The sequence below is a fragment of the Apteryx rowi genome, unplaced genomic scaffold (assembly GCF_003343035.1).
Source record: "Apteryx rowi isolate R43461 unplaced genomic scaffold, aptRow1 scaffold_1180, whole genome shotgun sequence".
NCBI lineage: Eukaryota > Metazoa > Chordata > Aves > Apterygiformes > Apterygidae > Apteryx > Apteryx rowi.
Window position 1 is genome coordinate 72,184 of NW_020447398.1, and position 53,080 is coordinate 125,263.

General features: G+C 51.5%; 3 protein-coding genes and 1 long non-coding RNA gene across 6 annotated transcripts; all 4 read left to right on the top strand.

The window, feature by feature from the left end:
• The first annotated feature begins 2,732 nt into the window (after positions 1-2,732).
• Positions 2,733-6,935, top strand: LOC112974763. Of its 2 annotated transcripts, XR_003256386.1 has the most exons (4): positions 2,733-2,807; positions 4,571-4,612; positions 5,340-5,538; positions 6,515-6,935. It is a non-coding gene; the product is annotated as an uncharacterized LOC112974763 (long non-coding RNA). The 2 variants fall into 2 exon arrangements; XR_003256385.1 differs by lacking the exon at positions 2,733-2,807 and having other exon boundaries at positions 4,154-4,612.
• A 1,228-nt stretch (positions 6,936-8,163) lies between these two features.
• On the top strand, positions 8,164-11,120 carry PRRG3 (proline rich and Gla domain 3). The gene is made up of 3 exons (XM_026084011.1): positions 8,164-8,203; positions 9,361-9,521; positions 10,079-11,120. The coding sequence occupies exons 1-3, from the start codon at positions 8,164-8,166 to the stop codon at positions 10,613-10,615; spliced, it is 738 nt and encodes a 245-aa protein (XP_025939796.1). The 3' UTR covers positions 10,616-11,120.
• Positions 11,121-15,410: 4,290 nt separating this feature from the next.
• Positions 15,411-25,555, top strand: FATE1 (fetal and adult testis expressed 1). Of its 2 annotated transcripts, XM_026084110.1 has the most exons (7): positions 15,411-15,443; positions 19,124-19,351; positions 20,050-20,216; positions 21,430-21,518; positions 21,987-22,148; positions 24,851-24,929; positions 25,310-25,555. In XM_026084110.1, exons 2-7 carry the CDS (start codon positions 19,156-19,158, stop codon positions 25,439-25,441), a joined length of 825 nt encoding a protein of 274 aa, XP_025939895.1. In that variant the 5' UTR covers positions 15,411-15,443; positions 19,124-19,155; the 3' UTR covers positions 25,442-25,555. The 2 variants fall into 2 exon arrangements, with proteins under 2 accessions (XP_025939895.1, XP_025939904.1); XM_026084119.1 differs by lacking the exon at positions 21,987-22,148.
• A 6,565-nt stretch (positions 25,556-32,120) lies between these two features.
• CNGA2 (cyclic nucleotide gated channel alpha 2) lies at positions 32,121-39,480 on the top strand. Its single transcript, XM_026084024.1, has 6 exons — positions 32,121-32,221; positions 32,580-32,690; positions 33,638-33,808; positions 36,689-36,796; positions 37,248-37,354; positions 38,035-39,480. Exons 1-6 carry the CDS (start codon positions 32,121-32,123, stop codon positions 39,453-39,455), a joined length of 2,019 nt encoding a protein of 672 aa, XP_025939809.1. The 3' UTR covers positions 39,456-39,480.
• The last annotated feature ends 13,600 nt before the right edge of the window (positions 39,481-53,080 follow it).

Below are 53,080 nucleotides of genomic sequence, written 5' to 3' on the forward strand. Positions count from 1 at the left end.
GGGGTGAGGAGGAAGACTATGGGGTGCCCAGGACTGGAGCTGTAGGGTGAAGTGACAAGGAGGGTGATGAGGGCAGGAGCTCTGAGGTGAGGTGACGGGCAGAGTTATGGGGTGTTGGGAGCAGGAACTGTGAGGTGGGGTGACAAGGGAGGATTATGGGATGAAGGGAGCAGGAGTTATGGGGCTATGAGGGTTATGGGATGAGGGGGTTAGGAGTTTTGCGGTGGGATGACAGGAATGATTATGGGGTGATGAGAGTAGAAGCTATGGAGTTACAGGGCTATGGGGTGATGGGGCAGAACTTGTAGGGTGGAGTGATGTTGGGGTTATGGGGATGGGGCAGGAGCTGTGGGTGAGGGGTGGGTTATGAGATGATGGACGTTTAAGAACTGTTGAGGTGATGTGGAGGGTTATGAGGTGCTTAGGGCAAGAGCTGTAAGGTACAGGTATGGAAAGAGTTATGGGGTGATGGGCCAAAAGCTGTAGGGAGGGATGTGGCTAGGGAGGGAGGAGAGTGTTGGTTTGTAGCTGGGAATCAAGAGACATGGTGGTGGAAAGGGAAGGGGTTGTTGGACACTTGGGGAAGAGAGGAACCATGGATGTGGGGCAGAGGATGTGAAGATGAGGTTCATTTGGGAGTAGGAAGAACATATTGGGAAAGTATTTGGACTGATAAGAGGTTGCAGGAAAGATGAGTTAAGAGGGAGACCCTAATATGGGATGACACAAGAAACTGGGGATGATGGAAAGGATTTGGGGTTGGGCTTGGGCATTGAGGCAAGGCAGGGACCGTGTTGGGGCTGTGGCGGAGAGGAGGCTGACATGGAGAGGAGCAGAGGAAGGAAGAGTCAGGAAGGGAGGAGAGGACAGGGGCAGCCTCGGGGGTCCTGTGGGTCAGGGTGGAGGCTGGCTGGGGGGCAGCATGAGGGCAGGCAACATGGGATTGGCTCTGAGGGCTGTTTTGGGAGGTTGAAGTTTCCTGGCACCCTGCAGGGACACTACTGTCTCTGGCAAGTGGAGCCGGTGCAGCCTCTCCTACCCCAATGTGGATCTTGGCACAGAAAACCCCAAATATTGCTAAAATCTTGCTGGGCTGCTGGCAGCTGTGACAGTGTGATGCCAAGAGATCTGACAGCCTCTCTGTATGCTGTGGCACGTCAGTAGTATTTGCAGGGTGCCGTGGTCCGCGCATCACCCCCCACCCCGTGCCAGTGCCCCCAAACCTGGCAAGGAGATGCTGCTTCCCAGTCTACCTCCTTCTTCCCCCCCATGCCTACTCAAAGTCTGCTGGGGGCTGGGGCTGCGCACGCACCATATTTTACCAGCACGATTTCCTCCTTTGGCAACAGTGACGAGAGCAGGGGCGGAGATGGGGGGAGCCCGGGGGAGACACAAATGTGTGACTGCAGCATCCTCGCTCTCATGGCTGCGTCCCTCGCGCCTCCTCATGGTTACCTTAGCAACCTCCTATCGGTGGGGGTATTTACAGAGGAGGTGAATGCCACTCGCATGTTGGGAAGCGGGGGGGGGCCACCTGGATTGGGTGGGCGTGTGCTGAGGTCAGCCTCCAGCTTCAGGCTTCTTTCAGCTTATTTGGCTGAGCAGAGGCAGAACGGATGTTACTCATGTGTTGTCAGAGCGTGTGGTGGTCCAGCTTTCCTGCTCATCTGAGGTGCTGGAGCTGGTGAAGGTGGTTAGGAATTTGCATGTGGAAATAGAAATGAGTAACTGGGATGTCCTCATTTCTCACACACGCCCAGAGGTTGGCATTTGTGATGCTTTTAGGCTTGTGTAGACCTGGTTTATTGTTGCACTGTAATAAACAATCTCTGAGCTCTGATATGATGTGCATCAGCCCTCCTCTTTGGAAGAAGTTAAAGAAAAAAATCTTTGCAAACTCATCATCACTATGCTCTTACGCCTGAAACATGTTGCCTGATGTACCACATGGGTTGTGGAGCCTGGCGCACTGACAAATCTGGTCTTGAATGTCCAGTGTTATTTCTGTGACTCAGTACTGCTGTCAAATGGGGGGGGATGTGGTGCTTACTGCCCATAATAACCTGTGGTACAAAGTTTTTGTGTTATGGAAACTATGGCAAGTTTTCCATACAGTGTATTTTATCTTGTGGGCTTGGCTTTCTTAATAAAAACTGATTACAGAAAAAGCAGGTCAGGTAGTCTTTGCTTATAGATGACACAGCCTGTGAGGGAGTGATTGTCAACCTGGGATGCACAGATCCTGCAGGCCTGTGAAACTGCTCTCAGAGATCCATAAAAATGACTTAGAGAAGCAAGATCAGGTATGCGATTCCTTGTGAAAAAAAAAGTGAACAGCCTTCTAGTCTGGACTGTGAGATACAGGAGATGGCAGATTGATTTATGTAATTCTGTTCTGCTGATTTCCCCTGCTTCTGCTTGAATTCCAGCCTGAGTTTCACAATCTGAGTTTCACAACTGTTTTAAAGAGTCTGCTTTCTGGCTCTGGAAGCTGCCTGCCACACAGCTCCAGGCTTGCTTGGCTTCTTGCCATTCCTGGTACAGGAATCTCAGAAGCCATATGAAACCTTGTTTTGGCAGGGAGAAATGCTAGTTTTACTCAGAAGTGGGCTGTTGGTGAGGATGGATACTGCCTGTGTTGGTGGTGATGCTTCAACCCTCCTGTGTGTCTGGATTCTTGCCTTCTAAGAAATTTGTTTCTAACACTGCTCACCCAGTGAATGGCCTGCTGTCGCTGACCTCACTTCAGCTGAGCCAATCAAAGTGCTTTTGGGTCAAGACTGACTATCCAAAGTCGTGGATCTTAGGTCAGGATGTGTTTTAATTCCTGCTGTTACTAACTGCCTTTGCTCCTTCATTCAGTATAAATCCCCATAGGAGTTTGGTCCTGTCACCTGTGTTTTTTGACAGAGTTGTGATTTTTGTCACAGGTGCCCCTTTGAAGGTGACGGGAGCTGGGTTTGGCCAGAGTCTGATCTGTGGGTAGTATGTGGGAGGGGAAGGGAAGGGGCCTCGCTACTCATGTGTTTAGCTCAGTGTTAGAGCATGATGAAAAGACAAACCACGAAAAACAAGCAAAAAATTCCTCCTATGAGCAGAGAAGGATATACTCTGCCTCTGCAGAAATACATTTTTCACTCCTGTGGGTCTTAGTTTAGTTTAGCTTTTGAAGTGCAAAAGGTGCTGTTCCAGCAGGAAAACTGCCTTACTGGGTGTGTAGGCAGCTCCTGCGTTGTTGCTGCTGCTCTTAGCTTGGCCAAATGTCTTTTAGAGGAGGTATGTATCCTTTCCTCTCCTGCTATGTAATGTGCTGTATGCTTTATAGCAGTGGAGGAAACAGTACAGCCATGTTTATTGCAGATTGTGGGTAGGAGTTGCAGAAGTGAGAATTGGTATGACTGTGAAGTTGATCTAAAACAAGATGACTGCTTTACCTGTATCCATCAATCTCTTTTGTGAGGGAAGAGTAGCAGACTGTTCCCAGCAGCTTCTAACACACAGGCTGGATCTTCTAACGAGATAAAGGGCTTCTCCCTGATCTCAGTTCTTCCCTTTCTAGTTAGGATGTGTCTCAGCAATCTGGGCTTCTTGGGCAGAGACCTGGCCCTCACTGGGCTAGGTGCTGTACAAGTACAGCAGAGACCTGCCCCAAGCAGCTGATGACAGCTGGCAGGCCAGGCAGAGGAAGAATATGGTGCCAGATGCACTTTCTACGCTCAGCAGAACATCCCTAATTGTTCTTCATGTGCATCTCCTTGTTGGGTGGAGATATCTCACTGACTGTTTTAAGGGTGTCCAAATCAAGTGAAGGGAAGTCTCTCCCTTTTGCTCTTTGTCCCATGCTGTTTATGTTGAAGTCTCTGTCTCTTAGAGACGCTGACCATTTCTGAGCATCCTTGATTTCTGTGGACTCAAAGAAAGCAAAGTGCTTGACAGGTTGCAAGGTTGGGCCTGATTTTTTCCTTCTGCCCTCCCTTCCTAGGAGGGCTGTAGGTAGGGAGTGAGGAGCAGATGTCTTCTGTCTAGGCAATGATCTAGTTGTTAATCTGAGGACACTGGTTTTTTGGAAGCAGTTTGGAAACATGAACCACAAAAGCCAGTAATGGCAAAACATGTTCTTGAGCCTCCGTCTTCCACACCTCTCTCCTGTGCATTGTGTGGGTACTCCTGTTACAAACCTGTCTCCTGTTGAGGGGGTTCTTGGGGTACTTCTGGCCTCCTTCTGCCATGGGCCCTGGAAATTCAGCATAGATGGGCCATGTCCAAACAGCCTTCTGCTGGGAGATGGGAGATCGCTGTGTCTTTCAGAGCGCTGTGACGCATGCTGTTGCCTGAGAACTGGGGATACCCTGGGCAGCTTTGGGCTCTCCAGCCATGTGTTGGGTGGGGAGGCTGATTGAGTCCTTGGCTCTCAGAAAAGGTAGCGCTTGACTGAGATCAGTCATGGGTCCACCAGATAGCACCCTGCTTTCTGCACAGATCTGACCCCGGGTGTTGGAGGGCTTGGGCTTCAGGGACTGCTGGGCTGAAGTCTGAGCTCTCAGTGACTCTCCTGTTTTCTTCCCTGCAGGTAGGTGGGAGCCCCCAGTAGCCGAGTGAGGCAGCATGGCAAGTAAGTGTTCCTCACTCAAGGCAGAGAGGTGGCAGTGGCACCGCAGGGGAGAAGGGGAGTGTTTTGCAGCCACCTCTCAAGGAAGGGGCGCCTGTGTCTGTGCTTTTTGGGGGGAGAGGGGCCGTTATTCTCTGGGGAGCAGATGCCAGTGGCTGTTTTCCCTGGACAAGGTTTGAGGTCCAGCCTGTCTTATGCTTCTCTCTCCCCTGTGCAAGGTGGAAGCTGAGAGGTGGTGCTGAAGCGCTGACCTCTCTAGGACTCCCTGGATGCTGCAGTGTTTCTTTATTTGTATTATCTTTGTTTGTGCAAGGCATGACTCCCTAAGGCTCTTTGGACTGACTGGCCCCTCTGCAGGGGTTGCTGGTCTGCACAGGGGTCTCCTAACAACGGTGCTCCTCATGGAGGTGGCCCATGAGTTGCATCCCACAAGCTTCCCAGCCTGAGGGCCTTGCTGCCCTGTAATGTGTGTGGCTGGTGATGCTCACTCAGGCTCTGTGTTTCCAGTGGAGGCTTGGGCAGCTGTTTAACAGCTCTGTGTCAGCCCTGCTGGGAGCATGCTGGGTCTTGGTGTCTGAACAAGTGCCTAGCAGAGGGCCGCTCGGGACCAGTGGGCCTGGGGGCTGGCCTGGTTAAAGCTGGGCTGAGGCTAGCGAGGGTGCAGGGTGGAAAATGGCATGTGGTCTGTAAAGAGCTGGACTGAACCTTCCCCCCTCGCTCTTCCGGGCAGCCTGCATGGAGGCTGCATGCAGCTATGTGATGGGAACACAAGGAAGACGGTGGTTCTGAACTGCCTGGAGGATGATGAACAGGACAGGGAGGTACTAGAGATCTGGGATCTCGGGATCTGCTTGGGGTGTCACCGGAGCCAGCTATGAAGGTGGAGGCAGTAGTCAAGCTGGGCAGGAGGAGGACTCCAGGGATGACAGGTATGCATTCCTTTATCATCTGTGCTGTGCCACTTGGGGGAGGGAGCAGAGATCTTCAGGCTGTTTCAGACTCTGACACAAATAGTGTTTTTAAAATACAGTTTTAATCCTCTGTTAATGAGGTGTGTACCTAGCTGGGCCCCTGCCCTCCTCCAGCTGCTACCTTTTCTCCCTCCTGGAGCTTTGCCCTCTGGGTGCCTGCTCAGCAGCCCTTGCTGGTTGTGGGAGTTGCCCCTCATGGTGGCAGTGCCCCTGGCCACTGAGCAGTCCCCTTGGCCAGCATGGTCACCCACTTGTGCTCTCCCACAGTGCCTGGCTTGGAGCCCTGGCTGCCTCTTTCCAGACACAGTTGCATGTCACTCTGAAGAGAAGCAGCCCTTAGGGTGTTTCTGCATGCCAAGCAGGAGAACTGTGGGTTAGTGGCATGGCCTACCCAGCCTGCCTGCCACCAGGGGCCAGCAGCACCTTAGGAAATGTAGGAGGGATGGCAGTGAACCCAGTCCTTGGCTCTTGTTCCCCCTGCCTAAAGCTCTGACCTTTTCTGAATGCCAGTGCTCTAGCTGGTGCAGGGAGACTTGGAGAGGCACAAGGAGTCAGTACTGACACCGCTGGGCTGTGGGAAGACTCTCCTCTGCCCTGTGGTTTGAGGACAGTACTTGCTCCTGCTCAGCTGTCTGCTCCTCATGTGCGTTGAGGGTCCCAGGCAGGAGATAAGAGTTTGCAAGGCTCTTGTTTACTAAGGCCATTGGTGTTCCTGCTCTGGTCCCTAGGCTTGTGAGAGCTCTTTGCACTTTCTTTCCATGTGGGAGAGGGGAGGGAGCAGTCACTTTACATTTCTACTGTTCCATCATTTCTAGATCCCCCAGGGAGATTGGGTGGGGGGAGAGGCACAAGCCTCTGTCCCAGCATGCTTTCAGTTGGGACGTTGCTCTTGATATCTGCCTGCCTGCCTATTTGTTTTTATTTCCCATCATAGTGGCCACTTCAGCATGGCAAAGCGAGGAATGGGGCAAATGACTGGTATCTGCAGGGATGGAAAACCCTGACAGCCCGAGATGTGCAGCCAAGCCTGTTGCTCCAAGACATGCTGAGGAAGTTGGCAAGAGGCTCAGACTGAAGCGCTGAGGAGGGAAGAGTTGATACTGCAGCCTGATTGAGGCAAAGGAGTTGAGGCCAGACTTCTCCAGCGAAGGATGGGATGTTTGCAGAATGGATGGTATCTTTATGAAATCTCCTCTTCTTCAGGAAAGGCTCAAGAGAAGGCCTGAAAACCCACTCCCTGTCCAGCTGGTATAGCCCTTCTCAACAGTGAAAGCTGAGGCAAGCTGATCCTTGCCTTCCTGTGGGGCATCTTCTCTGCCTCTTGAAAACACTTTTTTGGTTGCCCTTGTTTTAAAAAAAAAAAAAAAAAAAAAAAAAAGTTTGCATAATAAAGTCGGTTCTGAGGGGAAGTCTCTGACTCGCATCATTCATGCTGTTCTTCATTCACACCTCAATGGTTCAGCCCTCTGCAAACTCTCTCACTGAAGCAAGCCGTTAATAAATCATGGGGGAAAAATGCACCCACACAGCACAAAAAAATCCTCTAAGCATGGGATGGCGTAGTTTGCAGTAACTGCTTATGGCCACAGCCCTGTCCCTGCCTTTACATTTGCAAATATTCTCAGAAATATCTTGCTGCATTGTTTTAGGAGCTGGATAAATCAAAGGTTAAGCAGAAAGAAACCTGTCACACTCTCTGGTAAAAGGCTCCTAATGACAGAAGCGCGTAACTTTTTACTGTTATGTTTGATCCTTTACCAAGCTCCTTACTGAAGGAGTGTTTTTGCATTACAGCTAAGCTGGTCTAATGGGAAAGTCCAGTTGTCCCCTTGCCACCTCGTCGTGCATCTGTTGATGTTGCCACAGTGTGAGTTGGTTCATCTGGTTGATCCAGTGGAAGACTAAGCCTGAGGGTGATCGAGGTAAATAGGTTTCTGTGGATCAGCCAGCTGAACTGATTCGTCTCACTCAAGGGAAGTGGCAGGATTAGGTGGCTGGGCGGGAAGAGTTGATGACAGTCCACCATTTGGGTGTGCTGAGCTCCATTACGGAAATGCTCTCTTATGAAATATGTTCACAGGATGTTTGGATCCTGGGAGGGTCATGATCTGTGCAGAGAGCTGCTTYCTGGTAACAACTCGTTTATCTCTTTCTGGGCTGCTGCAGGTTCTGTTAGGTGCTTGCTCCCTGCACCCCACAGAGGTGTCCCTCCTGCAGAATATGGTGGGAGATGCTAAAAAGGAGCTATATCTTTTGCAGACAAATAAATGCCATCACTGCTCAGTCTGGCTTCCTGACTCATGCTCTGTGGTGAGATCTCGCTGGCTGATGTAGGCAAGGTAGAGGCTCCCTGGCTTTGGGAGCAGAGGAAGATCTGCAAAGCCTCTGCACCAAAAGGCAATAGGGATGGGGATGTGAGGCCATTTGATGAGGTTTCTCAGGTTGGTTTCAGCATTTGACTCTTCATCCTCTGTGTGGTCCCCATGTTTTGGAGATGTTTGCCCTTGTTGGTCCTAGGCTGGGGCAAAGGCACACTGATTCCTCTGGGTCCTGTACAGAGTTCTTGAAGCCTCCTGAGCTTGTATGACCCTGCAGCAGCTTCCAGCCTGGATGCCAGCTTCCAGTACGCAGTCTGTCCTCCTTGTATGGAGCCTGGTCTTGCCCCCCCAGAGCCCTTCTGGAAGCTCAGGAGGACCTGCTTGTCCTGAAACAATGATTTGGTGGGCAGGCAATGTCCCCAAGTTATTGGTGGTATTGCTTGGTCCTGGCTACGGTGACTGGCTGCTGGGCCTGGGGCAGCTGCCTTGTGCCCTCCTAACTGCTTTGCTTGAAGATCTGCTTGGCCTCTGGCCCACCTTCTCTGGGAGGTGATGCTAAGTGCTTGAGGATTTGGGGAGGTTGGCCTCTTTTCCCATAGTCCTTGGAGAATGCTAAAAGGTTTCCTCAAATCTGTTCAAGCAGCTTGTCTGCTGTGTGTGCTCTAGCCTGTTGAGTTGGGGGCTCAGTGTCTCCTTGCTGGGAGCTCTCCTATCCCCAGGCTGGCTCCTCCCCGGCGCTGGCTCTGCTTGCATGTATGACCATGCCCCAGTGAGGTGTTGACTGGAGCAATGCTGGGCGGCTCTTCTGCTTTGAGGTGCCTGTGTTCATCCCCAGTTCTGGTGCTGGCAGCACTGAGGGGACTGAACAGGCCTGAAGGGGGACTGTGGATGTATGAAGCAAGAGGGGAGGCTCTGGGGTGATGAAAAGCAGGACTGTGAAGTGCTGTGTAATGAACTGTGTGTCAGGTGACTGAGGTGACAAACTGTGCTGGGTTTGGTGCTGACCCTCTGTCATGGCACACAGGCCTGGCTCCACTCCCCAGCGCTGCAGGATCTCGGTTGCCCTCCAGCAAGTGGGGTGAAATCCTGTCAAGGGCAGGAAGCAAGTCTTCTTAGAGTCTTCTCTCTCTTCTTAAGCTGTCCTGTGTGCTCTGAACCTGCCACTTCCTGTGTCTCTAGCATCTCAGCCCCGGTGGAAGGATATTACTGGTGCTTGGAGTCTCCAGGCAGACCCCAAGAGCCCTGTTCCCCTTTGGGTCTGCTCTCCCTTGATGGGCTTTCCCTGCTGTACTAGGAGCTTAGATGAATTGCAGCCCTGGGCTATTTGGTGTCTCTGATCCCTTTTCCCAGTCTGTGTCACCAAAATCCTGTGCTGCAGCCCAGCAGTTGGGGAAAGCCTGACTGGGCAAAGGTGAGCACAGGATTGTCTCTGTTCATCATCTCTCTGCCTTGTGTGTTGCAGTGTTCCTGGGGGCCAGGAATGCCCACTCGGTCCTGAAACGCTTTCCCCGAGCCAACGGCTTCCTGGAGGAGATACGACAGGGCACCATTGAGCGAGAGTGCATCGAGGAGGTCTGCAGTTATGAGGAGGTCAAGGAAGTGTTCGAAAACAAAGAGAAGACGGTATGTGTGTCCCAACCTACTCCCCCATGGACGTGTGAGATGCTTACACCTTAGCAAGCTGGGGGCACAGAAGAAAAGCACAGGAGGGAATGGTCTCTCCTGTGTTCTTTTGTCATCTTCTGTCTGCGGACAGCATGCTGTGACCTTTCTTTCCAGTTACGCTTTTCAGGCAATGCCTTCAGCTTTGCCAGCATCAGGGCACCCTGCCCACATTTCCAGGTCAAGTTGGCACTCAAATGACACATGTAAGAAATTCCCGTTGCTGTCCCCAGTTCTCCAGGCTGGGGCTGGCATTAGCCAAATTGATGTCTACATGGCATGAGGGCTGTTGGCCACTGTGGAGGTGTGTTCATATAGTCTTTTGTGCTGGTTGCCACAGTGCCTCAGATGTTGGCAGAATGGTTCAGAGCCCTGGTGAGGGTGGTGGGGAACAGCCAAATGACTCTGCCTCCTCTGTGGGCCCAGAGAGGGCAGTGTGTGTCTGGTGCTGGTGGTAGTCAGGTAGTGCTTGTCCCACGTGCAAGTACATGATGGTTGCTTCTCTGTTTCTCCCACAGATGGAGTTCTGGAAAGGCTACACCAACTCTGTCTACTCCGTCAAGGACCCTGGACACAGCACAGAGCGCTCAGATGCTATGTACGTGGTGGTCCCTCTCTTGGGAGTGGCTCTTTTGATAGTCATCGCCCTCTTCATCATCTGGAGGTGCCAGCTTCAAAAGGCCACCCGCCACCGCCCTTCCTATGCCCAGAACCGCTACTTGGCCAGCCGAACGGGGCGCAGCCTCCCCAGGGTCATGGTGTACCGGGAACGGTCGCAAAGCCAAGGGGAAACCCAGTATCAGCGAGAGGCAAGCAACCGGGTGGTTGGAGATGGCAGAGGAGGGGGCACCCCCCAGCAAGATGGCACCCTCTACCCACCAGAGCATTCAGTCTCTGTCCTCTCCAGACTGTCCAGTGCCACCCCTCCGCCTTCCTATGAGGAGGTGACAGGGCACCCGGAGAGCAGCAGTGGTGAAGAGACCAGCGTCTCCTACAATGACCCGCCACCCAAGTACGAAGAGATCGTGGCCGCTGCCTCTGCTGCGGGCAAATAGTGGATCTGATGCCTCCCTCCTGCCACTTCACACACTCTCATGCTCACGCTCACACCCATCCCTCCCCTTCCTGTGCCAATCGGCACCCCATCTCACTTGTACAAGCTGGTGCCATCACAGAATAGCCTTACCCTCCTTACCAAAAACAGCTGTCCCAAAGTGGGGTGGGAGTGGGAAACGGGGATGGCTCTGGAGTCCAGCCAGACATCTCCTTCCCCCTGCTCTCCACACACATAAGTGCTGTAGCAGCCAGAGCAGAGTGGCAGCTTGTTACTGTCTCAATGCGGGGGTCTCCCCATGGTGCATTTGATTTCCTTCCCTTCCCTTCAAAAAGACATAACATTTCCCATGATTAAAACAGCCTTGCTGCCTCCCTGGGGCTCTGCGGAGCCCTACCGTGTGTACACACTGGCTCATGGGCCTGAGGCACCCGTGGGACTGGTGTTGGGACAGAAGGGGTCTTTGGAGTTGTTCCTTTCCATGCCCAAGTTCACTGGAGCTGATTCATGATGTGCTGAGACCTCAGTCTTCACCAGACCCTGTTTTGCTGCTCGGGGTTCTGATTAGGAGTTGGGGATGCAGGAGGGGTGCTGTGAATTTCTCTCTGTTCTCACAGTCAGTGTCCACACTCTGCATTCAGGGAAGAAAGTTCCCCCCACGTGTGAGTTATCTACTAGGTGGGAGTGGGTAGCTTGGTCTCTCCTGTGTTGCCTGTGGTGATATTGTTTGGAGAACAGGGAGGAACAGCTTGGAAGTGTTTTGTGATCTAGATCCCTTTTGAAAGGAGGGAAGGCTGGTGGTGATCTTGTCCGTGAGGTAAGTCACTCTGGAATAGCGTCCCAGCAGTTCCTTTCCTGATGGCCTCTGTTTTCCTGCTGCAGGGTGCTAAGGGGGGAATGCAGAGCCCTCCAGGGTGTGCTGGGAGCAGGATGGCTGGCTGCGGTGGAGCTGGCTTGTGGGGTCTTCTCTGACCTTGAGCCAAAGGTGGTCCTTTGGCTTTAAACAGCAGGGCTACTCCTCTCTCTGGGAGGCTTGCCTGCCTGCTGTCTCCCACGGAGGTGGGATACAGTTACAGACTGGTCCTGTGGCTGGTCCCTGGCAAACCTCCATCTCAGTTGTTCTCCCGTCATTCAGTTGTGAATCATTGTCTTCTTCAGACAGGAGAATGTGGATGGACCTCTCTGCTTGGAGCAGATAGAATGGTGCCCCCTTCCCTACCCCAAACTTCCATCTCCTGCCTTGCCCTCTTTTCAAGGTTTTTCATCATGCAGAGCAGGCAAGGGGGGTTGTGGGACCCTGCTGTCCTCCAAGACCCTGTGGTGGGCAGAGAGCTTGGTAGCCACGGCCATGGAGGGTCTGCTGCTGCTCCATCCCATGGGTGGTTGCGTAGCTGGGGGCACTAGAAGGAGTGTGATGAGGGTGATGAGGACTGCAGCAGGACCTTGCTGGGGAGCTGAGCCCAGGCAGCCCCAACCTGGACTTGCAGAACAGAGATCGTTCGCTGGACAGGTCGGGTAGTGCCTTTGGCTGCCAACCCAGCTGCAACCTGGAAAGTGGGAGCGCGGCTGCTGGGACTGGGCCTGGTCTAGACAGACTGTCCCCCTAGAGCCTGTCCTCTCTGCCCCTCGTGCTGGGTGAAGTTGCAACTCACTTGCTACGACACTGCCTCAGTTTCCTCGTCTGTAAGGATAGAGCCTACCTGGGCCCTTGGTTTCATCTTATTGGAGGGGAGGGCAAAAAGATCTTGCATGGGGGGATATGAAGGTGTTGGGAACTTTTCTAGATCTTACAGGTTTGAGAGATCCCTCTGTCATCTGCGAACATGTGGGGAGATCTCATGCTGGTGCCCATGGGAGAGTTGAAAACGCAGTGCTCCCCCCTGGGCTGGTCCCTTGGGAGCAGGGGACAGGGCCTAGTGGGTTGCTCTGGGTTTCAGGCCCACAGGCTAACGGGGCAAAACAAGGGCAGATGTGCACATAACAGGGGACCCATTAACCACATGATCTGCACCCCCCCTGCCCTGCCTGGCCCGAGCTGAGGGGACCTCTCCCCACGACTCTCATCTTCCCGATCGCAAGGAGGCGAAGGGCTTACAGGAGCTGATGCTCTGGTCTAGCTTTTTCCCCTTCCCCTCCTTTCAATCCCGTTCCCTGCAGGCATGAACCTCTGATTGGGGCATGAGCCCTTGGCTTGGGGGCAGCCCCCATGTGACTGCTGAGGGCCTAAGTGGGGAATTTACCCCCCCCCCATCTCCTTTTGGCCACCCCTGGGGCTTTTCCCTCGTTTCTCAGTCTTCAGTGGACAAAGGAACAAGGCAGAGAGAAACAAAGAGACCCCCCAACCCTGGAAGCAGCAAAACTAGGAAGAGAAACGGCACAAAATCACAGCTGCCCTGAGAAATGGCTGCACAGGTGCAAACTGACTGATCACGGCGTGCCCCAGGCCCTGGCAGCCGGGGACACCAGTGRGATGGGAGCGGGGCCAAGCCCTGGCGCCTCTGGCTGCTGGGTGGTCGCGGTGGCAGGGCAGGGCTGAGCCGGGCACTTTGCTGTGGAGCAAGCATGTCCCCCTTCCTGGAGCTGAGCCGGGAGGGCAGCCCCTTGCAGGGTCCAAGTGATGGGCCTGTCCTTTCCCAGTAACATATAATGGGTTAAAAAGGAGGTCCTGCTCACCGCCTCCAGCCCCGGCTAGCCCAGAAACACCCAGCGCTGCCAGTCCTCGGAGTTCACCCCAGCACCAGTCTCTCCACCGGCACCGAAAAGCCGTTGTACGTCTGTGGGCTGCCCATGGCCTTGCACCCCGCTGTCCCCCTTGGTCCCAGCAGTGCGCTCGCAGCAGGTCCGCTCAGCCCAGAGCCCAGGTTTACCCAGCGCGGCYGTTGCTGGGGCAGGGCCCACGCCTGTGGGGCTTGCGGCTGCCGGCACCTTGTCTGTCTCCTCCCAGGCCCTTACTTTGCCTCTCAGCCTTAGCAAAGTGGGGTTATGCGAAGACCTGACGATGAGCGTCTGGGTCGGAGCCTGGAAAAGACCAGAGGGAGACAGAAGGGCACTCTTGGATCCTCTGTCTTTGATGCTCAGTCATTATCCCTGCAGTTTGTATTCTGTAAAACTTGGTATATTTCTGTGCAAAAAGATATTTATTAAAAAACCCTCACTGTCTGAGTGGTGCAGGGTGGCTTTTTCCTGAACTCCTGGGACTGGGGATGTCTTCCCAGGCCTAGCTGGGTTTGCGTTTTGTGTGGGTGTGTGGGCTCAGCTCTGCAGTGGGGTGGAGGCATGCGGGCTGCAAAGGCAGCTGTGGGAGGACAGCACCAGTACCCCTCCGGGCACGGCTGCACCTCGGACCAGCTCCTCTGTGCGGCCGGGTGCGGGGCTGGAGACCCACGGTGTGCTGCAGTGGGGCCGGGAACGAAGCCTCGAGTCCCCCTCATCGGACAGGAGCGTCCGACTTCCCAGGCATGCGGTGAGAATTGGGAAATGATTGGGAATTGTGAGTCCTGACCAGCAGATGAAGTGTGGAGGCATTTCCTAAAGTCTTTGAAGGGATTTAGGTGCCCACATTGTTTTGATGTACCCCTATATGCTCCTAAACCTCTTAGATAATCTCCTTTAAATAGCAAGACTAGGGCAGCGTGGGATTTATTTTAAGCTCTTTCAAAACCGGATTTTACGGTCAGGCCTTGGACTCAATCGCCATTCAGAAGTGTTTAAAACTGTTGTTCATCCGAAGCGGATCATTTTATCGCTGCAGACTCCCCCGAGAGGCAGTCAAGATTATCTCTGGTGTGGATCCGCGCCAGATGGCCGCAGCCTGCCCCCCTGCCTGGGAAGGAGCCGGGCTCCTGCATCCCCGCAGCTGCACGGAGACGCGCTGTGAGCAGCTCTGGGAACCAGCTGAAGGATTCAGTTTGCACGTAAGAGACGCCCTGGTGAAAAAACAACTTCATGGTGAAAACTCCCCTCCCCAAGCCTGGAGATCTGCATGTGCCAGGCCCAGTGCTGTGATCCAGGGTCTTGTCCCTGGAAAAGGCATCCTTTCGCCTGGACTAGCAAACTCATTACCTCTGTGATCGGGGCAGAAGAGGGTCCAGGTAAAATCCTCACTGCTGCTGTCCTGTCTCTCCTCTCCCAGGCTGCTAGTCTCCTGGCTGCCGGCATGGCATGTGTGCAGCTCGTACCCCTTTTTGGTTAGTTCTTGTGATCAGAAATGCACTGAGATGCACAGCAGAGGTGAGATGTTCACTGGGGAACATGCAACAGGAGCTGCACCCCTAGAGATGCCACTTTCACACAAGCTTTCGGACGGTGCCTGCTAGTCCTTGGGCTGTGCCTGCAGGCCCCATCACAAAGCAGCCCTTGTGCACAGCCTCAGCGCCTGTGCAGTGTTTTGCTACAAACAATAATGTCTCTCTGTGGAAAAGGGGAGAAAAGCTCCTAGGACCGGCAGGAGAGGCTCATCTTGGAGCCCTTCCAGGAGACCGCATGGCCTGGTGCTTGCAGCACGGCTCTGATTTCTATTTCTGGCGCTGCTGCGTGGCCGTGGCCTGAGACAAGCCATGAGCTCCGGAAGGCGAAAGCCGCCTCGCCGCGGCCGGGCAGGAGCCGAGGGGGAAGGGGGTCTGGGCCGGGCTGCCTGCGAGACCCGCTCGGCGGACGCCTGGCTGTCCCAGGGAAGGAGCCGTGCTGGTTAGTACCTGCCGCGACTCATTAATCAGCCCGGCTGCGCCTTTAAGCGTGCCCAGGCGGGCTGCCAGGATGGGAGGGTTTGGGCCCTGGCTGACATCACCTCCCAGCTGGCTGCACGGGGCAGGAAGAGCAGTTGTTTACAGGTTAGTTAAGTTGCCTTAAACTGCCAAAAAAGTAAGTCCCCCCCCGCCCCCGCCCCTTGCCAGCCGGGAAGCTGGCGGGTGCGGGGCCCCCAGGCTGGCTGCGGGCTGGAGGGACGCGAGCGCCCAGCAGCTCGCGGCAGCCTGCGCCGGGGCTCCTGGCCACGCCGGCTGCGGCGGGTGCCGGCTCTGCCGGCTCGCTGGCCGCGGCGGGGAGCGTGTCCGCGTCCGGGGCGAGAGCGCGGCGGGAGCCCCGGGGCAGAGCCCCAGGCAGATCCCTCCCGCCGGATGCCGCCCCGGGCCGCTGCTGCCCGGGCAGGGAGGGGGCAGCAGGAGCCCGTCTCGGGGGGCGTTTCGCCGCCTGCCTCGCCTCGCAGCCGCGAGCCTTAGCCGGGCCAGGGGCCTGCACGTGAGCCTGCCTGCGCGCTCGCCCAGGGTGGCTCTGGCTGCAGACCCAGCCTCAGCGGCGCGCTGCTCTCGCCCAGGTCTCGCCGCTGCGGCGAGTTTCGCCAGGCTCCTTGCGCACGTGTCCCACGCCACGAGTTCCTCTGCCCTCGGCGAGCAGGGCTCCTCCTGGCATCACTGTGACCAGAGCAAGGACGTTGTGTTTAGGATCCCTCAGCCCTTGGCCGCTTGGGGTGTCCCGCACTGCTTTCTGGAGGACAGCTGAGGCCGGGCAATGCCGAGGGCAGAGGGGGTTACCCTGGCTCTGCCATGGCCTGCTATGCTCTACTTCTTGTCTGTGGCAGCCTGTAGGACCTGAGCCTGGTGAAAAACCATCCTTCTCTGTGTTAGTACATCTCTTCTTGGTATGACAAGGTAGAGCCTGAAGCCAAAGAGCACATCTGCGAGCAGTGTCACCTCCTGCCACCTCCAGCATCCTGGTCCCATGAGGCGAAGGACTGGTGCTGAACCGGGCTGGCACCCCCGGCCGGCTTGTGTGGGGCTGCCCGGGCTGGTGGGAGAGCAGGGTGAGGATGTTGGTCTTCCCCCGGGTAGGTTTTCCTGGCTTCCTCAACTCTAGACCTGCTCACACAGTCTTAGTGAGCCAGAAATTCCCTGCTGCTCCAAATGCAAGGAGAAGGGCAGGACCTGAGCCTCAGAGGCTGTCTCCTTCTGCTGACGTGAGGGGGATTGCTTGGCAGTAAATAGAAAAACCTAAAGAAAGTTAAAGGAGGAAATCTAGCCATTTAAGCCTTTTATTCTCATGAATTTTGACAGCTGAATTTTATTTTCATCTTAATAGCTTAATCTTCTCAGAGCCTGCTTCTCAATCCCCTCCCGTCTCTGTGCTCTTTGGGAGCTGCAGCAGTTTCACAGGTGATTAGAAAATGAATGGATCTTCCCTCTCTAGATTTATTATTATTAATATATGCTGATTTCAGAGAGCAGGACATGAAAACAATGCGGGTGTTTGTTCCTCTAAAGCACCAGAAATGTGAAGGAAAACCCACTGGTCTCCTTGGCGGTAGGCTGTGGAGCTGAAGGCTTGACGTACGTTTCTCCTGTGGGCCTGACACCACTCTGGGACAGCCCTGGGGCTTACTGACCCCCTCCCAGACAGGGGGTCCCTGCAAAAATCCTCTTTTCCTGCGGTTTTGGGGCTGTGGTGGGCAGAGGCAGGGTGTGGGCATCGTGACTGGGCAGGGTTGTAGCGAGGGGTTGGGGCAGGAGAGTGTGGGGTGGTGTCTGCTGCTACAGGAGCCAGGAGGTCTCCTGAGGGGCTCATGGGTGGGGGGAGTGTTGGACCAGGACCATTGATGCTTGCTCTTGTTTGGCATCACCCATGCCAGTGCCTCAGGTCCCCTACCCACCCCACACATGAAGACATGCTGACCCCTGGCAGGGGTTGTGGGGTGGCCTGTGGAGAAGGTGTGGGGCGGCCAGGGTCCTGCGAGCCTGGGGGCTGCTGTGCCCGCAGATACCCCTGTTGCTGGTCTCTGCAAACCTAGCTTGTGGAGATGGGTTCTCATTTACATGCAGCTGGAAGCAGGAGATTGCTACAGCTGATGCTGGGTCAGTTTCTGTCTCTTTAATTAAAAAGTTTTTAATGAAGGAGGAGAAAAGAGCAGAGTGAGGCAGGTAATTGCTGGAGATGCTGATCATTGTGGGMACTGCCTCTCCCACCCTGCCTGGCCATGGTGGATTCCCGGAGCCAGATCTGCTGGTCTGTGGGACCAGTGTGGCTGGGGCTGGATGCTGGTCAGGACAACCTGAGTGAGTTAAGAGCTTGCTGCTGTTAAGGACACATCCTGYTTCCCTGCTCTGGTGCTTGCTGGCTTGCGCAGAGGTGCTTGAATTCACTAACCTGGCAGAAAACCATCCAGCTGTGCCCCCAGCTTTACCCTGGCCACCTCCGGCTCTGGCAGCACTTGGCCCAGGAAGGGCTGAACCAGCCCCGGCTCCAGCGTGGAGGAGGGAAAAGGCTGTCTGCATTCCTCTGGGCTCTGGGTCTAGTCACTTGGTCCTGTTGTGCCCAGAGAGCCTCTTCTGCTGGAGAGCATGGCTGGGCAGGAGGGATGGAGCTGAGAGGGTCAAAATGCCCTGAGGGCCATCAGCGAGGGTGGCCATGGGCAGCCCTTGCTGTCGTGGGCTCGGAGCGAGCCTGGCAGGCTGGAAATCAGAGACCCAGGTGCTAAAAATAGACACTGGAGGTGATCAAAGCAGGCAGGGCCCCTGTGCGCTCATGCTCGCTCAGCTCTTCCTGTATTTCCCCTTGGAGCTTTGAAGAGCAAACCTCCCCTTCCCAAGGCTGTCTGGGCTGTGCTGGGCAGCAAGGGCACCTTCTACGGTGAAGATTTTGACCTAGAAGCAAAGCAAGACCTTTCTGGGCATGGCGAGATCTGAGGAGGGCAGCAAGGAGGGCCGAGGGAGCTGTGCACWCGTGTGGCTTGTCTGGGTGCTGGGGACCAGTGCCGGGGGGCTGGTGGGGTTTGCCCCTCTGCAGCCCTCACCTGTCTCCCTCCCCAGAATGTGTGTTGTTCGCCCTCTGCTTGTATCGCCCCGTAAAACTGCACCTGGGAAGTTGGTGTCCCAGAGCACTTCTCGGCAGTAAAGCCCTGAGACTTTGCAAAGGGGCCTCTCATCCTTCTCTCCCCCCCCCTCAAAAAAGAGGGGAAACTGAGGCACAGAGCAGGTTTTTTCCTCTGGTARTCTGTAATCTTATCATCCAAGTGTGTGTTTTGTTCTTAGAAAACCTCACTTTTCCTTGAAAGCATCTGAACACAAAACAAGGCCTCCCCCAACCTTTTATTTTAGAAAGGATTTTTTTTTTCTTTTTTCACTAGTTTTTAGTGTATGCTGTACTCTTCTCCCACAGGTGTGCTGATCTATTGCCCTTTACTCATTATAAACTGAGCTGTTCAGTGCTAAACTCTTAGGTTTGCTCCTGGCACACATGAGAGCTTTTTCCTTTCTCATCTTCCTGGGCTGCAGATCCCATCCATAGYGGCTCTCAGCCTGCCTGGGACCCCATGCCCCTGCCCCAGCCTCTGGGCTTCCTAGGACACCCAGCTCTCTGGGATAACTCCTCTGGTGTCCATCTTTCACATTGATTCTCTCTGTATTTTAACTGTCTTGCAGCGCTTATGTTGTCCTATGCAGATGCCAGGTTTTGAAGAGGTGTTTGCTACCACTCTCTTTCAGCAGTCTGCTGCTTTTTCTTCCTCTGTATGAAATCCTAGGCTGCCCACGTGATCTGAGGAAAACAAAAAGGATGTGGCCATTTTGGGGACTGGAACTGAACCGAGTCCGCTGTGACCTGCTTTTTACAGAAGCCATCAATCAAAGCATGCAGGTACCCAACAGGCTGAAGGTAGCAGATGGCTTCAGCCCTGTTGATGAGGAGCCAACGACAGAGCATGTCCCTCCTTCCTTTCGGATGCACATCCCGGATAGGATTTCTCTTGCAGGTAATGTCTTGGGTTGTCCTTTYGAGTGGCTGAGGTTCGATGGGTCTCTGTAACATCCTAGGGAGAAGGATCCCTTTATAAAGTCTTCAACAGTTTGCTTTGCAAGAGGAGAGGAAAAGGCAGATGTCAGCTTTCTTCCACAAGACAGGGCAGCATGGTGGGGAGAGGTGGGCAAATATAACCAACAGAAGGCAGGATGGGTCTTGTTCCCAAAGGTGAGGACCAAAATGTTGTCCTGGAAAAGAGGTGGTTAAGTGAAAAGACATGTTTTAGTGCATGCCTCAGACAGGATATCTTTGCAGATAAGAGGCTGTAAGGAGACTGAGAATGGGGGTGGGGTTGGGATGAGGGTCTGGGAAGGAGGAATCTGTACCTCCACATCTCTTACAGTTCCCTGTTGGCCTTTGGTAGACTCCCCACGTGGGGATGCAGAGACTCATGGCTCTTCTCCTTGGAAGACAGCCCCCAAACCTTGGTGCTGTTGCTTTCCTGGAGTAGTGCATCCAGTTGCTTTCCTCCRTGCCTACCCCGGCTATCCTGCATCTCACATCTGTGGGGCATGGTTTTCTGATGTACTTTCTGGTAACTCTAGACACAGGGTTGGCTGTCCTGCATGGGTGGATCTCTCCTCCATCCTGTTCTGAGGGCAAAGGGGCACATTCAAATTGGTTTAATTCTTCCCTCTCTCCTCTCTGTAGAAATAAYGGATGCTGGTCCGAGGCCCATCCTGCTAGACCAGCAAAGGAAGGTCCCCTCTATCATGGTGCATGAGTCCCCAGACTCCTCCATTCAGCCCGCTGCACTTGGGGAGCTCCCTTTTCTGCGTGTAGCCAACAGATCAAGCTTCCAGAAACGCAAACGACTGGTACTGTATTGAGAGCAGATGGGGCTGCCCCCGGGAGCATGGGAGGGGAGCAATCCCTAGGTTTGKTTTTCTCCAGAGATCTGTTATAAGCCCAAGCCTGAATTCATTTTCTGGAGTGCTACTTCCTACACCCTGACCTAGGAGCTTGAGTGTAGAGGCAGTGGGATCTCTTTCTATCCCCATAACTAGTACACACCTGTGTGCTGGGCTCCTGTATGCTGGGACATGGATTGAGCCAGGTCTCCTACTGCTTTTTGTGAGCAGGAAGTAGGCTGGAGTAGGYGCAGGCTGCGATTCAGTCCCCCGCAACCCCCACCTGGTACTTTTGAAGTCCCTTTTCAATCACTGTTTCTCCTGGATCAAGTATAAGACAGCTGTTTCATCATTGCAGCATAAAAGAATCTGGTATCAAACTTAAAAGCAGATTTTAACCTTGTGTACATTAATTCAAAGAGAGGTCTCTGACATGGGTAGGGCTGTTTTGACTGCCTGGAGCCTTCTGAAGTGCYTTTACCTCCCTAGGATTCAAGAGCCTTTCCTGGCTGCATTAGTTTCATGTCTTTCTCCTCAGAATCCACCTTCTCAGCTGAAATTTCAAATTCCCCTTCCCTGGCACTGCACAGCTTCTAACTGTGGGTGAAACTACAGGGAACCACCTCAACAACTGGCTGCGATTARGCAGTGCTGATCAGAGAGGCCCTGCTGAAGGTGGTGGGTCAGGGCTGTCCCGGAGGYATAGGGCATGGCTGTGCCATGAAACCCAGCTCCAGGACACGTGCTGGCAGGTGAATGCACCTGCTGCAGGGACAGGGATGCCTCATCAGCTGGAGGCATGAGACTGGGAAATGACCTGCTTTGCAGCTTATTCCCAGGTCTTGGGTTTGTTCAATGTTGCCAAGTGAAATGTGAGGAAATAAGCTGTGAAGTAAGGTGCAAAAAAAAAAAAAAAGAAAACCAGCAAAAAAAGAAATTTTTGATCTGAATAGAGCCCCATATCAGGCAGCCTCCTCGTTGCTAACCCTCCTCCTGTTCAGAGCATGTTTTCCCACCTTCTCCGGCATTGGTCCTCCAGGTTGGGGCTCATGTGATGCCACTGCCACTGAATGCTTTCCTTATGCTGACAGCAGTGCTTGCACTGCAGACGGTGCAGGGTGCTGGGCTGAGCTGTCCTGTGCAGTCTCTGCGCTAACGCGGTTGTGTTTAATGCCAACAGGGCCATCACAGCAGCAGGTCGCGGCAGGAGAGGACTCCAAGTGACTATGCCCAGCTGGCCTTGCACAGCCCAGGCCAGCACTGTCAGCGGTGAGCACTAACCCAGAACTGTTTGGGGATTGGTCCCCGAGGTGGGGTGAGGTAGTGATAGGCAAATCCTACTCTTGCGTGAAGTTAGTTAAGGGGAAAGTGGAGAAATTTTCTCCAGTGGGGAAACTGTCTCTAAATTAATCCCAAAACAGAACCATCTTTTGCCCTATAAGTCGAGGGTTGCGTCAGGGTGGCAGGAGAGCTGTCCTCTGCGACCCTTATCGTCTGGTGACCACCCATTACCATGACTGGCTTGGGATGAGTCAAGCTAGTGCCTCTGAACCTGTGGACTGGTAGAGGGGGTTTCTTCTGCCCAGTGAGGTGGAGATCTGTGTGGATGGCCTCCTTAGTGGTGTTCCTGGCAAGGCTTGGAGTTATTGTAAGGATGAAGAGCACCACCAAATGTCCGACTGCGCTCGTGCTGTACTAGGCTGGGAAATGACAGGCATGATTCTGTGTACACCCCAGGCTGGACACGTGCCCCCTACCCGCTCGCAGCGCCCCGGTCCCCCTCCTCGTGCAGACGGGCAGGATCTACTCTGTGCAGAACATCTTCCAGACCATGTGCCTCCTTGGCCAGGTGCTCTTCCACCGTGTCCAGAACTCTCTGCAAGACCCAGTGCCATCCAGGTGACTTTGGCTCGTCCTGAGCCACCTCCCTGTCACTCTGCAGGGATCTGCCTTTGCCTTACTAAGGCATGAACCAGCCATGAGCTTTGTAACTCACAGCAATGCATAGCACAGGAGCAGTGCAGCAGGATAATCCTGTGCAGCCTGTCTCTATGTCCTACTTATCCTGTCCACCAGCTTTGAGTGCCTTGGCCCAGGAGTATCTAGTGCAGTCAGCCTGCATATTCCCTGTTAACAGCCGAGCTTGGGTCTCCTGCTTAGCTTAATACCATTCCTTTGGTTACCCCAAGTGATCTAACACCTCCTATGAGATTCCTGGGATTTCAGCTGCTCTTCAGTGCTAAGCAAGTGCTACTTTTCTGCATGCTTTGATAGCTCGATGGAGAGAAATGTATGAAGGGAATCAAAATCCAGAACAAACTGCCTGATCCGGAGTCTATCACCAGGACACTGTCTCCTGCAAACTCACAGCACCCTTGGCTATATCCTGGTCAAATTACCTTTTGCAAGAACTGGCTGCACTGAGTTACTTAACCAGTACCTATGGCCAGGGGCTCCCAGGAGGCAGTATGCCTGTGTGCTCCATGGATCAGGTAGACAATGACCTCAGCATCTCAGGACATTCTGGAGCCACTCTGTACCACACTGTTATCTGTGCATTTGCAGCAAGTTTAAAATATTCACAGCTGCCTTTGCAGCCCTTAAATGTCTGCACTGCTCTAAGGCTGCTGAGCACTCAGCAGTCCTGGAGAAATGTCTCAATTCTTCTAATTCTCCTTGAGCAAAATCTCCAGACAGAAAGAGAGGAGAGAGGGATAAGACACGTGTATGTACATCATCTATGCCATCAGCAGCACATTGCATCTTCCCTCACCAGCCGGAGTGAAGGTGCAAGCAGCAAAGTTGGAGCCTGTTTGTTGATGATGCAAAACGATATCCCTGCTTTTAAACCTATGAGGCTGACTATCTTCAGATGTAGCTTTTTAAAGAAGTCTGGACATGCCAACAGATCTGGTTTGTTAGTGACCATGTAAGATCCTCTCCCTCCTTCCCTCAGCAGTGGAGGAAGTTTAGGCCATGGTGTCATGAGAGGTGGTAACTTGCTGAGCTGCTGTAACGTAGCTGGCATCAGTCCTGTGCCTCTGCCCCAGGTCTTGGTCTCCCTTTGAAACCAAGAACCTTGCAGTGCCTGTTCTTGATAGTTTGCATCACTTCAAATGCATAAGTTGTCTCTTTAATGTGTGACAACTTTGCAACCCCACACAATAATAAAAATAAAAAATGACTGGCCCAACTTGTTTATCCTGAAAGTTTAATAAAGAAAATTCTGGCCTTGGACAGAGACTGGAATATTTCCATTATAGTGACCTCTTGAAGGGTATGAGTCATCAGAAGGTAATTTCTAGCCTCTACTATAATGCATGTTCACCTGTATCAACTGGGATTTTTCAATTAAAAGCTGTGGGATGTGTCCATTTTTAATGGCTTTGTGCTGGGGGAAATTGGATATTCGGTCTGTCGTGACTTTCATTTTACACTGCAGCTCCATTATGTAGAGGTGTTAGCTTACGAATGTATTTTCAGACCTAGATACCTTGAATCTCTGCACGCTGTTCTGGCTTGTCTTCAGCAAGATCAATGTCATGTTGCAAAGGGGAATAAATACCCTCCTCCCTGAGGTCTCCAAGGGAGCGGTGTTAGACACTCGTTAACTCACACTATGTCACATGTTCAGCAAGTGTCTGTGGGAGTTATCAGTGTGCACAGGGGAATTTTGGATTATAAATGAACTGTTGTAAGGCTAGTCTATGACGTTAGGAACAACAGACAGAACATGACAATTTTGATTTCCACTGTGGATCTACTTTATTCTGTGGCTACTCCTAAGACACAGCTCTTAGTGCTGTGCGCCCTGTAGCCAGGTTGTATCTCCAAGAGGAGCCTGTTGGCTAATCCCAGGGGTGGCTGCTTTGTCTCCAGGGACGGAAGAAACTGGTGCATGCTTGGGTTGCTTGTTTATATTTCAAGTTGCAAGTAAAATTTGCTATAAGGGCAAAAACTGATACATTTTGTGGGGTCAAAGTGAGCTTGCAGGATTTGGAGGTACTGGAGGGAAACAAATCCTTATCTAAGCAAAAACAGGACCCTTTTCTGCTGGTTGATGCACTTGCTCAGATAGTTCCCCCCAGCTGATGCCTGCTTCCCACCAGCTGGATCCTCAYCTGCTGATGTAAATGAGAATCATCCCTCCATTGCGGCATTGGGCCTGTGATCTGTATTTGCCTCAGTTGCTCTAGCGATGATTTATCCAACCCCCAATGAATTCCTCTGGCTACAGAAAATGGATGTTCGGTAAATATCATGTTTTCTCTCTGTTGGAACTCTGAAGAAATATAAGCATGTGCTTCTTTTTCTTTTTAGTTGTCTGCTGCATGTGTGTTTTGCTGTGATCACTAAGGGATGCATGGTGTAGGGGTCTAAATATGCATGACTGGGGTTAAAAATAAATCATTCGATGCTGTGCAAGTGCTGTTTCCTGTTCCTGATGCTGCATCTGGGTGGCATGGCCTGGCCACTCRCACACTACCTGCACGGTTGAGGAGGCTGAGGCCCTGTGCTTCCCTGGGCAGGGCCACGTGTGCAGGAAGGTAATTGCACCTCTTGAGTAGTGTTTGCCCATTTGCCTCTGTTTTTCTCCCCAGCTCCCAGGAGGCAGGCCCAGCCTTGGAAAGCTCCCTGGAGGAGGTTGGCATGGCTGAGATGGCAGCAATGAGAAAACAGGTGAGAGAGGAGGGTGAAAGACTGCAGATGTTTTCTGGGAAAGCCACAGGAGGGTAGATGGGGACACTCCAGGGGTCTGTCGCTCTGTCCTGGCTTGCCGGCTTTGCCAAGCTAGTCCCAGATGATGCTTCTAATGGAGAAGCAGGGAAAGACCTAGATGTTTGTTGACTCTTCAGGCTCCTACACTGAGGAGCTGTAGGGCTACAGGAGACAGCCAGACTCTCCAACTGCTTGCAGCAATGGGTCCAAATGCTCTTCTGATGGGAAGGGTCTTTTCCTGAAGCATCCTGTCATCCATTGCTATTCTGCATTTCTGGGGCTTTGCTAGTGTCTTGCACTTTGCCCCAGGACTGATAACAGACCCACTTCTTTCCTTGCAGTTGACGAGGATCTCAGGAAGGCTTCGGGTGCTGGAGGAGCAGTGCAACAGCTGGCGTCAGAAGGAGGCTTTGGTCTACTCTGTGCTGATCTCYGCCTGCCTCATCAACACATGGCTCTGGCTGAGGAGATGAAGATTTGCTGTGCCCTGACTTTCCCTCCCTAACCTGGCAGGGTGGGTGAGAGCAGGGACAGGATCCTTGCTCAAATACTTGTGAACAGTAAAACTATGTGTTTCTTCCCCTTAACTTGATCTGCTTTTCGCGCTGTAGGCCCTTGAGGATTTGTGTCCCTTAARCCCTGATTACAATGAAGATGGCATCCTTCTCTCATAGTCTAGCATCAGAGGCAGGTGAGATGAAAAGGATGAATCTGGACCTTGTGCCAGAGCACCTGGAGATGGGTGTTAGGGAGAGGTGGGGAATGACAATGAATATGGCCCAACAGGCATAGTCCTGGGGCTGAGCTATGACTGTAAATGCTCTGTGAACACTAGCAGTCATGTTGCCTGTTTGATGGAGTCCATGCTTGCCTGGGAAGATGCTGTGAAGGTCTCATAAGAAATAGGTGGTGATGCAGTAAGTGTCTGTAGTGTGTGAAGCGATGGGTTATGCTCTACCCCTTGGGCTGTCTGCCAGAGGAGATGCAAAACCAAGGCGTTGAATGTTTGTGGGCATCAGGTCCTGTTACAGTTTTGGACAGTGGTGGGCCTGGACACCTTCCCAGGATCCCAGCATCCCAGCTTGGACAACTCAGTTCTGACCCGCAAAATTCCTCAGCCAGTTACTGTAGTCTCTTCCTCACCTTTTTCCCCCAAAGCCTGTACAGAGTAGTTATGCATTTTTACACTGCTGATAGATTTTCTTTTCTTCCTTGAGCAACTGCTCTTAAGTGGATGTAGTACTGCCAATTCTCCTATGCCAAGATAGCCCCTGCTCTAGGTTGGATGAATCTGGTGGAGCTGGGAGCTCCCATCCCTCCAGCAGCTGCTGTGCCACTGTCTSCTTGGCTCCCATCCTGTTGGACGCAGTTCAGCAAAGGGTTTGCAAATGTTGAGATCCAAAGTGACTCTAAGAGTGAGGTCTGGGCTTATCCAGGAGCTTGGCTATTTCCCAGTGAGATTTAAATGAAAAACCTCCCCATGGTGACTCTCTGGATAATAAGACCTCATAACAACATTAATAGCACCAGACAGGCCATGGAAAATTGCCCACTTGGGCAGCAATATAAATTTATTAGGTTGCCAGTGCTGGAGAGCAAGATCACTCCCAGAGTGGCTGCCAAACTGTAACTTCAGCAATGGTGCAATAATACAGGTAGGGGGAATTCTTGGCCCAGATGCTCTTTAGCTAATGACCAGCCCAATTCAACAGTTTTGTTATTTCTTTGCTTCCTTGGAATTTAGCCCACTTGAATCTGCAGTGGGCTTTGCCGCCTGAGTTCCACATGTCTGGCTGGACCAGCTCAGCAGCTGTCATGTTCCCCCCACGACCTCCCCGTCAGAGTGGGTTTGGGTGGATGTGAACTGGGTGGATTGTTGATACCACCCTAAAGCCACAAGCTCTTTAGAGACCTGCATGAAGACAAGGTCCATGCTCACCCTTGGGCTGTAAGGGGACAAGGCAGGAGTGGAGGAAAGGGAACCGACACATGGAAAAAAGCTGTGCCTGGAGGTCAAGGGGTGCTTTGTGCCCGTATTGGATGATGACACTTGAAATTCAAGGCTGCAGTGAGGTGACTTTGAGATGTTTTTGGTGGTTTATCCAGAATATCTGCTGGAGTTGTGCCTGCAGGCTTGGGGTCAGGTCCTGGCAATGCTTTAACAGGACTGCTTTGTTCCACCTATAAATAATTATAGCTGGAACTGCAGGACATCTAGATGTCCCAATTGCTTATTTACAGACATGGATACTTAGGTGTTTTGTGCCTGCAGCTGCATCAACTATCTGTGCCTGTGAATCTGGCAGCCAGACATTTACTAATAAATAACTGTCCCACAAGTAATTGCAGGTCTGAACTGGTGGCCCTGTGGCCAATATCTGAGCTGAGGAGAGAGCTGAGATTTATTGTGAATGAGAGCCAAGATCTCCTGATGGTTGGACTGGCTCAGAGTGCAGCGGCAGGGTGCACGTAAGGGACTGCGTGAGCGCTGCTGCGAAGATGGTTCCCGTGGCTAAGGGATGCGGTCAGGGTTACCAGGGGACCTCACACAAATTCATATACAAAGTCTGCCTGCGGCTCTTCTGGGGTGCCTGGAGTGTGATTTGCTGGGCTGATAATCCAACTCACTGGATTTTCTGGAGGGGCGGGAGAGGGAAATAGCCCATTTTGCCACCTCTCCTTCTCTCTTTGTACACATGATTTGAAGAGGGAGCTGCCACAGCCTCTGTGAGAGTCATTTCAGGAAAACGCACTGTTTGGAAAGTACTTGTTTGGCTGGTTCCTCTTCTCTGAGAACTGAAAATGTGCTCTGGAAGAAGCTTTTTTTTTTTTTTTTTTTTCCCTGCCCAAACTGCGGTTTAGGGTGAGAAGGGCTGACCCTTTGGGGACACAACACCTTCAAAGTGTTCATTGAAGACATTTAGAGGGGAGGTAATCCAACCCCGTATGTGTTCTTGAAGGCTAATCATTGACAGGTTGCAGAGGATACAGTATGGCTTTTCCATAAGGCATGCTTCCTGGTGTAAATCTGGAAACACTGATCCATAAAATATGTGTTGGAATAAACTCAGTGTGTCTGGACACGTCTCTTCCACCAACTGTGGAGTCGGATCCTGGTATCCCCRTGGATGGGAATGGGTAAGATTTGTTCCCTTGGCAGCAGGACCCTGAACTGGTGCCATGCATGTATATTTAATCAGATGTTGGCTCCTGACCTGTCTAGAGCCCCACGCCACTTGGCCTGCTGGTGTAAAACAGGAATGTCGGCCGCCAGGGGAATCCRGAGGAGGAGAGTTTCTGGCTAATGCTGCCACTTCTGCCTGGCCGAGGGCAGCTGCCTGCTACGAGGGCTTGAAACCTCTCCATTGGGCCAGCTGCCAGGCTGCCCAGATGCTGCGTGAGTCCTGTGCAGGCAAGTCCTACAGCATCTCTCACTGCCCTCTTTCCTCCAGGATGCATGCGTCCGGAGGGGCCATCTCGCAGCAGGGGAAAGAGCCTGTTCCCCTGGCTCCTGGGAAAGCTGGCCCTTGAGAATGATGTTCCCTGGATCTTCTATAAAGAAAGTACAGAAAAAGCCCAAATCTAACAGTGCACTCGTGCTTTACAGAGAGGGAAACTGAGGCACAGAAATGGCTGAAAAGAGCGTGGGTGAGCTGGGCTCCAGGAGCCCTGACTTTCCACCCTCCTACCCAGACTAAAACGTAGCCGCACCTGGAAATTGAGCTGGGGGTAGCGAGGASCAAACAGTCAGGGACAAATGTTTTGGGGGTGGAAGAAGGGCAAGCAGGGAGGATCTCAAGCTTCCTGGTTTATGAATAACAGCTCCTGGAGCTGCTGGTTCAGACCTGCCACCCTCTCGCACGGCTCCTTCACGTGCCACTGTGCTGGAGGCCAAGGGGGTGATGCTTGCAGGAGCCAGGAGRTGGGCTGCATGCAGCAGCGAGGAGTGAGCGCCCAGGAAGGCAGCCAGGCTGCCCGCGTCCTGTGCGCGTGCATGGGCTGTGTGCGTGCAAGAGGGTGAAGAAGGAGAGCAAGACCTGTCATCACAGGAGCACCTCTCCTGCTGCAGCGTCCCTGTCCTCACCTTCTGGAGGTGYGACGCTTTTATGTATTCCCTCTCTCTCTTCCCTTCCTCCTCCTCCCAGCTGTCCTTTGTGCCAGGGAAGGCCCGCGTGGCAGCCTGGGGCGTCCCCTCGTCGGGCTGCTGCCACAACAAAACGCTTCAAGCGCGTTGTGAAACACAGTGCTCGAGGGAGCTGCTGCACTGTGCAAAGACGCGTAGGGGCCTGATGAGCTTGGTGAGAGAGGGCAAAAGTTCCCGATATCCTGAGGGGCTTCCTGCTTTCCAGTTTTTCAGTGAGATCAGAAGAGATGGAAGTCAAGGCTTTAAAGGAAAAAAATAAAGCTGCTGATAGTCAAGGGACTCTGGATGCTGGTGCTTTCAGCCCAGCCCTGCACACTGTGCATGATGCCACTTGCATGGCAGGGACTGGTTTAACCTTAGCCACAGCAAAGGGTCGGATGCCGTTGGAAAGAAGCGGGGAAAGGGGGAAACTTTTGCTCCCTTTCTTTTATGCTTTGGGAATACAAATTTTCTGTCAACTGTTAATTAGAACAGCTTTACGAACAAACTAAGAGGGTGGAAATCAGTGAAAGATGTTTTCCATGACCATTCTCAAACTCGGCAGCTCTCTTCTCCGGGAATCCGGAGCAGTAAGTCTGGCCTCCTGCTCCATGAGCATGAGAAGAGGTACCTGGATGGAGGGCATTACAGTGCGGACGCCCGTGCAGATTTTCGAGCGCCGCAGCAGCGGTGGCACAGCCTGTGAGGCAGGGAAGGACGGTTCCCAGCTGGGGTCACCCCTGCCGCAGGCGCGGGAGCGACCGTCCCCCAGGCTTTGCGGAGGGCTCCCGGGTGCCTGGCCCAGAGCCCGCGGGGCGGCTGCGCCCTTGGGCCGGGCTTTGCTGCGGGAGACGCCCGCGGTGCCAGCGAGGGGAAGGGAGAGCCGGGAGGCTGCGCGAGGCAGGGGGACAGGGGCTAGTCCCGAGCACAGCATCTCCCTCCTCCCCTTCCGTCCCCGGGCACAAAGCCGGCGTGATTAACTCCTCCGAGGCACACCTTGCCGTGCAGGGGACGGGCGTGCAGCAGCGGGGAGGCGCGCACACGCGTGTGCACCCTCCCGGGGCACTGTGCTGCCGTCGCTGGGGCGCCGCCGCCTCGCTCGGGCTGCGGAGAGGGGCAGGACTGCTCCGCTTCCCTCGCTGCATTTGTTTGGCACATCGGCACGTGTGTTAAAAGTGCGCGCTCTCCGGGGCCGCCCCGGGGGCGCCTCYGGGGAAGGATGCTCTCCTGGCGGCCCCTGGGATGAGCGGAGCCCGYGCCGGGCAGGAGCAAAGCCGCTGACAGCAGCACGGCGCTGGCTCGCGCGGGGGTCCGCGGCGTCTCAGGGCTGAAGGCTGCTCGACCGCGCTGCGGGGACGCCAGGCTCGTAAGTGGATGGCGGCTGCTTCCCCGCGTGGTTCCCCCCGTGCCGGCTCCTCCTGCCCCGGGGAGGCAGCTCTCGTGTGTTTTGGGATGCCCCGGTTGCAGGTCGGTCGCGTGCGCGTGTGTGTTCATCCGAACGCAGTGGGGACACGTCTCCGCCTGTGCGTATGCTCAGCGTGGTCTCTGTGCGCTGGTGCTGCCTGTGCACGCGCAGACCCTTGCCCACGGGACGCGCCACACCAGCGCCTGAGCGCCTCGTCCCCAGGCATCTGTTCCCTGTCTCGTCCGCCCGTCCGTGACTGGGGGTTTGGAGGACTTGCTGTGCCCAAAGCGCAGAGGAGATGGGGCCATCAGGAAGGGGTACGCGGTGCAGGTGGGCACCGGTAAGCGTTTGCCCGTGTGCCTGTGCATCCCTGAGCACTCACGTCTGTGTTTTTGTGAGGTGCCTTTGTGTGTTGCTGCCTGTACACCAGTGCGGTGTGCCGAGTCTCGCGTCCACCGCGCGCCGGTGCCACTGCATCCGCAGTGCAGCGCAGGTGGCYGTGCTTGGTTGCTGCGGGTGCAGGAGGCGCGGAGCAAAGCCAGGGCCCCGGCTGGGGAGACGCAGCCGTGTCAGACCGCGAGGACAGGAGCGTCTCAGGCTGTGCTGAGAGCCTGCGCCGCTCTGGGGCACGGCTGGCCTGGGCAGGGCCTTACCCTGGCCTTTCCTTTCTTCCCTGCTGTGACTTTGGCTTTCGAAATCCCGGGGCTGTTTCTCCAGCCAGGTGGGGCTGTGGGCGGCACAGGATGGTGATGGCTGTGTGCGATGTGGGGGAGCCAGCATGAGGGAAAGCCGAGCCAGCTCCGCAGGGCAATCTCCTGCTCTTTGGATAATAAACTTCAGTGACATCCCAGATTTAACAGCTCCGTGTCAGCCTTCATGTATAAATGCATGGTTTTCCCCACTGCTCCCTGAGCCCAGAGGGCAGCTGCTGCCAGCAGGAACCTCAGCAAGGCTAAATTTTTTTTCAACAGCAAACCTTAATTGCTGGTGCAGTGGAGATTTGAGCCCTTGTTAGACCTGGGGTTTGTTGGGCAGCGCAAACCCCAGTGCGCRGGGGAGGAGGTCAGCTCACTTTAATGCAGACAGCCCCGTACGTGCAATGTCTCCCCAGTGCTGCCGGCACGGCAGCCTCTCCATGCCGGGCTGGCCTTGCCTTACACCTGCGTGGGCACCCCGTTTCCTGCCTTGGGGCTGCCGCAACTCCGCGGGGAGCAGCTCCCTCGCTGCTAGGACATCAGCGCTGTTGCCCCGGCAATGGCTGCGGAGCAGGGAGAGCTYGGCATCATTGCTGGCCGCACGGCGCGGGTGGCTGCAATCACGCTGCTGCGGTTTGCAAGATCTCTCGGCGATGGCGAAATGCTCTGTGGGGCTGTTGTTGCCTGCTCTGCTGTACCGGCGGTGGCCGGTGATGGAAACATTGAACGGGCAAGTCCCGTGGGTTTCCACCCTCTCTTCGCATGTTGCGCCACGTCTCGGTGTTTTGTGCGTAAAGCTGGAGGGGGCTGGGCCCATTCAGCGCGTGGTGTGTCCTGCTCCGTGCGCGGCCAGTCTCAGCTGCTTTCTGCTCTGTCGAGGTTCCTGGGGCAGGGTGTGCGCCCACGGTCCCCTCGCATGGACAACGACGATGACGAGTAATGGCCTGCAGAGTTCGCCGGCCAACCACCACCCCCGTCTGCCTGCCCAAGCCGGGGATGACACCAAGGGGACAGCGCTCAGCACCCAGAAGTGAGGCCAATCCGTGCTCCGGGCGAGGGAGGTGTTTCTGAGGAAGGACTCAGGGAGGCTCTGGGCACTGGGGACCTTCTGGGAGAGCCTGGCCTGTCCAGGAGCGCAGGGGCGCACGGTGTGGGGAAGCCCTCCTTGGCCACATGCCCCTGGGGTGGGGCGCGTGGTTCTTGCTCTGGTGCCAGTGGGGCAGGGRGAGAGGAGGAAGACCACCTCAGCGTGGCCATGCCCCAGGGGCCAACAGCAGGTCTGCAATGACAAATGCCAAGTGCTTGCTTTCTCCAGCTGGTCTAAGTTGACTGAGGGCAGGCACCACTGCAGGACGGTGCAGCCATGACCCTCCTTCTCCCTGCTGCAGGACCCACTCTCCCCACAATGACGCCTCTTCGGAGCCACAGGGAGGTGCTCCTCCGGATGGTGGAGAACAGCCAGCTGCCCCCACTTTCCAAGGACGGCAAGCCCTGGCCAGGTATCCGTGTGCGCGGCGGGCTCCGAGTGCTGGAACAGCTCCTGTGTGCCATTTCCGGGACACAAGAAGGAAGCTACAGAGCTATYTGATGGGCTCTGGGCTGAGCTAGAGCCTTTTGGGCCTGACTTTGAAATAMGTACAGTGAAACGGGGGAAAGGGCTGCCAAACATCACCGTGTTGCAGGGACACTGAATAAGCAGTGCTCTGTCCTTCCTGCTCCGGGTTTGCCTGGAGAAGTGGTACATGCCATCTCCGAGCCATCTCCTACCATACTGGGCTAGGGAGTGCGCTGCCTGCCTGCTCCCTTGACCACGAGGAGGCAATGCATGGACGGCTTCCCCCGTCCTGCGGAGAGCTGGGTGCTCCCCAGTGCTCCTGCAGGCAGAGGGGCACTGGGGGCTTGTGTGGGGTCACCAGTCACAATTTACACCATTCACAAATTATACCATTCAAGTGCTGCAGGGACCAGCATCTGCAGACTTACTCTGTGCGCTGCGGTGCCCGTGGGGAGGGCAGGGGGAGAGGACGGCTCCACCATCTCCAGTGCCCCRGGAGAGTTTGGAGGCTGGCTGTGCCCGAGGGCACCTTTCCCTTGCAGGCAGCCTCAGCTCTGCCTGAGTGACCTACATGTTCCTCATGTCCCCGTGGCAAGAGACAGCAGGATTTGGAAAGGGGCTGCTGGACTCTGCTAGGGTGGGCCCAGGACTGTCTTGCTCTTATATTCTTGGTCCCATACTGTCACTGCAAGGGGCAAAAAGACCGTGTTTGGGCCTGACAAGGGGCTGTGAGACCCTTCCTCTCAGCTGTAAGCACCTTTGAGTACTCCATGGACTCCCCCACCAGCATGAGCACTACCTCAGGTCCCCATGAGGACTTGCTCTCAAGTTTTTGCTCTCTCCTGGCTCCACAGACACCTCCTTCTGACTCTGCCTCTCTCCCCTGTTCAGGATAGTCCGCCTGATGCTGGTGCTGAGAGACTGGGCCAGCAAGAACTTGCACGAGGAGCAGCAAAAGCCTGACCCCTTCCTCGAGCGGTTCCAGGGCCCTGAGCTCCAGGCGGTGACTACAGGCGTCGGCAACGATCCAGAAGGCGAGGCGTCAGAGGCGAAAAACAAAAAGTAGAGTCCCTTCCCCGCGGCCTCTGCCGTCCTTGGCTGGAGGTCAGCCGTGCATGGTGCTCGGGACCTCCTGGCAGCRTAGGCAAATGGACACGGATGGGGGTGTGCCAGGTGCTGGGGAAGGGGAGGTATGGGGCTGGGAATGAGTCCTGGGGACCCCAGGTGCAGATCTGCCTGGAGAGGGACAGGTAGGAAGGTAGCAGTGGAGAAGGTCCCCTGTCCTCTCCAACCCCTTTTCTGGCAGTCAGCTCGGCCTTCCCAGGCTGCTGTGTAGGCAACGCATGGTCTGCTCTTTCCCTCCTGGCAGTCTGTCCCTGTGGAAGAGACCTGGTCTGTCCCTCACCATGGGGTCATCTCTGCCCTGGTCCTTACTCTAGCATGGCTCATGAGAGTTAGCAGACCCCCACCCCTGTTTTCAGAGCAATTCGATATTGGGGGTTGGCAACGGGAAGCAGCCCTGCATCCATAAAAAGATTCACCTCTGGCCTGTGCATATATGTGAGGAGCTGTGGGCAAACCAAGGGGACACGGGGTTGGCACCCTCGGCTGTAATGCCGCAAGGGCTTGAGCCCTCGTCTGGGATGTTTTCTGAGCTTGGCCCTGTGCTGGGGCCAGGGTCCCTCTTCCGACAGGAGCTGCTTGCAGAAGAAACCCTCCGGGGACCATTGCAAGCACAAAGGCATTACGTTTGCAAGTCTCATTTCATCATGTGCAGGACAAAGGGAGGTGAAGGGAGTGCACTGCTGCCTGTGCCTCCCCCAAGAACAGACACTGTGACAGAAGCTTTCTCAAAATGCTCTTTCARTTCCAGCCCTTTCATCTCCTCAGCTCACACACCTGGTGAAAAGCAATAACCAGGCTTTTCTTCTGCTGGCTAATTAAAGGGCAAAGCTCATGTACTAGCCTGGACCCTACTATTATACATGGTAATTAGAACACCTAGAAATGATTGTTTTCTGTAGGAGAAATATATCTGAGGCTTGTATGTGGGTCTTTACTAGTCATGGAGAAAAATGTTCTGCCCTGTGAGGGTAAGGGGAGCTTGTTAATTATCAGGGGAAGAGGGAGTTGCAGGCTGCTGTGAAGGGGCTGCTCGGTGCTGTGGCTCCTTAGGGGAGGTTGTTCGCTTTCTGAGGTGAGTCTGGCAGGATGAGGGTTTCCTGCATCCACAGGTGATATGGCAACAGAGCCAAGCGCCATCGTGTCATGGCCGGTAGATGCATATTGTTTGCCAGCTTGACTTTATTTAAGAGATAGGTTAAAGGTCCCTGGGGCGGGGGAGATGTGTATTTAGAGTTACCTCACCAGTCTCTAGAAGGGAGMGCATTGTGGCTCTCACAAATAACTTCTGGAGCGATGGTGCTAACTTCTGCTGTTTTCTAGGTCCTCAGCTGTATGGATGAAAGGCCCAGGTCTGCTAACTCTGAGCACAAGGCACCAGGCACTGCAGTGGGAGCCTCAGCAGTTTGCAGTACTGGGTGCAAAGCCTTCAGGAATGGGCAGCTGATTATTCCCTCTTTCTGGGTTAACTCAGGCCCTGGTTTTCCAGTCCCTGGTTTTTGCCCTAACCCTGTTGTCAGAGGGGGTAGCTGTACTGTATATGTCAGCTGGATAATGTCAGTGACTCCAGCCACCTGCTGTGATCACAACTGGTGATTTAAGGCTGAAATTGCCAGCATGATTAACATAGTTATTGAGGTTATTGGTGCTTGTGATGTGTGTGCTACAACAGCACTTGCTGGTTCTAGGTGAGCCAATGTTTCCCTTGTGCCAGGTGTTGTAGGTTACAGTCTCTTTCTCAGAAAATATTTAAGTCCCAGATCGACCCATTTCTGAACAAAAGGGATGCACTCTCTCACCACTTCTAATGCAAAGGTTGAACCACCCACTTGTCTGTGCCTGTACCCGAAACGTATGTGAACGACAGCTGCTGGCTCTGCTTGGGCCGCTAATCCCTGCATGCCAGGCACCGCAAGTGCTGCTGCCTGCGTGGCACCAGGGAAGCAGGCTTCAAGGCAGAGGATTTGCTTTTGTGAAGGCATCAGAAGCAGTGGGGTGCACAGGGCTATGTGCTGGCAATGGAGTTGTTCCTCCCATTGCTGGAGGGAGTTTTGCATGTTCAAAAGCTGGAAGGGAGGGAGGGCGAGAAGGAGTTTTGCTCTACCAGGCTGTAGCAGCCTATCAGTTCAGCTGCACAGTTTCTGTTCCCTGGCTTCTCCGGTGAGATCTTGGGACAGGAGTCCACACATCTTACCTCAGAGTCCCAAGATAAGCTGGATCAAACACTTGGGAACAGTTCAAAGGCTAGGTCCAGGGCTGGGCAAACTGCAAGCAGGCAGCTGTAAGAAGAGCGGGAATGGCAGCCCTGCAATGCTGTCTGCCCAGGCCACTGCTCTGCTGTTTGGGCAGCACCTCCTGGTGCTCCCACTGATCTGGCAGCACAATTTTCTTTCTGCCCTAATTAATATTCTTCTTCAAAATCTGTCCGGCTCCAATCCCTACTGTATCTGGGAGAAGGAATGTCATCTAATGAGAAGTTTTCTGATTACCTTCTTCCAAATGTCTGTTTCTGACTCTGCCACTGATATACTGTGTGCATGTAGGCTGCCTGCTTTGTCTTGCTGTGCTACAGTTTCCTCTTTTGGTACATTGTCAAGCACAATTTTGGGGATAAAGGAGCTTAAACAGTGCTGGACTTTTTTACTCAGCACTCCTGGCATTGGACCTAACTTAGAGACTGACACTCAAGCTGCAGCTATGTTTAAGCCAGTCTAGTGCAAAGGATGAGGGAGATGACTTGGATGGTCCCTTCCAACCCTATTTACATTTAGCCCTTTGTTCACACATTGCCTGCCACCTCTGGGTTCTCTCTGCTTCCAGGAAGAAATGGCAGACCTTTGTGGTGGACCCTGCGGGGGACTGGTATTACCGTTGGCTGGCTGTCATTGCGGTTCCTGTCCTCTATAACTGGTGCTTGCTTGTGGTCAGGTGAGCTGGAAGGCTTGTAGGGTCCCTGTCTCCCCTGTCCCTCCTGTTCATCTGGCAGTCGTGGCTCAGGCTGATATTGGACATCTGAAGCTGGCTGTGCTGGGGCTGGGGCCTGTGGGAACCTAAAGGAAAGGACCTCCCATTTTGTTCTGACTGCAGCAGTACAAAGGCAGAGCATCATTGTCTGGCCCTGGCAGGAAAGGACTGTCATCTCTGGGTGCAGCTGCTTGCAAGGCCTTGTGAGGTGCATTTGGGAGGTGGTCTCAAGAGCATTTCTTTACCTAGGTCAATGGAGGGCAGATGATTCCGAGAAGAAGGATTTAATTTCTAGGAGCAGAGGGGACAAGTGACCAAGCTCAGCTGTAGAGTTTAGGAGCCCCAGAACCACCTGGGTTGGAGATGATAAGGGTGTTCAGTGGTCTCATCACCCCACTGTGTGGTCCTCCTCCAGGGCTTGTTTCAGTGACCTACAAAAGACTTATGTTGTCCTGTGGCTGGTGTTAGACTATATCTCGGACTGTATCTATATCGGGGACATAGTGATCCGCCTGCGCACAGGTAAGTAGAGGAAGCATCCCAGCTTGTGAGTGTTTTGTTTTAATTACCTAGAAGTGGGGATGARCTGCAAGGGAAGGGATCTATAGCTCCATTAGAAAGAGGGTTTTTATCTACCTTGGCACTTGCTCGTATGAAGCAGCCTCCAGAGAAAGAATCTAATTAAAAGACCTGAGAAATAGAGTAAGTTTCAGTATGAAAGATTAATCATCCTAGCTTTCAACTTCACCTTTGAATAATTGTACAAAATTACTCACATTACTATTAGTACTCGGGCATAGTTGAAGGTCTGTATCTCTGATTTTATATCAGTTCAGTTAATGAATTATCTAAATGGAAAAATGGTAGAATTTAATGTTCTCAGAATGGGGCAGGCAGCTGTGCATTTTTTGTCCAGAACTTGCAATAATTTATGATCTGGAGGATGGAAACCTTTGCATCCCCATTTCTTTGAGGCAATAGAGTAAATCCCTAAGTGATATCTTTGCATGGCTTTTGCCAGATGAAGAACTTGAGGGATAATGAAAGCTTGTAGACTCAGTAGATCAGGTGGAATTAGTAATATTTGAATGACTCTGTGTATATGCATGCATGTGAAAGGCATACTGTGAAATGTTTATCAAAAAGTCTGCAGAAGAGTTGTACATAAGCCAAGATAATTCGATCATTTGCTTCCCTGTCAGGTTTCTTGGAACAGGGTCTTCTGGTTAAGGACCTGAAGAAATTACGGGATAGCTACATCCACACCTTACAGTTCAAGCTGGATGTTTGCTCCATCCTGCCAACAGACCTGGTGTACTTTGCTGTGGGAYTGCACCGCCCTGAATTGCGTTTCAACAGGCTGCTGCACTTCTCCCGCATGTTTGAGTTCTTTGATAAGACTGAGACCAGAACCAGCTACCCCAACATCTTTCGGATCAGCAACTTGGTTCTTTACATCCTGGTCATCATCCACTGGAATGCATGCATTTATTACGCCATCTCCAAAGCCATAGGCTTTGGAGAGGACACCTGGGTTTATCCCAATGTCACAGACCCTGAATATGGATATCTCACCAGGGAGTATGTCTACTGTCTCTACTGGTCTACATTGACTTTGACTACCATTGGAGAAACCCCTCCTCCTGTGCGTGATGAAGAATATCTCTTTGTGATCTTTGATTTCCTCATTGGCGTCCTCATCTTTGCCACCATTGTGGGGAACGTGGGATCCATGATATCCAATATGAATGCCACCAGGGCAGAGTTCCAGGCAAAAATTGATGCCATCAAACACTACATGCAGTTCCGCAAGGTGAGCAAAGACATGGAAACCAAAGTCATCAAGTGGTTTGACTACCTGTGGACCAACAAGAAGGCAGTAGATGAACGGGAAGTCCTGAAGAATCTCCCTGACAAGTTAAAGGCAGAGATTGCTATCAATGTTCATCTGGAGACACTGAAGAAGGTGAGGATCTTCCAGGACTGTGAAGCAGGTCTACTGGTGGAGCTGGTGCTGAAGCTTCGCCCTCAGGTATTCAGTCCAGGGGATTACATTTGCCGGAAAGGAGACATTGGGAAAGAGATGTACATCATCAAGGAGGGGAAGCTGGCTGTGGTGGCAGATGATGGAACAACACAATATGCTTTGCTCACTGCAGGAAGCTGCTTTGGTGAGATCAGCATCCTCAATATTAAAGGAAGCAAAACGGGCAACAGGCGCACTGCCAACATTCGTAGCTTGGGCTACTCCGATCTCTTCTGCCTGTCGAAGGAAGACCTGATGGAAGCAGTCACAGAGTATCCTGATGCCAAAAAGGTCCTGGAGGAGCGTGGCCGGGAGATCCTGACCAAGGAAGGGCTGCTGGATGAGTCGGCTGCAGAGGAAAGCATGGAAGGGAAGAGCGTGGAGGAGAAGCTGGACAAGCTGGCCTTGAACCTGGACACACTGCAGACCCGTTTTGGCCGGCTCCTGACAGAGTACAACGATGCCCAGATGAAGCTCAAGCAGCGCATCACTGTTCTGGAGTCCAAGATGAGGCAACAAGATCTGGAGGGCTTCTTCTCTGATAACTCAGACAGCCTGTCTGAGGATGGGGAGGGACATCCTGGTGGGATGCAATGAGGGGACACACAGGTCARCTAAATGATGTCCTGCCTTGCACTGAGACAGTGTATGTTTTTTCACAGGGCAGCTCCTTTGGCTGCTTTGCCAGGGATTTCTCTCAAGTCTTTAGCATTGCTGTTGCCACTGTCTTGATGCAGCTCTTGACATGGCTCCAAATCAGGTGACTGTCTTCCCTCTCGCTCAGGTCTGTCTCTTTGACTGCCTTGATCTGAGATCTTGGGCTTGGATCAATAAAAAGAGGAGAATGGCTTATGCCACTGCTAATGTTTCCTTCCAACTTCTACAAAAGGTCTCTGCTCATCACACCTTCTTCTTTCCCTTTGCCTTAATATGAGGTGGGATGTCATCATCCACAGCCTTGCATGGAGGGATGCCTGGACGTGCTGACCTCCCATGTGTGCCAAGGAGGCACAGAGCCGCAGCGGACAGAACCTGCCGTGTGCCACCTCCCTGTTCACAATGGGGCTGAGGAGGAAGACGGCCTTTAGAAGATGCCAGATTCCTAGCAGATAACAAAACTATCCCAGTGAAAGAGACCAGATCACAGGCCAGATATTTACAAATGCTTTTTGGATCTGGCTTTTGTAAATCACACCACAGTAGGTAAATACCCACTCTGCACTGAGTAACTTCAYGCCTGTGGGACACATAAACTCAGCTAAGCAAGCTGAGTCTGGGCCTCTCATGTCTGTAAACAGGGAGGCTTGTCTGGGTCACCGTCACTACATAGGTCATCTCCACAACGTTGCAGAAGTTGGGCATCTTGCTTAAAGGACAGGCAGGTGCTGCTCTCCCACCCACCCTCTTTTCCCCTTCTGCTGTATTTGCTGCTTGAGCTATTGAGTTCCACCTGGCGCAGGTGGCCCCCCAATGTCACATTTTCCTGGAGGATGGTGTTTCCAAGCTCTCCTGCTGAGAAGGCAGCATGAATTTCATGTTGACTATGGAAGTCTCAGATGACAAGTACAATACAGCAGGAAACAAACGCTGCTCTTTGGACTGACAGTGACTGTTACGCTACGTACAGAAGGAAGACAGTAACTGTCTCTCTCATCTTTCTAATGATGGCTAGAGGTGCCAGGAAAGGTTTGACTGAAATGACATATTTTAAAGGAACAAAGCACTGGTGGGACCCAGCTGTGTCCATATTTACTTYGCAGCGGGTAGCTCAGAGAGAGAGCAGAACACATTTATTTTCTTAGGTGGGAGGTTTGCTTGTCCTCTGCGGGAGTTTTGGGGTCTTTCAGGCCAGTTGCTTTCTGGAGAAGAAATGAGTGGCAGAGTCAAGGGGGAGCGTTTGCACATGCAAGAAAATGTGGCACCCTTTAAGCCACCGGCAAAACTCTGCCTGGCTGTGCCGTACCCTGTGGGCTCCACAGCATGAGCAGCTTGCTGGCGAGAGGTGCAGGGCAGGACAGGCCACCACAGCCCTGCAAAATCTCACACAGCAACCGCAGCGTAAGCACTAATATCACTCGAGGCACCTACCTCAAACCAGAGTCCCCCGCGGCCAACCTCAGCTCCCAGAGCCGGCCCCGACCCCTGGCCAGGGGAGGCAAGTGGTGGCTTTRCCGGCCGTACGTGTGACTCCTGTGTGTGGGCAAGCTGGGCTGAGCCTCAGAGACTGCTGTAGCCCTTGCAGTCCCTGTAGTAACTGTCTGTGAGCAGGGAGGATTTCACCAGGTGCCCATATGGCAGTCACTTGTCCTAGGTTCAGAGATTTAGCTCCTTAACATGAAAATACAGACTGTTTAGCTTGATATCTTGCAGTGTTCATCACTGAACTTGGGAACAGCCAAGCCAGCAAGGTCGGGCAAGCTCTCTGTCCTGTGCAAGGAGGTGCCTTTAGATGCAGACTGAACAAATCGTTCAGCGTCAGCAACTGGCTTTGTGCTTTCCGCCTTCCAGTCTCCGCTGTGGTGCCTGTTGTCACAGGATAAACTTGTTTGGCCTCCTGGTACTGGGGTAACGGTGCCAGGCAAGAGCTTGGACTGCAGGATGCAACCTGATTTCTTGCTTCTGCTGTCCAGCTCACCCTGACTCTGTGTGAGGGCATCTGGGACCTCCTGCTCCTCTCCACCTAGTCCGCAGGGGCTAGTCCACAGGGCTGGGGCTATTTTCCCAGGAGGAGAAAGTTCACTGGAGAAAGGAATTTCAGGGGTGCTGGGAAAATTCATGTCTTGGGCCAAATTCAGCAAACAGTTTGGCTAAAATAATGGGGAGACGCAAGGGTGTCTATCAGCCCAGAAAGGTTCATGGTGGAAAAGTGAGGTTATTTGCTTTGTCCTTTCTTTTACCCTCCAAAATAAGACTACAGCATTTCAATTTGGGTGGGACTTATTCATTTTTAAAAAAGGCCTTTCTTTTGGGGAGCGTGTGTTTGGGAAGGTTAAATTATCAAAACCAGAATTTGGGATAAAATGAAAAGTTTGATGTTGTGGTCTCTAAATGAAATTTTATAGTTTTCTGTTTTGTTTTTTTTTTAAGCACTAAGATGATTTTGCTTGAAGATGAACTGACTTTTATTCTGATTTTTTATTTAATACTGGTATCCCTGTTTCCCAGCTTTTCCGTGTCCTGTGATTTAGCACTAACATCATCTGCTCGTCATTTTCTGGCTGCTGYCGGCGGGAAGGGTGCAGAAGCAGCAGGGGCAGAGCCCCCATTTTCCCAGCTCCGCTTGGGGTGCAGGGGTGGACGAGGGGCTGCAGGAGCACCTGCTAGTCCCGCCGGGCGCTGAGCGCATCTGCGGCTTTCGCCCTGCGGATGCGGAGCCGGAGCCAGGAGAGGGTGCTGTGAACCACAGAACCGCGCTGCGCCTGGCGGCCGCGGCGCCCCAGCCCTGTCCTGTCCCCCAAATGGGTACCGCGGGGAAAGGGCAGAGGGAGGGAGGGGGCTGTGATTTCAGCCCTGAGCACCGGGCGCCTCCGTGCAAACCGTGGGGGTCGCATTTCAGCTGCCGAGCATTTGCAAACGCAACTTTGAGTGTTTTCAGAGGGAGCTGCAGCCCCTGCGAACTGGCGCATGGGAGCATCTTCTAGTGTCGTGGCACTTCTCAGCTGCCCTTTGCCTGCCCCACGCGCATAATCCCTGCCCTCTCCCCGGGCGGCGGGTTGAAACCAGCAGGCATCACTTCTTTGCTGACAATATCTCTGAGCTGACTTTGCTCTCGGCAGCTCAGGGATCGCAGCGAGCGCTGCCGCAGCGGCAGGCAGCCCCGGGAGGGCTACAGAGCCTGTCCGAGAGTGGCCGGGGCCCACGCCGGGCTCCGGCCCGCTGCCCGGGAGGAGGCAGCCACAGTCGCAGTCCGGGGGTGCCTGCACCCCTGCCTGGCCCTGGCCCCAGCCCCGGGCAAGCAGAGCTTCAGCCTCTTGGCTGGGGAGCTGCTGGTAGCTTAGAGCATATTCTGATTTCTTCCTGGGGAGACAAAAATACTCCCTTCCCCAATTTTAATCCAAGATAATAATCCACTCGGGAAACTTTAAGCCTTCAGACGAATTACCCCAGAGGATGGCTTTGCGAATTCAAACAGATCCTGCTTGTTTCCTCGCGGCGGCAAGCCAGAAAATCATAGTTTGATGAACCACTTGATGGGCCTGCTAATGAAATTAGCAGCGGCTCCATGATTTTCCAGTAAGCAGGACAGGCAGATGTTGGAGAAAAGTGCGTAATGGCACAGCTGCACTTTTGGGCTGCCTAAATTCCCAGCAGAKTGGACATGGCGCACAGCAGATGCAATTTTTTCGGCTGCCCATTTTAGAGGTGGTTTCAACACCTCCCCTGGCCCTGCGAGGTTCTCCTTGAGATGGGGAGCAGAGGGCTGTCAAAGGCTGCTCCTCCTCAGGGTTGGCATCTGGGAAGAAAAACTGAAGGTGCCCACTGTAAGGACCTCACAGTGCCTGCAGAGATTTGTCCTTGCACCATGAAGTGTTAAGCTGCTTTGTCTATATATTGTCAATAGTTTTCTTCTGGTTGTATCCCATTTCAAAAAATAATCCCTCTGTACAACAGAAGCTCTTTCTCAGCTGTGTGTTGTGAGCGGGATGCATCAAACAGAGCAAATATTTTGCTGCTTTGCCTCCAGAGAGGGGAGGCTGGGGTGAGCATGGATGTCCTTTTGGCTGCGGCTGGTTGCAGAGGCCTGCTTGTGGGCCCTTGGTGACAGGCAACTACACGCAGGAGTTTGTGTGTCTTCTGCACCTTCTCTTGGGCCATCTGACATGCATCTGTTGACCCCGGACCCCAGCCTCGCCAGGCTGCAGCCCCTTCCATTGTCATCAAACCAGCAAAGCCTGCTGACATATTCAGCAGATGTTTTCTGCAGATCTGCTGCTACATGAAGATACAGCCCAAAGGGTGCATCTTCACAGGGGACCTAGCTTAGCTAGTGGAAAAAGGCTGGGTTTTTCAGGTAAATCAACCATAAATGCTTTGTGTTGTACCAGATTTCCTCTCCTTTCTCTGAGCAGTAGTTCCAGGAATAAGATAATTGTGGCTGGATGACACCCACAAAAAAATCTCTCATGGGCCTCTGGTAAATGTAAGTATTTCTATTTTACAGCTAGGGGAAATGGAGAGATCTTACCATGACATTATGGTGGTAACTCCTGCATGCTGACTGCCTGCTTTTTATTTTTCTTAGGGTGTTCATGAAGAGGTCATTTGGTGAATGTGAGCAGGCCCCAATCAAACCTCTTCTACTTGGGCTGTGAACAGCAGGGATGATGACCACAGCACAGGGAGACCTACTGGCTTTGCCCCTTCTCTAGAGAGGTAAGGTAGGTGGTATCAGGTCAGCAAGCTGTGAGCAGGGTTTGTATGGATCTAGACCACTGGATTTGGGTATTGCAGAGGGATTCTGGCTTGGAGCCCTGCATCTGACTCAGTCCTGATGCCTCAGGCTCTTGCAGCACACCAGGCTCACCCTGGTGAGCAGGTCCATCATGGTGCATGCAGTGTCAGGGCTAAAGGTGTGAAACGCAGAAGGTCTGTGGTGATGGTTGGCTCAATGGCTAGCTGGGATTCCTGGCGACTGGTGTTCTGGCCTATGATGTGTCAGAGATGCTGCTGAACTCAGGGATGGTCTTCCTCACAGYGCTGCACTGTGCAATAGCCTGCTCTGCTAGGGAGAGATGGGGTCTGATGTGAATGATGCGAAGCAGTGGGCAAGCTCCAGTCTTGTTCTGTCTTCCTGACGGCACCACATCTCTCCAGTGGGCTCAGCACTGGAGYCTCTTGAAGATTAGAAAAATTCGAAGGCAGCTGTTTGGCATGGGCCCCCTCTGAGCTCTCCCTGGATGGCTCTGCCTCCCCMAGATCCTGCCTCCTTCACACCCAGGGAAAGCCAGGACTCCCCCCTGCATTGCTGGCGCTGCATTCCTGGGAGCAAGGCACTGCTCAGGTTGGGTGCTGTGCGCAGGATTTGCATCCCTTCTCCAAGGGCTGGGAAGCTGGGTAGTGAGGAAGGTCACCAGACTGCTAAGCAGCTGTATGCCAAAGCAGGGGAATGACTGCTCATGATAGCTCTGAAAGCAAAGCACCACTTGCTTCTCCTGCAGCTGTGAGTGGGATTTCTAAGAAAAGGCTCCGTTCTCAGTTTGTTCTCATTATCCACAGGTGATGCTGGATGGTGCTGGGGTCTGGGACTGCTGCTGGGAAATGGTTAGGGAGGGCAGCCACCACCTACCAGCATGGGAGTCACCACTATGCCCAAAGGGTTTTTGGTAGTGCCAGGCAATGGGTATTTTCTTTGCAGTGCCTGACGGGTGTTTGAGGTCTTTTAAGAGGGAGAAACCTTACCAAGGTGTTTCAGTGAGTCAAGAGGTCAGGTCTGCCCTTTGGAGAGGAGGGTTGGTGCTGAGCACCCAGCAAGTCATGCAGACCTGTGGGTGCTCGGTACCAGTTTTGTCCTATGGAGCTCAAACCCTCCATTGCCCATATCTTCACATGGGGCCTTGGGGTGGTGGTGGGGCAATATTGTCTCTATGGACACATTGCCAAACCATAAGGAGGAGAGCCGAGTGGCTGATGTTGACATCTCCTCTCTTGGGATGCAGGAAGCTGCAAACCTGCGCGTGTTGTGTTGATGTTGGTAAATAGGTTTGTTGAGCTGAATGCAGAGGGCCAGTCCAGGTCAGCCTCTTTGCAAGCTGCAGCCAAGGTTGTCTCGCTTGCTCCCCTGCTCCTTTCCCTGTTCCGACTATCAGGGCGCTGCCTACAGGTTTCACTAAAGCGAAGTCCCTGGTGCATTCCCGCATCAGCACGCGTTGCCATGACAGCCGCTCTGGGGTGGTGATAGGCAGGCAAGCGGAGGGGAGACCAGCCGCAACCGCCCCCGGCAGAAGGCTGGCGGGAGCTGTCTCGCTTGGAGGCACGGAGGGGAAGATGGAAAACCCTGGGACCACCTTCCTGCTGCCCCTCTGGGGAGGGCAGTTACTGACCCCCTGGTTCAGGGCTCCCGAGGCAAAGGCTTCCCTGCCCCATCCTGGGGACATGGCAGCAGCAGCGCTCTGCCAAGTGCCCTCCTCAGCCCACCTCTGCAGGGAAGTGCTGAGAAGCTCCTGGGGCTCCACCACTGGAGATGGTGGTCTGTGAATCATATGGAATACACAGGTGTTTGGGAAACCCCAGCAGGCTCTGCCTATGGTACGGAGCTCCACGGGGATGGTGGGGCTGTGCTGGTGCAGCACAGGTGTCYGAGCAGGGCAGCTCCTGGCAGGGAAGACACATCACCTCAGCAGKGTTGCAGTTTGCAGGAGTCAAGGAGGACTTGAAGCTGGGAGCCGGGCTTGGGCCAGGTGGCACTGACACAGGACGGAGGGATGCCAGTCCTGCCTGAAGGGAGAGCAGGTCGCCTCTGAGCTTACCATCTCCTGGGGGCATTGGCTGTGGCTAGTTCCTCCAGCCTCTGGGGCAGGAGACATTTCTCCTCCGTGTGGCTGGTTTAAGATGAGAGCCTGCAGAATCAGGGTGGGAATCATGGGAGGGGTGTTTTTAGACTGCAGGCTCTCTATTTCCCTCCCCTCCCTCTGAGATGTCAAGTCTTTCCTGTACCTGTTTCTAAATTTTGCCTTTCAACCTTGGTCAGATGCCAGATTATGTCTCCTGGACTAGAGGATGGAGGGGAGGGAGGGGAAATACAACTGAGGATTTAGGCTTATCCTTCTTGGAGCCAGATAAACTCTGCAAGAGGAAGCGAATTCTTCTGCCTGCCTTCTTCTCTGGATTACCTGTAGTTGTAGCAGGACCCTTGATCTCCTCGAGTGCTGTGATCCCAGCAGCTCAGGCCTGCATGCGGTGCCGGATAGAGGGGAGCCAACAAGAGCAGCTGGTGCTGRGGTGCTCCCATCAGCCCTCCCTGGGTCTGGCTGTGCTCTAGGGAGAAATGCCTGGGTGCTTTGCTAAGCAGGATGGTCTGCAATAGCTTGGGTAGACTGTGCTGCTGCCTGGGGGAAAGAAGATGGGCAGGAGGGATCCATCAGGAGGGACAATGCCGCTTCCCTGGAGGTCAGAGGAAGCCCAGATGACGTGCAGGGTGGAGGCTGCCAGGACCCTCCCAGGGCCCATGCCCAGGGTAAGGACACAAACCTTGCTGAGAAGGCTGCCAGGGTAGTTTTGAAGTAGAGATACCTTGGTATGGCTCTGTGAAGCTTTTGGAGCATACCCAGAGCAAAAGTCCTTGCCTAAATTGTGCTGTGAGACAGGAACATCGAAAGTCAAGCTCTAAACAGTTTGGGGAACATACCATAGTGTTATAAACTACGCAAGTCAGCTACCGGTTCATAGGGAGACCTGCAGAGCAAACAGACAGCAAAGTCCTCCAGTAGCCTTGGAGCAGAACCGCGCCCTCCTCCCCCCCTATTTTCTGAAGAAACATCCCCTTTTCTTCTCTGTTACCTTCTGCAGAACTGCATGCAATGATAGAATGCACTCTCTGGAGTATATGGTCAGCTACAGATAGTACAGAGACGTGCAGGTCTAAAGTAGTAGAGATGATAGAAAAAGTGTGAAAATTTAGTAGCTGTTACTAAGAGCTTGAATACCCTATCTAATTCAACAGTAACTATTGGGATTTGACTCTAAATCAAAAAGATGTACTGTATTGTTAAAAATGGTAAGGCAGCATGTATACACAGTATTAAATGTATGTTTGAAAACTCAGAAATAGTATTTAGCTGCAATATTTCTTTTTCTCTCTCTGTATAGATCATATCCAGTTCTTTAAAGCTGGAAAGAAATCTGAGCATTGTAATAAAAGAGGCATTATATTATATATAATTACTGGCTTATGTTCAGATAAGCTAGTCCTGTCCTGGAACATAAAATGTTGTTAAAAATGGAAATATTAACCCAGGAAGTTCTGTATGATACCATCAAGATTATTGTATGAAAAAATGCAGCAGGCATTTTTCTTGCCAACAGTATTGAGAAATTACTGCTAGATGCAAAGCTGAGATAAAAATCGCACAAATAACCACAGTTTGTATCAAGTATGACTACAAATTCATATTTTAGAAGCAAAGGGGAAAAAAGAAATCAAYAATTAAAAAATTACCATGTATATTAGCTAGTCCATATATCAGTGTCCAAAGAAAYGACATAAAGATTGGCACAAGTATTAATCTTGTGTAGGGATATCAACCAACCAGTAAATATTGTGTTTGTCTGTTTTGCATTCCTCAGGCTAGTCCTTTTACTCAGCTTTCAGAAGGTTATTAAAACTATTCTCAGTCATTGTATGGCATTGATAAAYATACAGTAAACTGAAGTAGGAAAAAGTGGTAGCATAGCAGGTACTCAACTTTCCATAGCTGTATATAAATGTAATGAAAGAATAATGTCACATAATGCTTAGGTAGAATGGCTTTCGCAACAATATAGGTAACAGAAAAACTGGGTAATAAAGATATTTAAAAAGTGAAAGAAAACTTGGGTACAAAGGACCACCATCAAACTTACAGGAAGGAGTGTTAAATTTCAGTGAATAAAAAGGGGAGGAGCAGGGACCTTGGTAGATTTTGCTGTGTCAAAGAGAAGTCTTTTCTTAGAATGAAAATATATAATAAGAAATCAATTTGCAAAACGGTTTGAAATCACTTCTTTTACTTGGACTTTTAAAAAAATTAATTTAATGTAGCCACATTTTAGTAGCTGGCTTTGGATTCTGTGTAATCTTTGCACTAAGATTTGCAACTGCCACTCAGATCTTAATAGTTGGGAAAGCAAAGATTGTTTTAGAGAATTCTATTTTCGTGTTCTAGGAAAAAAAGACCTGGATATAAACAGAATTATTATGTTCTGGACTATAACTGATTTTATGCTTTGCTCAAACCCAACTGTTTTTTCTGTGGGAAAAAAACCTATAACAAGAAGAAAAAAGGATTACTGTTTACTTATTTCTGCAAAAGTAATTTTAACCTTTTTGTATTTTTTTTTTGATATCATCCTCTGAAGTCATCTTCTCTGAAAAATTTTCAGGCATGTATTTGTTTCTAGAAAAGGCAACTGGGAAACGAAAACAGTTTTAATGTTCTCTTAAAATCTGACAGGGAAAGATCATTTGGAGGAGAGAAACATAGTTGTGATCTAGAATTATAGACTAAATAGCCAAAACTTATAAAATGGTGAGAATGGAATTCACTTATTTTAGTTAAATGCTTCAAAAAGGGAAAATGCTTTAACAAAAAAAAGTAACACTTTGGAAAATGTAAACCTAAAAAGCATATCAAATTTTCAATTCCTAAATATTCGGTGAGCCTGTCCTGGAGTAAATTAAGCTCACTAAAAATTTGTTCAGATTAAAACCAGTATTTAGTTTATTTTTGGATTTACATAAGTTTCTTTATTGAAGGAAGTGTCTTGGCACAGGTTGACTATGTATGTTTAATATATCATTTAATAATGTTATACCTTGTCTAACATTGCTTTTGGTTTTAACTTGGAGCTAGACACAGCAAGCACTGTTCAGCTGTAGGTCTGCTGTGACTGTGGAGTCAATTACCTCACTAACACATGCAATATGAACACTTTTTTTAAACAATAGGTGGGAGCTGTCAGCTTCCTCTTCCTAAAAGGTGTAAATAGGTACAGACAAAATGTGTAAGCTGGCTCAAAATTTTCCAGTATATAGCCTAATCAGTTCTGCAGCCATCTCACAACTGGTTAAAAACAAAGTGTAGCTGTGGCCATGGAAAATCAAACTCATTGAAATAGCTATGAAAAGCTGCCTATGCTGTATTCCTCCCCTTCTATAGAAATATTTGTAATTAGCTGTGCTTTCAGTCAACATTTTTGATTCTGTTCATGATCRTAATATGAAGTGTAGCTTCATTTTTCAATGATTAACTTAGGATGTTTTAATGAACTTACAAATCACTAACATACATTTGTTAGAAAAATGATAGTAACTTCTTGTACCTTAATTTACAGACACATGATGCAACGTACAATGACTGCCTCTAACAGGCCGGGAAGTTACCGTTGTAGATTAAACAAACCTTTGGCAAACAGGTACTTCCTGGGACTATCTTATCAGTAAGTGAATTTTCTCTGGATTTAGGTTTGCAAACTAAACCATATATTAAACTTAATAGTCAAAGAGAATATTTTTAACAAATGAGTTTATTTTGTCAATACAGAATATCTATTCATATCCAAATAATGTTCTTTGTTGCTTTAYATTGCTTAGTAGTTAATATTTCTAATCCCATTTTTCTACCTTTTAAGTTATTTACACTGCAACTTTTTTATCACTGTATTTTACCACATTCTCATGCATTGTAAGCAATCTTAGTTTGGCTTCCTTCTGAAGAGTTCTCAAGATTTTTAAAAATTCCTAAATGTAAAATAGGTCATCTAAAACTGCAAAAAGGACAAGGGGCAGGAAAGTAACTGCTTCAGGAGAAAACTGAGTACGGTAATAGGGAGGAGAAACAAGACAGTTTGAGGAATGTTTCGAATCCAACAGGAGCAGTGGAAGGATGACTGCAGTGTGTTTTCTGTGGTAGAGTGGTTGTGCGAACGATAAAGAATTTTTGGATGAAAAGCTGAAGGTATGTACTGCTGGATGACTTAGCAACACATTTCCTGTTTGCGGTTAAGTTAAATATAGTAAGTTTTCTCCTGTGGTAGTATACAGAACATTGATTTTTTCTTTTTTTCTTTTTTTTTTCCCCCAGTGCAGTTAGGACAATGATTTCAATCTTGTTGATTTCCTTCTTCGCTACCAAAAACCTGAGAACAGAACATTTCTCGAGGACTAAAACAGGAATAGCTGCTTTGGTGACCAGTTGACTTCACCTGTTTTAGAATTGCTGTTTTAAGCAGAGCCTTATGCCTTCCCTGGCAAATTGAAATTCTATCACTGAACTTATAAACTGTCCCAAACTTAAACCCCCTTTCTTTTACATATGTTCTTGGGGTATGAGTCTTCTGGAAGTTTGCACAGTTGTACTTTTTATGTTTAGAGAGAGGGGGAGAGAGGGATAAGTTCTTATATTGCTTGCGTCAGTCAGTCATCTTCACAAGCCTGTTTTGTTCAAATTCAGATATAAACAGTATGTCTCCGAGGGTGGCTCAAAATATCTCATGCCTATCAGGACACGGTCTCTTTGCTCTAAGTTAATGGTCTGTTTTTCTATTTTATTTTATTTTTTAACAGATGCTTATTTACAGTTTTCTGTCACTGTTGGCTATTCTGGTTATGTCACTGAATATGACAGATTACATAGAAACCACAAGGAGAAATGTTGTGTCTGCATCGTAGTGGCCCTCTGTAGTTACATGGTTTTAATGTTATAAAGTGATTTTTGAAAAATGTATACTTTTAAAATAAATTTTCTTCAGAGATGAAGCCAAATTAAAAACAGATTTACAACAACTACTAATTTCCACCCTCAGGCCATACTAGGCTGCTCTTAGAGATGGATACTACACTGCAAACTGATTGCCAAAATGATCTGAAGTTTGTCTGTTGGTTTAAGGAGAGCTGTGTTTTTTGTTTTTTGTTTTTTTTTTGTGGAGGGGCTTTCCCACTTAAATTTTCCTAATTGAGATAATTGCATTATCTCACTTCATTCCTTTTACTTAAAATTGCCTGCAGAGTTTATATGCTCATATKTCCTTGGTTCATACATGGAATATTTGCTTTTCCTGTACTGAAAATTGAAAAAAAATATGAATACTAAAATTCTGGAGTATGACTAAAAACATTTGCAAAAAGAAAAGGCTTTATCTTCTGCTGAGGAGACTGTGAAGTAGATATAATGATTCTTGATTTACGGTAATCTAATTAAACACTTCTCTGGAAAATCCTGTAGCAATGTCTTGTACAATTCAAACAAYGATTTTATGTCATAGCCAAGTTTTGTATGTGCAGACATGCAGAATGTTTACAAGTTTGAGTTAAAAAAAGTGACAATATAGTAAACATGCCATCTGCCAGTCATTTGTCCCATTGTCAAATGGCAAAAGGAAAAGAAGTAAGCAAGAGAGAGTACTTTTGGATAAATCTTTCATCACATGATGCAGCTATMGCCTGAGGGATGCACATCTTGTCTCCATTACAGTCAGGGCTGTAGCTATTATTGTGTAAGAGCACTGAAAATAGTAAATGCTTTGGTTTTTTTTCAATTTAATATGCATAGTCCCTACCCTTAATCTCAGTGTTTTTTTCCCTGTCTTAAGATGATGATTGCATATGATCTTTTACTTCATCAAACAGTTAACTTAATGCCTAAATATACCTACGTACACTTTTCTTGAGACCTTCCACGTGTACCTGTTTTCATTAATCCTGCAGTTATTTTTTTGTAATGTTTTCCCTGCTGTTCTCTCACCTTAGAGCTGAATCCAATGTAAGTTTGACTGGAGAAGACTTGGCTAAACCAGTATGACTAGTCTTGTGGCAAATTCAGAAATGTTTAGTAAATCAAAACTCTAGAGCATTTAAGAGTTATGCTGAACAAATAGCACTACAGTGTTCGGATTAGAAAGTCTTAAATTTGTGCACAGGAACGTTGGGCAGTTGGAAAGTATTCTCCTTTCTCTGACTCTGGAATGACTGACCTGCTCCAGTTACGGGTGCTGCTTAACACAGACAAATAAGACAGGACAGAAAAAACAAAATTGGCAGAAAGGTTGACCGAAGAGAAGAAAACCAGATGTGTGTTGGTTTTTTTTTAAACTGAAGCTGGCAAATTGCTTGTTAAACTGTCTCTGTAGAATGATGCGGTCTAAATTAGAAACTGATGTGGTTGGAAATAACTTTATATTGCCTGTCACTGTAAACAAGTGATTAAATTCATGATGACTTGATTGATTTTGYAATTCTGAAGTTATGACAGCATGAACWGTGACCAAATATAAAATCAGTGAGATGAAATAAAAGGAAAACTCATGTTAAAAAGCAGAGGTAGAGGCATATCCCAAAGAAAAGTTTAGATTTGTGCAGTTAACCAGTCTGCTTGACAGAGCTGGCCTGTTTTATAATCTCTTAACTTCTGCTGCAAAGATTCAACTCCAATTTTGTGGCCACTGAAAGCTTTAGAGCTGTGATTTTATTTGAAAACTACTATTGTCAGATGTTATCTACAGGTTGTGAAAGTTGGGTTTTATATTTATTT

Excerpts from the sequence above, each read along its gene's own strand:
- PRRG3 (XM_026084011.1), top strand. The coding sequence starts at position 8,164 with ATGACCCTGCAGCAGCTTCCAGCCTGGATGCCAGCTTCCA. Across the intron at positions 8,204-9,360 it reads AGCCTGGATGCCAGCTTCCA|TGTTCCTGGGGGCCAGGAAT; the intron begins GTACGCAGTCTG and ends TGTGTGTTGCAG. Across the intron at positions 9,522-10,078 it reads TCGAAAACAAAGAGAAGACG|ATGGAGTTCTGGAAAGGCTA; the intron begins GTATGTGTGTCC and ends TTTCTCCCACAG.